Here is a 72,089-nt window from a genome sequence, read left to right as displayed (position 1 = left end):
GAGAGAGAAGAGAGAGAGAGAGAGGAGGAGAGAGAGAGAGAGGGAGAGAGAGAGAGAGGGGTGAGGAGGAGAGAGAGGGAGGAGGGGAGGGAGGGATGAGAGAGGAAGGGAAAGAGAGAGAGAGAGAGAGAGGAGAGAGGAAAGGGGTGAGTAAAACAAAAAACAGAGATAGGGTGTAGTAGGGTAAAGAGGGGAGAGTGATGGGGGGGGGGGGGAGGGGGGAGGGGGGAGCTTGCTGGACAGAAGGATGGAGCGAGAGATCGAGAAAGAGAGAATTCGATACATCACATAACATACTTTAATTTTTTTTAATTCACTCATTTTAAGTTCCATACCTGGGCTACTCAGAACCTGTACACTAGAAATGTTTTCAGAAGGGCGAACAATTGATGTGGCCCGCTAGACTGGTCTTGCGCCAAACCTTAGACGTACCAGTCGAATAGTTCGCGAGCGCTTGGTCTCCTAAACACGCCATTATTATTTCTTTTGAAAAAAAAGAAAAACAACAACAAAAGAAACCAAAGAACCCCCCCCCCCCCACCACCAACGCCATTATTTATTGGTTAAAGTTGCACAATTGTAAATTTGGCCCCAATAACAATTTTAATACCATGCTTAAATTTCGTTTCTTTTCAAAACCATTTGACTATATTCAAATGAAAAAGAGAGAGTGAGTTATACGCCGTTTAAATTAATACTAAACAGACTTGATATTTATTAGCATCAGACTATGTCATTTATATTAAGAAAAATCTCAGTCACGTGGTTTCCAAAAATAATTCTCCATGTTTAACGGCGCGTGCCGCTGCTTCTTGCCAGGATGTTGTATTTTCTCACCAGACGGCGGTGTCATCACGTTGCGCACGCAGTGGCATACGTTTCCTTGTAACTGGCTATATAATACAATGTTCGCCGAGTTGGAAGAAGTAAGAATATTTGACATCCAAAGTTGAAACTGTAAAAACTCATAAGTCTCAAAATGATGATGAAAATTGTGATATCTGTTGCTGTAGTGTTTGGTAAGTAGGCCTAGTAGTGGTAGTAGTTGGGATAGTGCTAGTAGTAGTAGTAGTAGTAGCAGCAGTAGTAGTAGTGGTAGTAGTAGTAGTAGTGGTGGTAGTAGTAGTAGTAGTAGTAGTAGTAGTAGTGGTGGTAGTAGAAGTAGTAATAGTGGTGGTGGTAGTAGACGTAGTATTAACGCAGTAGTAATAGGCGTCGTCGTCGTCGTAGTAGTAGTAGTAGTAGTAGAAGTCCAATACATGTTATTAACTTTTGTTTTTGAAAAATAGATGATAGTGAAAAATGTCAGTCCTCAAAATGTGAAGGGAAGAAAGAAAATGTTTAATTTAACGACGCTCTGAACACATTTTATTTACGGTTATATGGCGTCAGACATATGGTTATGGACGACACAGATATTGAGAGAGGAAACTCTCTGTCGCCACTTCATGGGCTACTCTTTTTGATTAGCATCAAGGGATCTTTTATATGCACCATCCCACAGACAGGGTAGTACATACCACGGCCTTTGATATGCCAGTTGTGTGCACTGGCAGGTCGAGAAATAGCCTAATGGGCCCACCAACGGGGATCGATCCCAGACCTACCGCGCATCAAGCGAGCGCTTTACCACTGGGCTACGTCCCGCCCGTCAAAATGTGAAGGGAGGCAGGTGGTTAGAATTGTAGTCCTAAATGTAGTTCATTTAATTTTGTTTGAAACTTAAGCCACGTCATTCAATTTAAGTAAGACAGTTCAAATGTATTTTATGATCGTGATGTGAATATCCGACTCAATATCAAGTAAATTCCATTCAAACACAAGAACACGGGAAATATATAACGGGAATTTTAAGTAAAATGAAGACTCGTACCGTTATATAGTTGATTTTATTTTCTCCCATCCCTAGCCATGCAAGACTATAAGACTCCATCATATGCGGTCATATGGGATAGAAAAAGTACACCCGAGGTGGTGGAAATTTCGACCTGGGACGAGGCTTGCCGAGTCCCATGGTTTATATTTTCACCACCTGTAAATAAACCATTATTTTACACGAACAGACAAAGATGGCTGAACAAGTAACTTTTTTATTTGACCATTTTATCATAAATAAACAACACTATAGTATTTACCGTGTTTGTTTCATGTGTTAAATAAAATTTAACACTACAAATTAACTAGATAGCTTTTAAAATGAAGGTTTTAATAAAAAAATATTAATTTAATCACCACCTCACATTAATATAACGTCATATATTACCAACGACGTCATGTTAAAACGCAAGCGCGTGATATCCCATGTAAGATTTAAATTTCTTACATAGCTTTCTTTCATGGGATAGCTCTGTTCCATATACCTGAGGATGAGAGAAAGGCGTATTCCATGCGGAATAAATCGGTCTTGCATGACCACGTGACATCTATTATTTGAGCTGATGTTTACATTGGGTGACGTCGCGTAAACGGCAAAATAACACAAGAAATGCTTTTTATATCTAATAAAAAAAAAAGAGAAAACCGGCTGTCATAATGAAAGTATACTATCATTTTCGGTTTATACTTTTAGTATAAACCATTTTTGGGTACGATCGTTTCAATGGTTATGATTATTTTATTGTAAGATAAAAAAAAAAAAAATGTAGGTTTTTCACGTTTTCTCAAAATGCTTCTTTTTTCATCTACTGCATGGGAGAAAAATAATCCTCCATTATATATCCATGTGGGACAGGGCTATTCCACCCTCGGGTACATAATATGATGTCAGGGACGAGGCTTATGTACCCTCGGGTGGAATAGCCCTGTCCCACATGGACACATATAAAGGATTCTTTTAATCTGTCTACATATGATATTGTGTAGGTCACATACTTACTTAATCCAAACTTGATTAATAACGTGGGTATTTCTTTACTGTAAAGGAAAACAAGGATTCCAAAAAATAGTTATGTCCGACTTGGGACCAGATTGTTCAGACTTGAATGTGTCTGAATTTAAATACAGTGGAATTTCGAACATGCCCCTATACCACTAAGGTTTCGGGCATTGGAATTTCGAAAGTGACATATTTTGCACCATATATATCTGCTAATAAAATGCTTATTTAAAAATAAAATTCACCAAATAACATCTGAGAAATACCCGCTATCGTATAGATGTCGTTTAATGCAACACAACATAATAAACGGACGATCACTTTTAGGATCTCCACGAGTACTCGAGTACTCGGGCACCAGGGTCGTAGCGTGATCTGGACCTGGGGGGGGGGGGGGGGGGGGGGGTGGGGTCGAGTCTAGCAGGACTCGAGTCCGTCCATAGGACTCGAGTACCATTACACGTGAAACAGTGTATAGGACATGCATTTCAGCAGTAAATAATCAGTAATACAAGTTATATAATAAGTATATGACATGCGCTAGTTTCTTTTTTTAATCGGGCTATCCATCACAATACTGAATGTAGCAACCGCTTTCTAAATGCAATACCATGACATGATTTGGCATCAATGTTCAGCGCTGGAATTAAGATGCATAATGCTAATTTACTTTATTCCTAAATCTCATTAGCATTATAAGGGTACTCTGGTACTCGGGTACACGTGTCCGGGCCGAGTTTGACCCTCGAGTACTGGAATCCAGTATTTTGAACTGGTGGAGGCCCTAATCACATTACCCTATATTATTAGTAATTCCTTTTATCGGGATGGAAACCGACTTAATTAGTAAGACACTCGCCGGGAGGTGGGGGGTCGGGTGGTTGAGGTGGTCGGAATTTGCAATGGACAATTAGTGTGAATTAATTCATTTTTAACGACACCCCAGCACAAACATAGAGATCGGCTATTAGGTGTTACGTCAAAAGAAACCTGCAATGTCTGGAGAAGAAACTAGAAGCCGACCCCCCCCCCCCCCCCAAAAAAAAAAAAAAACAAAAAAAAAAAAAAAAAAAAAAACCCAAAAAAAAAAACCCCAACAACAACAACAACAACAACAACAACAACAACAACCCAACAACAATAAACATTTGGCTACTCAGCCGAAAAATTTAAGGTGATTGGAGCAATATATTGATATGATTATCGTCTGTCTGTCTGTATTATTAATGTCTTATTTCAGCCTGTATGTTTGCTCTGGGAGACGCCCATTGCCACAAGTGCGGAGGAGGTTGTGGTAGCAGTTCCAAGAAAATCGTCGAGGTGGACGACCACGCCTTTTTCCAGACGCTGCTCGCACTCACTGCTGCCGCCGGTGGCGGCGGCGGTGGAGGAGGATTTGGGGGTCCAGGATTCGGAAAAAAATAGAGCAATGACGTAATGTCTGCTCAAAAATGGTAAGTTTTGGATATTATGGAATTTTATTTAGTGCCACAACACAATAAAATAATTATATTTGCCGACATATAATCTTGGCAAACAAAATCAACTTTAATGTTTAATCTTGGAAAAATCAATATACAATATTGAAAAATCAACATATATCTTGAAAGAAAAATCAATATTGATCTTGGAAAAATGAACTTTAATCTTGAAGAAAATCAACTTTAATCTTGGCACTAATACGGATTCGTAGGATGTAGTCCAAGGTTAGCTGTACATGTATAACAGAAGATGGTGACAATGGTGATGATGATGATGATATTGATGACGAAGATGATGAATATGATGATGATGAAGATGTTGATTGTGAAGATGATGAATATGATGATGATGATCATGATTCAGACATATAAATGATATTGTATTACATTAGTTGTCCTTAGATATAATTTGTTTCAAACCGTATCTAACTAACCGATACGAGGTTGGGTGTTTTTTATTTTTTTTACCAGATCGCCCTTTGGTCTGCTTAGATTTATCTCTGGCTGAAAACATACATGTCTGATGTATGACTAAAACATCAGAAAATTTTATTAAAAAAATCTTAATTACATGTTCAAATTTAATTATAATTATTGTCTGTTATTTCTTATATTTTCTTTATATAAATTACAGGTGAATTCGACAACTATGGACCTCCGAAGATACACACCATGAACACACAGGTGTCGAAGATTATCGTTAGCATTGTTATTGTAATCAGGTTTCCAGCATGTTATATTAACACATAAATACTGTGTTGATTTCACTGTTGTTTTCGTTCTTGTTGTTTGTGTACATACTTCACAAACTATATTGATTCTTAGCAGGGTATTTGTGGGAAGGGAACGGGGTATGAGAATGGGGCTAATCACAGGGGGTGCGTGGCTGAATGCAGGAAGTTGTGTTGGGGGTCGGGGGTCGGGGGGTGGGGGGCTAAACAGTGGTGAGCAAAGTTTTTTTTTAGCGTGGTCGGGTCTTGCTCCCCAGAAAAATACACAAAAAGAAAGAAAATTCGCTTTGATCAATGGGGGTGGAGTCGGGTGGGGGGAGGTGGGGGAGGATTGGCCCCCTAACGCCACCTCTGCAAACACTCTGCATAACACCCCCTATGTAAGATGATGGCAGAATTATCAAATGTTTGACATCCAACAGCCGATGGTAAATAAATCAATATGTTCTAGTAGTGTCGTTAAACAAAACTCTCTCTCTCTCTCTCTCTCTCTCTCTCTCTCTCTCTCTCTCTCTCTCTCTCTCTCTCTCTCTCTCTCTCTCTCTCTCTCTCTCTCTCTCTCTCTCTCTCTTAAACTTACATAATAAATACATTTTCTTGACGTCTTATTTACAAAAGGGTGCACGGGTTCGACGCGGGTCAAATATGCATTGCAGGTTTACATTCTGCTCGAGGTCAAACAACAAACGGGCTCAGTTTCGGTTGGAAAAACTAAGCTAAGAAAATGTTTGTTTTTTTAATGACATCCAAGCATTTTAAAGTGTGGTTATTTAGGCCTAAAATAAATTGCGTGTTTGAGGGAACGGAGGAAGGAAATGTTTTATTTAACGACGCACTCAACACATTGTATTTACGGTTATATGGCATCGGACATTTGGTTAATACCACACAGATATTGAGAGAGGAAACTCGCTGTCGCCACTTCATGGGCTACTCTTTTTCGATTAGCAGCAAGGGATCTTTTATATGCACCATCCCATAGACAGGGTAGCAAATACCACGGCCTTTGATACACCAGTCGTGGTGTACTGGCTGGATCCGAGCATTTTAAAGTGACTATTTCAGGGATCGTGCTGATATAAATAAAATTGTGTAGGTCGTCTCTTTTTGTTTGTCTCTGTGTCTCTCTCTGTGTGTGTCCCTCTTTCTCAGGGCGGGATTTTGCTCCATCGATTGAGTGCTCGCTTGGGGAGTTTGCGTCGCAGGATCTCTCTCTCTCTGTCTGTATGTCTGTCTGTCTGTCTCTCTCTCTCTTTCTCTCTCGCTCTCTCTCTCTCTCTCTCTCTCTCTCTCTCTCTCTCTCTCTCTCTCTCTCTCTCTCTCTCTCTCTCTCTCTCTCTCTCTCTCTCTCTCTCTCTCTCTCTCTCTCTCTCTCTCTCTCTCTCTCTCTTTCTTCCTCCCTATGTCTCTAGATCAGTATCTGTGTGTTTCTTTGTGTGTCTCTCTCAGTATCTCTGTCCGTGTGTCTGTCTCTGCCTCTGTCTGTCTGTCTCTCTGTCTGTCTGTCTGTCTGTCTCTCTCTCTCTCTCTCTCTCTCTCTCTCTCTCTCTCTCTCTCTCTCTCTCTCTCTCTCTCTCTCTCTCCCTCCCTCTCTCTCTCCCCCCCCCCCAATCATTAATTATTAAAAATAAAAAACATGAATTATGGTCATGTCATTTTTCTAGGTAGGGCGGGGGTCCAACCAATGACGTAGGGAGGGGGAGGGGGATTTTTTTTAAAGTTTCAATCTGGTCGCACGCACGCGCCGCATACAGTTTATATGAGGCTTTAGTTTGAACTGGCGGGTGTTCAGGGGTGGGTTTGGTTTGTAATACCAGACAAACAAAAACGAAAGTCTGATGCTGTGCATAAACCAACAATATATGAAGTTAGAGTAACAGCTTTTCAAACGACGACATAGCCGATTCTAATGTGTGATATCCTTCAGATTAAAATGTTTGCTTTTGTTTAACGATACCACTAGAGCACATTGATTTATTAATCATCGGCTATTGGATGTCAAACATTTGGTAATTTTTGATATATAGTCTAAGAGAGGAAACCCACTACACTGTTCCATTAGTAGCAAGGGGTAGTTTATATGCACCACCCCGCAGACAGGATAGCACTATCACAGTCTTTGATATACCAGTCGTGGTGCACTAGCTGGGACCATAGATAGCCCAATGGGCCCACCGATGGAGATCGATCCCAGACGCAACACGCGAGCGCATTGCAGTTGGGGAACGTCTCTCCCCTGATATTCTTTAGTTAAAGTTTGTTTTGTTTAACCACACCACTAGAGCACATTGATTAATTAATCATCGGCTGTTGGATGTCAAACATTGACACGTAATCATGGGAGGAACTCCGCTACATTTTTGATAAAAAGCAAGGGCTCTTTTATATGAACGTTCCCACAGACAGCAAAGCACATACCATGACCTTTGATATTCTTTAGATGCAGACATTAATCCATGGACGGAGATAGATCCTATGATCCGTCGCACACCAGGAGCGCGCTGTACCGCAGAGATCTACACATTGATAAACGGATCTCGACAGGTTTCCGCCGTCATCCAGTGATAAATATCACGGTTGTGGGGAAGATCACCGTTCCCGTGTTAACTCTGCGGTTACAATAACCACGATGTGTGAAAATGAGAGAGGGAAATACACACACACAGAGAGAGAGAGAGAGAGAGAGAGAGAGAGAGAGAGAGAGAGAGAGAGAGAGAGAGAGAGAGAGAGAGAGAGAGACAGACAGACAGACAGACAGAGAGAGACAGACAGAGAGAGACACAGAGGAAGGAGGGACGTACAAACACACGCACACACACACACACACACACACACACACACACACACACACACACACACCATAAGCGTATGAGACGGTGGGGGAGGGGGAGGGGGAAGGGGTTACTGCAAAATATACTAACATGAGACCTTTTTACCATGCATTTCGATCATTCTACCCTCAAAATTAGTTGTAAGCCATGCAAAAATAAAAGAGAGTCCATACACCTATAAGACAAGAGAGAAAGAATGACTGATTATCATAGAGAGAGAGAGAGAGAGAGAGAGAGAGAGAGAGAGAGAGAGAGAGAGAGAGAGAGAGAGAGAGAGAGAGAGAGAGAGAGAGAGGGAGAGGGAGGGAGAGAGAGGGGAGGGAGAGAGAGGGGAGGGAGGGAGAGAGGGAGTAAAACAAAAAACAGAGATAAAAGTATTGAGGGGGAGGGTGGGGGAGCTAGCTGGACAGAAAGATCGAGCGAGAGATCGAGAAAGAGAGAATTAGATACATCACATAACATACTTTAATTTTTTTAACTTCACTCATTTTAAGTTCCATACCTGGGCAATCTAATTAAAATTAGCTCCACTATTACATGTGGATCTAACACCAGCCAGATGGAGCTTATGTCCACCAATCAAAAACTTACTTGCAGAAACCTGCCAGTGATTTAAAAATAATTTGAAAACATTCCGAATTATCCTGAGGGTATACGACATGTTTCGTGTGAATTACGAATGCCTTAAAACATGTTTTATTTTATAAAATAAATAATTTTTAATGTAAAACTGAAGACTGATAACCCACCCCGTACGTATTGGTATGGTTCGCTGTACTGCGGCCACTAAAATAGACTCGCCCGATATTTTTAGAATTTGTATGCTCCCAAATAACGTTATAAAAGGCGAAGTGTGATTGGTCAATATTTAAATTATTGTTTACAGACGAAATGTTACCTGGACATTGGGGACTACGCAGTGTTGTTAGTTTTAAATCACTGGCAGGATTCTGCAAGTAAGATTTTGATTGGTGGACATGAGCTCCTGGCTGGTGTTAGATCCACATGTAATAGTGGAGCTAATTTTAATTAGATTGCATACCTGGGCTACTCAGAACCTGTACACTAGAAATGTTTTCAGAAGTTGATGTGGCCCGCTAGACTGGTCTTGCGCCAAACGTTAAACGTACCAGTCGAATAGTTCGCGAGCTAACAAACAAACAAACCCACCAACGCCATTATTTATTGGTTAAGGTTGCACAATTGTAAATTTGGCCCCAATAACAATTTTAAATATCGTTTTTTTTCTAAACCGTTTTACTATATTAAAATGAAAAAGAGAGAGAGAGTTATACGCCGTTTAAATTAATACTAAACAAACTTGATATTTATTAGTATCAGACTATGTCATCTATATTAAGAAAAATCAGTCACGTGGTTTCCAAAAATAATACTCCATGTCTAACGGGCTTTTCAACTCAACTCGCGATGAGAGTAGACGTGGTTAGCTGCGCTCTTGACTTACCCCCCCACCTGGGGGGACTGCTCGCCAGTTTTGGAAAGCTGAGTGAGTATCGCGTCACGCACACCGGGTCACGGGCTTCCGTGACCTTGGTGTACGGGGACGCGATCTCACCCGACAAGGAATCGGAAGTGGATGAAGAGGAAACCTGCGCCAGGAGCGGCACGGGGGGGGGGGGATCTAAGCTGGCGGCTCAACCGCCAGTGGCGGTCCCTTCTGCGACGCCGCCCCCAGTCCAACCTGAGACGACGCGACCAGCCCCAAGGGAACCGTCGGCCACCGAACTGGACGAGCTCAACACTGCGGTGTGTGAGACGCCCAACGACCCTCCATCACCGACCGTCACGTGGCCCAGGAAGAACTGGCCGGTATCTCCGGTACAGCCAGTCGCCTTGCCATCGGCCCGATCGACCACCGTTGGAGAAAAAAGGAAGGCAACATCACCGACCGACCGGCCAGCCAAGGCCGAGAGACCAGCCCCGGTAGTCGCTCCCCCTGAAGAGTCCGAATGGACCGTCGCGGTGAACGGACTGAATAAACAACTTCACCAGTACATGCAGGGGGACACGACTAACCCGACGCAGCTACGAGGCAGCCACCTCAACACAGACTGGAGATCCCTGGAGGACGGCAGCAATACGAACTCCACAACAAGATGTTTGGAACTCATGACACCGTAGTCGTGACGCACCAGAGGGACAAGACCTACCGCCAAGTCATACTTCCGGCCAAGTTGGACAACAAGAACATCCACAAGATGATCCGGGCGGTCTGTGGCCCCGACTACGGTGCTGTAGTGCGTACTTTGCTACGACGCCAACATCTCCTGCCTCTACTCCGGGAATCTTCAGGCTCGCCAAAGTAGACGCCAACCTCCTTTTTCTTTTTTTGGGCTTAGTTGGACTTTAAAATTTTTCGGCCGCGGCTCAAAATTCTTATGTTTATTTTTTTATAAATAGTCCAACGCACTTTACTTTGGTGCCCGATCAATTGCTCAAATCACCTTAAAACCTTTTAGGCCGAGCAGTCAAAAACGTTTGGTTTTAAATTCTTAGTCCGGACATGTGTAGAAGTGTAGAATGTCGTTAGGATTTTAGGACTTAGGTCTTTGACCGACCACTAAATTTTTTATTCCAAATTCCGCCCACCTCAAACGTACCCCTCCCCCCTCCTGGCCCGGACTTGGTCACTGGCGAAAGTCAGAGATTAAGCCCGTGACAGGCGTGCGTGAAACCTTCGTGGTATATACGCACGTGTAAAACTTTTACTCACCCATGTCTAACGGCGCGTGCCGCTGCTTCTTGCCAGGATGTTGTATTTTCTCACCAGACGGCGCTGTCATCACGTTGCGCACGCAGTGGCACACGTGTCCTTGTAACTGTCTATATAATACAATGTTCGCTGAGTTGGAAGAAGTAAGAATATTTGACATCCAAAGTTGTAACTGTAAAAACTCATAAGTCTCAAAATGATGATGAAAATTGTGATATTTGTTGCAGTAGTGTTTGGTAAGTAGTAGTAGTAGTAGTTGTGGTAGTGCTAGCAGTAGTAGTAGTGGTGGTAGTAGTAGAAGTAGTAGTATTGGTGGCGATAGTAGAAGTAGTATTAACGCAGTAGCAGTAGTAGTCGTTGTAGTAGTAGTAGTAGTAGTAGTAGTAGTAGTAGCAGTAGTCCAAAACATATTATTAACTTTTGTTTTTGAAAAATAGATGCTAGTGAACAATGACAGTCCTCAACGACGCACTGAAAACATTTTATTTACGGTTATATGGCATCAGACATATGATTAAGGACAACACAAATATTAAGAGAGGAAACTCACCGTTGCCACTTCATGGAGTACTCGTTTCGATTAGCATCAAGGGATCTTTTATATGCACCATCCCACAGAGAGTGCAGTACATACCACGGCCGTTGATATGCCAATCGTGGAGCACTGGCTGGAACGAGAAATAGCCGAGTGGGCCCACCAACGGGGATCGATCCCAGACCTACCGCGCATCAAGCGAGCGCTTTACCACTGGGTACGTCCCGCCCGTCAAAATGTGAAGGGAGGCAGGTGGTTAGAATTGTAGTCCTAAATATAGTTCATTTAATTTTGTTTGAAACTTAAGCCACGTCATTCAATTTAAGTAAGACAGTTCAAATGTATTTTATGATCGTGATGTGAATACCCGACTCAATATCAAGTAAATTCCATTCAAACACAAGAACACGGGAAATATATAACGGGAACTTTAAGTAAAATGAAGACTCTACTGGAATTAAGATGCATAATGCTAATTCACTTTATTCCTTAGTCACATTATCATTATACGTGTACTCGAGTTCTCGGGTCCAGACTTTAACGTCATGGCAACGCCATTCAAATAGCATTACGTTAAAGTCTGGACTTTATTAAAGTCTAGACTTTAAGTTTTATAAGCACGGGCCCTGGAGTCCAATATGTTGGACTCGTGAAGGCCCTAATCACTGTACCCTATATTATTAGTAATTCCTTTTATCGGGATGGAAACTAACTTAATTAGTAGAACGCTGGCCAGGGGGTGGTGGGGGTGGTGTTGTGTGTGGGGGGTGGGGTATGGGGTGGGCTGAATTTGCAATGGACAATTATTAGTGTGAATTAATTCATGTGTACAGCACAAACATAGAGATCGGCTATTAGGTGTTACGTCAAAAGAAAAAAAAGAAGTAAAGTTTGTTTTATTTATCGACGCTACTAGAGCACATTGATTTTGTATCTTATCATCGGTATTGGACGTCAAACATATGGTCATTCTGACACTGTTTTTAGAGGAAACCCGCTGTCACCACTACATGGGCTACTCTTTTACGACAGGCAGCAAGGGATCTTTTATTTGCGCTTCCCACAGGCAGGATAGCACAAACCATGGCCATGGCCAGTTATGGATCACTGGTCGGTGCAAGTGGTTTACATCTACCCATTGAGCCTTGCGGAGCACTCACTCAGGGTTTGGAGTCGGTATCTGGATAAAAAAATCCCATGCCTCGACTGGGATCCGAACCCAGTACCTACCAGCCTGTAGACCGATGGCCTAACCACGACGCCAACGAGGCCGGTAAAGTGAAAAGAAATCTACGATGTCCTTTTTTTTTTCTTTTTCTTACTTTTTTTTTTTCCCCCAGACTGGCCCTTTTTTTTTTTTTTTTTTTTTTTTTTTTTCTTCTTCCCCCCCCCCCCCTTTCTTTTTTTCTCTTTTCTTCTTCCTTTTTTTCCCCTTCTCAGCAAAACATTGGAAAGATTATCGTCTGTCTGTCTATATTATTAATGTCTTATTTCAGCCTGTATGTTTGCTCTGGGAGACGCCCATTGCCACAAGTGTGGAGGAGGTTGTGGTAGCAGTTCCAAGAAAATCGTCGAGGTGGACGACCACGCCTTTTTCCAGACGCTGCTCGCACTCACTGCTGCCGCCGGCGCCGGCGGTGCAGGTGGAGCTGGGGGTCTAGGGGGATTCGGAAAGAAATAGAGGAATCACGTGACACGTGGCGTCTGCTCAAAAATGGTAAGTTTTGGATATTATGGAAGCGTATTAATGCCACCACACAGAGTAAACTAATTATATTTGCCAACATATAATCTTGGGAAACAAAATCATCTTTAATGTTTAATCTTGGTAAAATCAACATAAAATATTGAAAACTCAACATATATCTTGAAAACAAAAATCAGTTTTGATCTTGGAAAAATCAATTTAATCTTGAAGAAAATCAACTTTAATCTTGGCACTAATACGGATCCGTATAATGTAGTCCAACGTTAGCTGTTCATACATGTATATAACAGAAGGTGGTGACAAAGGTGATGATGGTGATGATGATATTGATGATGGATATGATGATGATGATGTTGATGATGATTCAGACATATAAATGATATTGTATTACATTAGTTGTCCTTAGATATAATTTGTTTCAAATCGTATCTAACTAGCGGACACGAGTTGTTTTTGTTTTTTTGATATCTCAAATACCAGATTTAAAAGAAATTTAAACGTCTTTGCCGTTTTGGTCTGCTTAGATTTATCTCCGACTGAAAATGTATTGTCTGATGTATGACTAACACATTAGAAAAAAACAAAAAAAAACTTAATTACATATTCAAATTTAATTATAATTATTGTCTGTTATTTCTTATATTTTCTTTATGTAAATTTCAGGTGAATTCGACAACTATGGACCTCAGAAGATACACACCATAAACACACAGGTGTCGAAGACCATTGTTAGCATTGTTATTGTAATCAGGTTTCCAGCATGTTATGTTAAATAAATACTGTGTTGAATTCACTGTTGTTGTTGTTCCTGTTGTTTGTGTACATACTTCACAAATTATATTGATTCTTATCAGGGCATAAAAAGCAATGTATTTGTGGTGAGGGAATGGGGTAAAAAATGGGGCTAATCACAGGGGTGCGTGGTTGAATGCAGGAAATTGTGTTGGTGATAGTGGGGTGGGGGTGGGGTGGGGTGGGGGGGGGGCCTAAACAGTGGTGAGCAAAGATTTTTTTTTAGCGGGGTCGGGTCTTGCTCCCCAGAAAAATACGCAAAAAAGAAAGAAAATTCGCTTTTGCCGATGGGGGTGGAGTCGGGGTGGGGGGGGGGGGGGGGGGGGTGTTGACCCCAACACCACCTCTGCAAAAACGCATGAATTACACCCCCTGTTAAGACGATGGCAGAATGTTTGACATCCAGTAGCCGATGGTAAATAAATCAATGAGCTCTAGTGGTGTCGTTAAACAAAAAAGTTTTTTTTTTCTCTCTCTCTTTCTGTCTCTGTCTGTCCCTCTCGCTCTCTCGCCCTCCCTCCTCTCTCTCTATCTATATCTCTCTATCTCGTCCTCTCTCCTCATTCTCTCTCCTCTCTCTCTCTCTCTCTTCCCTCTCTCTCTCTCTTCTCTCTCTCTCTCTCTCTCTCTCCCTCTCCTCTCTCTCTATCCTCACCAGTCTCCTCTCTCCAACGCTCTCTCACCCCACTCTCTCCAATCTCCTCTCACATCTGTCGAATCCATCGTCTCATCCCTCGAGAACCCGACCTGTTCGACGTCCCGCTATCTTACTCCCCGTAGTTCGACCGCACATTCCCACGCAGACAGTTCCGTCTCGTTGCCAGTCCCCCCCCACAGTCTCGCACTCGATGCTCCCAGTATATCTCTCTCTATCTCTCGTCGCCCCGAACCGACAGTCCCGATCTCGTCTCCCTTCATCTATAGTATGCACCTCTCGTGACTCTGTTCATAAATTTAATTTACCGTTACCATGTGACTGGTATGTAGTATATTTAATAAGACTCCACAGTAGTAGTGGGCTGTGTAATACTGTTCATATTAATACCTAATGGGTGTAGAAGTAAGAAACCACATTCAGAAGTATGCCGTGTGACAGTTATCCATGTATATCTTCATGTAGGCTTAAAATTTCATGTATATGACTTGGGTAATGAACGGGAAATAAAAAATTATATTATTTTTATCTGTAAATATAAACACGCAATGTGTGACATCTGAAAATCAATGGATATAGGACAAATCAATGAATAAATGTACTTTATTAACAAAATAAAAATTATTGCGAATCGAAACATGGGGCAAAACGACTTGGTTAGAGGTACGAATCAACCCTATTCAAAACGACTCGGGTGAAACTAGTAAATAAGGTCTAAGCGAAACGACCTGTTACCATATTATTTTGTTAACTGCAAACGTAAACATTTCATCAATGTGTTATATAACAAAATATCAGAGTGAAAGGATTTATTAGAAATTACTCCTGTGATGCAGAAGCCCTTGCCGAAGTGATAATAGCTGAGTACCTCGCCCCTGGTTTCATTGAAAACTGGTCTGGTAGACGTAACGCTTCCCGCAGAGGCCAATTGTTTGATTGGTATCACGGTTCATCGAAAAGGCACCGTGACACTAACTGTACTTGAAAGACTTTTACCGACAGCTGCTGGCTGAACACACAACATGACAGGTATGGCAAAGAAAGGATTGCTTGGCTATTGTCGCGATTCTCCGATCCATCTATATATAACTCGTTCCGCCAATTATTATAAGCAAAGGTTGTATAACCAACTGCGCACATGCGGCAACATTGAGTTTGGTCCTTTTACGTTGGTTTTTCCCATAGATCATATTTCAGGTATCACCAGTTATGGAACTATAGCTAATAACACAGACACCCACCGATAAGTTAGTTCGAGCGGAAGGCAAATAGTCGACTCTGGACGTAATCGACACAGACATCAGTTAAATACAAGGGTTTACCGGACAAAAAACTCGGGACGTTCGTTTTGGCTTCGAACGAGAAATAGCGGTGTGGATCGGAACCTTCCGAGGTCGAGCCCACGAGAGGCATCGAGCCGTTATCTATATATTATAGAATATATATATAATATATGGATGTATATACATACATCTCACACATAGATATATATAAATATTCATCTATCCGTGATAATAAACTGGGGATGTTCGGGTTTTCATTTCCAAAGCGAGTGGTACGAATGGTCAAAAGTTATACCAATAGAGGAGCTGCGAAGGAACGGTTTTATTAACGACGCACTCATAAATAATGACGGTATATAATAATACACTGGTTAAGGAACTACACATATAGACTTACATACCACACCTCCATCACCACTTTATGGGCTACTATTTCTATATATATAGGATGTTTAATTTACGCTTATATATAGCAGTATAGCAGATGTATGGCTGTTTTTTATCTAGGGTGGTCACTGGTCGGTGCAAGTAGTTTCACCAACCCATAGCTTGCGCACGCACTGCTTCTATAAGGACGGTATTCCAAAAAATACCATGCCTCGACTAAGGGGTGGTGTTAGTACCTACAAGCCGTTGACGGGCCTTAACACGACGCCACCGAGGGCTGTCAGTAGTTTAGGTACGGACTTACAAGTACTCAACACATTTTATGACAGGTTGGTCTGGCGTCCAGCACATACTCCATGGTTGAGACCCCAAAAGGAGATATTTGGCCAGAAAAAAATTAACCAGAAAAGCACCATGGTGCCGTAGCTATCGATGGGCAAGGGAGGCAGTTGCCCCCCCCCCAAAAAAAAAAAAAAAAAAAAAAAAAAAAAAAAAAAAAAAAAACAACCCCAAAACCCCCCCCCCCACCACAGACATTATAGAAACTTAAAGAAAAAAAAAAAAATTCTAGCTACGGCCCTGACTGCATTATTATAGAAACTGAAAATCGGGTAAGATTTATTCTTCAGTGACGATTTACGGTAATTAAGCATAGTACACATTGATATGATATACGGTTCAGTGTAGAGTCATTAGTAACACTGAGCTCTAATATTATGTGTTGTAACCAGGAATAGTGTCTATAGGTAATACTAAACCAAATATTTATGGAAATACTATAATCATGGTTTAATATCATATAATATCTTACATTTTCAGTGCAATCAAAGTGTGTGATATTTTTCAGATCACATACTTTAAGAATTTGACAACTTTGCAAATTAGATGTAAATTAATTTAAGCAAACGTACTATGGTGACACCCCATAACTGCCGTATGCATTCATTGTCATCAAAATAAAACATTTTTACACTGAAAGCTGTCCAGCATTCAGAAAACAAAACACGTTATGCACTAGTTTATTTTGATGTAAGGTCATCCAAACTCACGTCATTCGAGTTTGACGTCATTTCCGATTAAAAAAAAAAACCTACGCCGCGCCATATATTTTATGTCATTTGAACATCTAGTAAGGGCGGACTGGAATTAAAATTGCATGTACAGTTTACCAAAACACGCTGTATTAAGCAGGAGATTATATGATAAAGAGATCATTACCCTCGTGTATATATAAACCATCGCTGCTGGTACTGGATCAAGAAAAGTGTGTGTGTGTGGGGGGGGGGGGGGGGGGCGATGCACACACACTCCTTGCCCCCTTCTCTCTTCCTACGCCAGTGTTACTTGTTTTGAGAGAAACGAGACATGAACTACTGAAGACGTGGTTCATTTCAGTAAAATTTTAAGCTAATTTTAGAACATATTTTGGGGTGGGAAATCTTATTGGAGACATCAAGTTTTGGCTTTATGATAAAGGATCCATTTACTAACTATTGCTAAAACCAATTAACTGCATTTGAACTTTGAAACGAAAAATAACCTAACACATTTATCACCAATCACAGAACTTGCGGTGTTAACTTCTCTATCAAAAGTGGGGTGCACCTCGAACTTTGACCCGGTCGGAAGTTATTTGGTTTAGTACTACCTGAACAGTTATAATATTTCAATCTCAGTTTTGTCTGGTGATGTAAAGGTATTTAACGATTGTTGTTGTAGTAGAGGGGGGATCTTTGAATACCGTTTGGTTAAGAGGCTATTGCGCATAATTTATATAGATTGGTCTCTGAAGGTTAGAGGGGGAGAGACGTAGCCTAGTGGTAAAGCGCTCGCTTGATGCGCGGTCGGTTTGAGATCGATCCCCATCAGCGGTCCCATTGGGCTATTTCTCGTTACAACCACTACACCACCACTGGTGCATCAAAGGCCGTGTCTAATGGGATGGTGCATATAAAAAATTACTTGCTGGCTAATCGAAAAGAGTAGCCCATGAAGTGGCGACAGCAGGTTCCTCTCTCAATATCTGTGTGGTCCTTAACGATATATCTGACGCCATATAACCGTAAATAAAATGTGCTGAGTGCGTCGTTAAATAAAACATTTCCTTCATTCATTCCTGAATGTTAGAGAGCGTTATACGTATCAGAGTACTCGGACTGTCAGACTCGGAGCTAGACGTTTGTAATAGGGAATGGGCATAGCTGCAAGCATCATTAACAAATACATTGGTATGTGCTGAACCGTGTATCAAAATAAATATGGAAGTCCTCTTGTTTAATCACTACACGTAACCCCGTAGCATCAAAGGGGGCGAGACGTAGCCCAGATGTACAGCGCTCGCTTGATGCGCGATCGGTGTGAGATCGATCCCCGTCGGTGGGCCCATTGGGCTATTTCTCGTTCGAGCCAGTGCCCCACGTCTATCAAACGCTGTGGTATGTACTACCTTGTCTATGGGATGGTACATATAAAAGATCCCTTGCTGCTAATCGAAAAAGAGTAGCCCATGAAGTGGCGTCAGCGGGTTTTCTCTTTCAATATTTGTGTGGTCCTTAACCATATGTCTGACGCCATATAACCGTAAATAAAATGTGTTGAGTGCGTCGTTAAATAAAACATTTCTTTCTTTCCGTGGCATCAGTTATTTTGCTTTATTATATACCCAACACATACCCCGAATATGAGAAGGAAAATAAGTTATATTATGTACGATGATGATGATAATTTCAATGATGGTGAAGAAGACATCAACATCATCATCATCATCATCATCATCATCATCATCATCATCTTCATCATCATCATCGTCATCGTCATCGTTTTACCCTTTATAATAATTCCCACTATAGTCATATGTTACGTTCACAATTACACTTTAAAATGCTTTAACTAAAATGATATAACAAAACCAGTTTACAATATATGTTAAATATTGGGAATTGTTTATTATAACCTTAGTAAAAGAAAAAATACGTGTACTCCATCAGTTCCTTTAATAATGAACATGTTTATGAAAAACGAAACATTACCGCCAACACGTGCAGCCCCTATTAAAGGGACATTTGCTGCATTGTAAGATGTTTCCGACTAATAAAATATTTCTACAACTAAACTTACATATTAAATATATTTTCTTATTTAGAATATCAGTGTTTGTATATTCAATGTATTTTTGGTCGTCTTAATATTTGTAAGAAGCCCACACTGGATTTTGTTTTCAAATAATTTCGTAAAAAAATATTTTAGGAAATAAAATGAAATTTAAATTAGTACAAATATTATAATGATCAGAAACACGTTTAATATAAAGCCACTAATATTTTATGCAGAAAAATATATTTGATATCTATCACCCTCTACCTATCATTCTCATTATCTTAATATAAAAACCTCTCCAATTTCTCCCACGATTTCAATTTGTTTCGACCCTTTCTGTCAGTTTCCTCAGACTCTGTCTTCTGAACTGTCCACACCATCGCCTACCTGTCTCAACTTCCTCCACGGGTGCAATCTCTATGTATTCCCCTGCATCCACCTGGCATCCTCGTCCTCTGCCGCTAATAACGCTGGTCTGACCCACGGCACTAACTAACGACTACCGGTAGTAAGGGTGCATAGTAGGTGGTTACAAATGCCTTTTAATAACACCAGAAGTAACTACTGAACACTCCCCGACTCACAGCTGAAAGCTAATGGGGATACCGATCGCCACAAGAGACATACACCTGTCGCTGTTGGAGAGAAAAGGACTGGGATGTAGAGGTGGACAGCGAAAGAAGTTGAAAGATAGGAGGAGTTGCCAGATCGTGAAGGAATAAGATGGAATTTAAAGGAGAGAAAGAAAAGGGGGCAGTGGGATACAACCTTCACCACCCCAAAGCCCCCCCCCCCCCCCCGCAAAAAAAAAAAACCCCACCAAAACCCGTGCACTCATTGTCATCATGTTATCGAATTCTACAGTCATCAGTATAGTGCAATTAAAATATTTTGGCTGCACGCAGGTTCCTTTGTTGTTCCTTTGGAGTGCTAAATGACGAATACCAGCTAATATTGTTCTATGGGAGAGTTGCAATCAAGTATTTATGCAATGTTGTTTTTTTAAAAGAGAGAAAAAAGTACACATCAGCTTTTGCCCCTGACCCCCCCCCCCCCCCCCCCCCCCCGTAAATACGGGCCTGGTTGTAGACTCGAATCATCTCAACTGACCACTGGACCCACTCTAATTTGTTCCCGTCAAAAACCCAGAATTGTAACACCACGACTGGAATATCAAAGGCCGTGGTAAATGCTGTTCTGTCTGTGGGAAAGTGCATATGAAATATCCATAATTACACATGGAAAACTGTAGCGGGTTTCCTCTCTAAGACTATATGTTAGAATAAACCAAATGTTTGACATCCAATAGCCGATGATTAATGAATAATGTGATCTTGTTAGCCGATGATTAATGAATCAATGTGATTTTGTTGAACAAAAGAAATATTAATTTTCTTTAGCATCTTCACCATCCTCATTATCATCTTAATGAAAATTATTATTATCATCATAACGGAAATTATCATCATCATCATCATCACCATCACCATCACCATCGCCATCATCATCATTGTCATCATGATCGTCATCATTGTCGTCATCATTGTCATCTTCATCATCGTCATTATCACCATCATCGTCATCATCATAATCTTCACCGTCGTCATCATCATCATCATAATAATCTTCACCGTTGTCATCAACATTATCATCACTACATTATAGCAACCGGCCTCGGTGGCGTCGTGGCAGGCCATCGGTCTACAGGCTGGTAGGTACTGGGTTCGGATCCCAGTCGAGGCATGGGATTTTTAATCCAGATACAGACTCCAAACCCTGAGTGAGTGCTCCGCAAGGCTCAATGGGTAGGTGTAAACCACTTGCACCGACCAGTGATCCATAACTGGTTCAACAAAGGCCATGGTTTGTGCTATCCTGCCTGTGGGAAGCGCAAATAAAAGATCCCTTGCTGCCTGTCGTAAAAAGAGTAGCCTATGAGGCGACAGCGGGTTTCCTCTAAAAACAGTGTCAGAATGAACATATGTTTGACGTCCAATAGCCGATGATAAGATAAAAAATCAATGTGCTCTAGCGGCGTCGTTAAATAAAACAAACTTTACTTTACTTTACATTATAGCAACTACCATCATAATATATTCATCACTATAACCATGGTTATCATAAAGTATATATAGATTTTTGTTCGGGAACCCCTCCTCCCAAGAGTCATATCAGCCTATAGAGCTATGCTAGTTTATTTTTCATTGTCTATTAGTTTGTGAAGACTGACCTAGAGAATCATAGTACCAAGTTTAAAACATATCCGATCAAAACTCTAGGAGAAGACAGAATTTAAATTTTCAATTTAATTTTGAAAAGATTTAATACAAATTCCAGATTTAGAAAATATCTCTCTGATAGTTTGTGGAAGGTGCCACAGACCATCATTGTACCAAGTTTCAGAACAATACAATTAAAACTGTAGGAAAAGATCGGTTTCAAAGAAAAACTAGATGGACGGGCAAACCGGTATTAAAAAAACTCGGCTGACGAACATCATAGCGAAGATAAAACGTATTTTCAATACCAATAATTGACCTTCTTCTTGTTCTTTTTTTTTTGTACAAAGGAAAGTTGACATAATATGGTCTTTTCAAAAACATTTCTACCAAGTATGCTACAAGCTCGAGTGCCCTATAGCGCTGATCTGTTGATATCTTAGTTCAATGCTAGAGAAAGATCTATATAATGAAATCAGAAACATTGATAACGAAATAGTCGCCAGATGATATGTCAAAAATATTTTTTCCCCATAACATTTTTTTTTCTGCCACAGGTCCTTAGTTTGATTATTCTCGAGTCCAGTTATGACATTAAGCTTACATGTTGTTAACGAGTATCAACGCTACACACTAATGTTATGACTGGAATTGAGAATAATCAAACTATAGTCCGTCCCACAGGGATCGAATTTTTTTCATACTTTGTAATGTACAACAAGTTATTTATTTCCTAGCCGATTGATTTGTAAATTGCACACTCAAATTGTATTTCGTTGTTATTTCCAATACACATTTACTTTTCTTCTTACGTCAAACCAAACTGAAATTATTTACAAAAAAAACATTTTAATAGAATGATGGGACGCACTGTAAGGGTTTGTATCATGAGGATTAGGAAAACAATATATGCATTTTTGACACACTAGCTAGCGACCATTTGGTCGTCCATTACCCCCCCCCCCCCCCCCCCCCCGCTTTCATTAATTAGATATTTCTCTAGCGCTGATCTAAGCTATAAACAGATAAGCGCTAGAAGACACTGGCTCTAAGTGTGGTACGCACCCATCACTCCCTCCGGATACCGTCCTGATTCACCATCATGCCATTACGACCATCATCGTCGTAGTCGTCATCATCACTATGACGTAGCCCAGTGTTAAAACGATCACAAAGGCCGTGGTGTGTGCTGTCCTGTCTGATGGATGGTGCATATAAAAGATCCCTTGCTGCTAATGAAAAAAATGTAACAGGTTTCCTCTTTAAGACTATATGTCAGAATTACCAAATGTTTGACATCCAATAGCCGATGATTAATAAATCAATGTGCTCTGGTGGTGTCGTTAACCAAAACCGGTTTTTTATTCTCACTAATTATGAAAAAAGGAAAGTTTGTTTTGTTTAACGACTCCACTAGAGCACATTGATTTATTAATTTATGACCACCTTCATCACAGACAACCCTGTTCTGGGTTTTTTTTACCAGTTTTCTCTTTGTGGGCGACTGGACCGTGTTTATTTATTATGTGGTCAAAATAAACCGCAGTGTTTACCTTGTAATTCCAGGATTAGGGTCTTCAAAGAAAAACAAACGGTGTGATAGACGCGACGATCAACAGCATGCAGCACACTTAAAGCAAACCACCAGACATTATGTTCTACAAAGACTGAGTCAACTAACGGTTAACCAGTACAAAACACAGACCAGTAAAGACAAGGCCAGCAGGGGGGTCTCAGTATTAAACCGTTTTGGTGTTGCTATTTTGACAGCGCAACCAGCGGTCTCTTACTAAATAGATGTTTTTTTCTCAATAGAGACTTCTGTTTTCATGCTGCGACGATGGGGATAAACATTTGATTGAGAAAAGTGACAACAAAACAAAGTATAAATTACAGAACTGAGATTTAGTTTTCATCAGATACCAAATTTCTGTAGACTAAAGTTGTGATTACATTTGTTACAATGATGAAAGGGTGTCTTATCGTGGCTCTTATGTGTGGTAAGTGAATTTATCAATAGTTTTGTTTGGGATGTTTTTAAAATGCAGTTGTTTGAAACCCTGAAGCAGGGTTTATCTATCTATCTATCTATCTATCTATATATATATATATCATTAAAGGGACAGACCCTAGTTTTTAAACAATAAGGCATTGAAATCATATTTTAAAAACGCACATGCGCCTGGGAAGTACCGTTATGGAGTCGAGTTTTAGTCTATGTTAAAGGATATTTCACCATGTTAATGTCACAGACTCTTGTTGTAACGTTATCCAAATCAAACTGAGTGTCCATTTTTACGGGTTGAAACTAGAGTATGCGCCTTTAAGGCAATGCGCATTTTCACACGTCAGTCAAATGATGCGTATAACATTTTCATTCTTTCTTTAGTTTTTTCTTTCTTTCTTCTTTATAAATTTATTATTTTCTCAAATCAAACTTTAAAGAAAGATGCTTACTTCAAATAACAATTACACATGTTCTCAAAATATAGACGCGTGTAACAAATTCAGTAAATAAGTACGCTAAGTAACTAAGTAGAACAAAGTAGAATAGAACAGAACAGAATAGAATAGAACAGAATAGAACAGAACAGTACAGTACAGAACAAGAACAAGAACAGAACAGCATAGACAAGAACTGAATACAATTGAACAGTCGAATAGAACAGAACAGAATAGAATAGAATAGACAAGAACTGAATATAATAGAACAGTCGAATAGGACAGAACAGAACAGAATATAATAGACAAGAACTGAATATAACAGAAAAGTCGAATAGAACAGAACAGAACAGAAAATGGCGATATCATTTGTTGGTCCCAATTTTATCTTTTGTTTATTTTCAGCGTGCTTGGTTGCTATGGGCGACGCTCACTGCAGTAAATGTGGAGGAGGTTGTGGTAGCAGTTCTAAGAAGATCATCGAAGTTGACGACCATCTTTTCTTTCAGCAGTTGTTGGCCCTGACCGCCGCTGGGAACGCTGGTGGGTTCGCTGTCGGACAGCCATTTATACAAGGGTAGATAACTAAGTGATAGCCAGATACAGCGGCCAGTTTCAATTGGTGAAACGGACATGGACATGGATAGGGCTTATACTTTTATGTTTGAATAAATTCTGTATATTTATTTTATCCAGAATGGTTTTGAAAATTTGAATAATTTTGTTTGTTTTGATTTGTTATCACGACTATCGTACTATGCACAAAGTATCCGTGGGTTAGGGGTAACAAAACTCAAATAAACAAAAACAAACAAACAACAGCAACAAAAAAACAACAGCAACAAAAACAAACAAACAACAACAAAACTAAACAAAAACTACAATCAACCGCACCCCCACCCCCGAAAAATAAATGCACCACCGAAAACGAAACAAAAAAACCCATCCACAAACATCCACAAGATTCCTCCCCACATGCCCCCCAACAACCCCATCCCAACAACAATAACAAAAAAAACAAAAAACAACAACAAACCACCCAACAAAACAAAACAAGACCCTCCCCACACACACAAAAGAAAAACAAACACAACAAACAAAAGACACAACTAGAGCACATTGACTTATTAATAATCGGCTATTGGATGTCAAACATTTGGTAATTTTGACATATAGTCTTAGAGAGGAAACCCGCTACATTTTACTATTAGTAGAAAATAGTATTTTATAATATGCACCATCCCACAGACAGGACAACACGTATCACGGCCTTTGATATACCAGTCGTGGTGCACTGGTTCGAACGAAAAATAGTCCAATGTGCCCACCGACGGGGGTGAATCCCAAACCGACCGCGTACCAAGCGAGCGCTTTACCACTGGGCTACGTTTCACCCCAAACAACAAACAATGAAAACAATAAAAAAGATTCAACTAACCATCATCACCAAACAATCCAACAAAAACAAGAAAACACTTATTTATATTTTATTCCACAATACAAAAAGTTACAAAGAAGAACAGTTCGAAATGTATCGAACGAAGACAGTTTCACGAAGTTATTCCAGTGCTTCACCTGTGTGAAAAGAAATATGACATTTTAAATTCAATGTCTATAGGGTGTATAACACCAAATCAAATCCAATAGACGACCATAGTAACATATGGGGGTATAACGGTTACATGCAACGTATCAATCAACATACACACAACATACATGTATATAAATACTAGAACATCTCACCCTTGAAATAAATCACAGAAAATGGGGGGTCAATCTGCTAGTTTCTGAGATAACAGGAAGCGTCCTTCACAACCGCTGTTCCGCACAAAAATTTACAAGCTTATTTTTATGACAGCCCACCTATCTTTCAAGCATCACAGTACGTGGTACACTAACACTGGTTCAAATCAAATCACAGCAAGTTTTTGGTCACATAAAACAACACTGTATTACAACAAGTACTGTCACATTGTCACCAATGGCATCCGAGGAACCATGAAGTGCTGTATCAAAAGTTGGGTGCACCTCGAACTCTAACCTGGACGAGATGCTATTTGGTAGACTACTACCTATACACAGACTATATATATTCACAATGTACATGTATATATCAAAAGCAATGCAATGTTCACAGAATCAAAACTGTGAGGCGGAGGTGGGGCGTTAAGTACAATTGTTTTTTGTTCAAATATATAACTGACCGCAAATGGGGTTTGTCCCTGGTTCTTACCGCAAATGAAGTGAAATGCAAATATTTGACCAATGATAAAACAATTATTACAATTTATACTATTTTATCCGGAGCGTAATTTCCTATATAATGTACTTCCGTAACCGATGAAATGTTTTCTGTTATAATGATGACTATTTAATTCGATATCGGTTAAATGAAGTTACTAGTTTAAGCCAGATAATGACGATGATGATGATTGATGATGATGACGACAACGACGATGATGATGATAATAATAATAATAATAATAAAATTAACAATAACACTACTGCTACAACAACAACTACCACCACCACTACTACTACTACCACTACTACTACCATCATTACTGATACTGCTCATGTTACTACTACTACTACTACTACTACTATTACTACTACTACTGCTACTACTACAACTACTACTACTTCTATTCATACTATTATTACTACTACTCCTACTGCTACTATACTACTACTACTACTACTACTATTACTACTACTACTATACTACTACTACTACTACTACTACTACTATTACTACTACTACTATACTACTATTACTACTACTACTACTATTACTACCACTACTACTGCTACTACTCCTACTACTATTACTACGACTACTACTACTATACTACTATTACTATATTACTATACTACTGCTATTCATACTATTACTACAACTACTACTACTACTACTACTACTACTACTACTACTACTACTACTATACTACTATCACTACCACTACTATTACTACTACTATTACTACTACTGCTATTATTACTATTACTACTATTAATACTACTACTACTACTATACTAATATTATTACTACTACTATTACTATTACTATACTACTATTACTACTACTACTACTACAACTACTACTACTTCTATTCATACTATTATTACTACTACTCCAACTGCTACTATACTACTACTACTACTATTATTACTACTACTACTATACTACTATTACTACTACTACTACTACTATTACTACCACTACTACTACTCCTACTACTATTACTACTACTACTACTATACTACTATTACTACTACTACTACAACCACTACTACTGATAACCACCACCACCACCACAACAACATATTCCCCAGTACTCACCTATATCAAGTTATTTCTTCCCCCCTAAGAATGGCGGCCCGGCACCCCCCGCGCCAGCACCTCCGTTAAGGACTGCAGTCAGGGCCAATAACGTCTGGAAGAAGGCGTGGTCGTCAACCTCAATAACTTTCTTAGAGCTGCTACCACAACCTCCTCCACATTCACTGCAGTGTGCGTCTCCCATGACAACCAGACAGACTACAATTAAAAGAGATATACAAACTAACGCAGGCTAATTTGCATACAAAGTGGCTACAACATTTAGTCTTTGGTTGATGAAATTTTCTTTAAATTAACCACTTTTGAATATTTTTCAAGGAAATACTCTACATATACGAACACTGGCTAAAACTAAAACTAAATTAGTTCCAGCGCGAGCCATGTTTAAATCTTAAACATATTGTTTCCACTGAAATGACCTTAAGATTAAATGTATATTGAAATTTATATACATGCATACATATATATGTATTGGAACTTTCGTCAGTTTAACACTAGCACCCTCGAGAGAATAAACAATCAAAATTGTGGATTTTCGATTATTTTTGCAAATAACAGAATTTAATTATTATCACAAAAATAAACAAGCTGTATTTTCCCATACAGAGGAGAAGCAGACTAGTTTGTACTACTACTACTACTACTACTACTACTACTACTACTACTACTACTACTACGAGTACTACTACTATTACTACTACTATTACTACTACTATTACTACTACTACTACTACTTCTATTACTACTACTACTATTATTACTACTACTACTATTACTACTACTACTATTACTACTACTACTATTACTACTACTAGTACTACTAACACTACTACTACTACTACTACTACTACTACTACTACCACTACTACTACTACTACTACTACTACTACTACTACAACAACAATAACAAAAACAACAACAAAAAACCCCCAAGAAACCAAACAACAAGAACAAAATTAATTAAAAAGATGGGGAAAACCCCCAAAAGAGAACATTACTAAACCAAACAAGAACACAACCTTTTTAATACGGCCACCCTTAAAACTCAAATGCTACTTACCCAAGCTGACCAGCAGTAGAAGAATGTCTTGAACAAGCATGTTTTCTGAACGAAGTAATAACAACAAGTGACTAAATAACGGAAATCTTGAGATTTTTATATGAAAAGAATAAGGGAAACGACCAACAGGAAAAACGATGCACGGGATGTAGAACCTTGTCGAATCATCATGAAGTTAACAAACCCAAGCGATTTGTTTCCTAATTCCTCCGGATACTGTAATCTAAGTTTATTTAAATCTAATACATGCATACACATAATTATGTTTATGTGATCTGTAATGATTTCATTTTAGTACGCGTGTAGTTTGAATATAGTTATTTATTATAAACGTATTTAATAGTTTGCCATTATTTTTGTTTTATATAAATGATAAGGGTGTGAATTGATCGTTCGAAGTTTAAAAAAATTATTTCAATTTTTGTTTAAAGGGACATTTCTGAGTTTGCTGCATTGTAAGATGTTTCCGACTAATAAAATATTTCTACGATTAAACTTACATGATAAATATATTTTCTTGTTTAGAATATCAGTGTCTGTATATTCAATGTGTTTCTGGTCGTCTTAATATTTGTAAGAAGCCCAAACTGGATTTTGTCTTCAGATAATTTCGTACGTACAAAAAACATATATTTTAGGAAATAAAATGAAATTTAACCTAATACAAATATTAGAACAATCGGAAACACGTTTAATATACAGCCACTAATTACAATCGTTAAAAAGTCTCTGTTAGTCGATCACATCTTAAAAATTATAGCAAACTCGGGAATGTCCCTTTAAAGTACACCACTAGAGGACACTGATTTGTTAATCATTGGCTATTGGTAATTTTGACAGTCTTAAACGAAGGGGCGGAACGTAGTCCAGTGGTAAAGCGTTCGCTCGATGCGCGGTCGGTCTAGGATCGATCCCCGTCGGTGGACCCATTGTGTTATTTCTAGTTCCAGCCAGTGCTCCACAACTGGTGTAACAAAGGCAGTGGTATGTAATATCTTGTCTGTGGGATGGTGCATATAAAAGATCCCTTGCTGCTAATCGAAAATAGTAGCCAATGAAGTGGCGACAGCGGGTTTCCTCTCTCAATACCTGTGTGGTCCTTAACCGTATGTCTGATTCCATATAACCGTAAATAAAATGTGTTGAGTGCGTCGTTAAATAAAGCATTTCATTGTTTGTCTTAAACGAAACACTACATTTTTTTTCATTTACAGCAATATATCTTTTATATGCACTTTACCACAGTCAGGATAACATATATCACGGCCTTTGATATGCCAGTCCTGGGGCACTGATTGGGATGGAGGGAAACCAACTAGAAAATGACTATACATGAACGATTTCATGTGCTTGAGAAGAATCCCGCTACTTTTTACCATTAGTAGGTGCACTGATCGGTGCAAATGATTGGACAATTCGTTAAACGCTGGTTTTCACAAGACAGTGCAGTGTGTCTGTCAAAATTATGCTAACTGAGCAATTTTATCTCAATATTAAATAATCTGAATAACACATCTGATATTGGTTATAACATTTATTTTCTATAATATATATATTTTGTGTAATTTATCAAAGACATATTTTCTGATTAATGTTATTAAATTCTATCTTTGGTACGTGATACAATAAATTTGAAGCTGACACTGGATAGTTATGTAGATGTATAACATTAGTTAACAAACAACAATTTGATCAACATTTTCATTTTTTTTTACACAATCATTTGAAAGAAAGCAGTATGAGGTTCATAATATCCCAAGACAATATTTCACATGTGTTGAAAGCTAATTTTAAAGTGAGCAATTTGCGATGACCTAGATGTCAAATCAAAACACAAATGATGACTGCTATTATTTTTAAATCGGTTTTATGCACTACATATAAGATATAGAATACTGCACTCGTGTTTGTTAGATACCATTTAACTTACAACTCGTTAACCCCCCCCCCCCCCCCCCCCCCTCAAACATATCCAAACTCATTAGATACGTTTTAAAGCTACTGGACAACCTTTTCTCAGACATTTACAAATACTGAGATATATGATCATTTTCTTTCATAACTATATGAATGAACAAATAATACCGATTGCTATTATTATTATTATTATTACGCTTATGTCTGTTACATACCATTTATATTTACAACTCGTGGTTTTGTGTATGTATGTATGTGTGTTTGTTTGTTTTATTGTTCTGAGCTTTAAAAAAAATATCTCTGTAGTGTTTTATTTATTTATTTATTTTATTTATTTTAGTTTGTGTTTAGTTTATTATTTTATTTTTTATTTGTTAAAACATTTACCTTTATTCGCTCGTTAGATAAGTTTTGAAACGATTCCATTCCAGTAAATGGTATCTAATGGATACGCGTGCAGGTTTCTCTGTACACAACCTGCCTTTACACCTGAATAATTATTCCAAATATGCCACACACTATGTCTAATCAAATCTAATCTGATAAAATATTGCAGCTCATGAAGATCGGCGGGGCAATTTTATCTCCATAGTAAATAATCTGAATAACACAAGTAATATTGGTTGTAAAATTAATTTTCTACAATATATATATTTTGTGTAATTTATCAAAAATATATTTTCTGATTAATGTTTCCAAATTTTATAGATGTGCCTATCTTTGGTACAAGTAATACAATTAATTTGAAGCTGACATTGGATAGTCATGTAGATGTACAACATTAGTTAACAAACATATACTTGATCAACATTTTCATTTTTTACACAATCATTTGAAAGAAAACAATGTGAGATTCATAATATCTCAAGACAATATTTCATATGTGTTGAAAGTTAATTTTAAAGTAATCAATTTGCGATGACCTATACGTCAAATCAAAACACAAATGATGACTGCTATTATTTTTAAATCGGTTTTATGCACTAGATATAAGATATAGAATACTGCACTCGTGTTCGTTAGATACCATTTAACTTATAACTCGTTACCCGCCCCCAAACATATCCAACTTACTTTCACTCATTAGATACGTTTTGAAGCTACTGGATAACGTTTTCTCAGACATTTACAAATGCTGATATATGATTATTTTCTTTCATACCTATATGAATGAACAAATAGTACAGATTGCTATTATTATTATTATTACGCTCATGTCTGTTACACACCATTTATATTTACAACTCGTGGTTTTGTGTATGTATGTATGGTTGTTTGTTTGTTTTATTGTTCTGAGCTTTTAAAAAAAATCTGTTGTGTTTTATTTATTTATTTATTTATTTTATTTTGTGTTTAGTTTATTATTTTATTTTATTTTATTTTGTGTTTAGTTTATTTTTTATTTTTTGTTTGTTAAAGCATTTACCTTTATTCGCTCGTTAGATAAGTTTTGAAACGATTCCATTCAAATAAATGGTATCTAATAGACACGCGTGCAGTTTTCTATGTACACAACCTGCCTTTATACCTGATTAATTATTCCAAATATGCCACACACTATGTCTAATCTAATCCAATCTAATCTAATTTAATAAAATATGGCAGCTCATGAAGATCGGCGGGGTAATTTTTATACCATTGACCCCCAGTTAGTTCCTTGTTCCGCAGAATGTCACTCCATCGACCCCCAGGAAGATAAATATCACGTGACCTACCTCCCTCTTCGAGAATCGGGGCCACGAGAAGTTTATCACCAACGAGAAATTCAGTTTCAATCGTTAAAGCCGTGTCATCATCGGGGGCAATCCACCACAGGGGACGAATAATTGGTTCACCGGTTGCCACAGCATTCTCAGCAAGCTTGATGAATAGTGAAGAATATTGCTCGTGTAGCTGGACAAAGTGGTGCGAGATTTCGACAATGGTGCTGTTATAGTTCCACGGAGTTATGGAGAACTGCATGGATGGCAGAAATGCGTTAAGCTGGACCCAACGTACGAATAGTTCCACATCTGGGAAAGTATCAGCCTCTGTTTCTTGTGTGTACGCGTTTCCACCAATCATATCCGGCAAGACAAACGGGTATCCAAGCAACCCGAATGTTAAAGCAGCCGGTATTAGACTTTTCAGGCCGTTACTGTGTCCCCAGGATGACTCTTTATCCAGCATGCGCACAAACACCGGAAGTGACTGATTTCCAGCACCTACGCGCACTTCCTGGTGTCTGATATCTGGGTCGACGCGAAGGCCAATCTCGGCCCACAACTTAGAAAACTCGTTGGGATTGATCATCGGTTTCGATGTGCTGTACATATTCGGCAGCCATTTTATTTCTCCCGCGTCCAGCTTGAAGGAGCTCACGCTGTAGGTATTCCGCAGGTATGTCGTCTGGTTGATATACCAGTCGACAGCGTCTTCGTTGGTGACATCTAAAACTCCTGCTAAATTCCCATCCCACCACGACACAACGGCTGGCTGAGAACTGTCAAGCGATCTCACGAGATAGCCCTTGTCAGCTAAAAGACGGAATGAATTCGACTCTGTATTGAAGAAAGGGTGGATCCAAAGAGTAACACGAAAACCATCAGTATTCAGCTTTCGAATCATGGACGACGCATCCGGGAATTTTGATTTGTCGAAATCCATGTCCCCATATCCAACTGTCCATTGGTCGTCGATTTCAATCTGGGCGTGGCTAAATCCGTGACCATTGATATTACCTGCTAAGTCTAGAACTTTCGATTGGCTGATGTTCTTTTTATACAACGCCCACGTTGACCATATTGGGGATTCGAACATTCTCTTATCGGGGATGTCGCTGGGTTTTGAAATGAATTTCTCAGACATGAATTTGTGCAGAAGCAACACATTGTCGGCTTGACATATGGTGTAGTTTAAGACCGGCAGGGTATGGTCAAGGTTGAAGTAAGGATATGCGTCGTATTTGGCTGCCAGGCAAATCGAGTCATCTTCGTCAGCATTGAGACTCAGGTACAGCGGTACATCCCAGTCCACGTGTATCCCCACCCCGCTGGATGATACGAAATACCTGTCCTGGACCGACCCGAACGTGTCATTGATAAGCAGAGATTCGTTTGTCACGTAAGGAGACAGATCTTTCTGTATGGTGTTTATTGGCCAGTACTGGTGGAAGTCCTCGAATCCGCCATACCAGTGCGCAAAGGTCAGATTGAAACAGTCCTTGAGTTCTTGCGACGCGCAGGCCAGAGCCTCCCATGTGACGTCATAACACATGACGTCACGTTCTGTCTGCGCGTTGATGACGAGCTTCCTGTCTCCTTCCCAGGTGAGGCACAGACTGGCGTCTGTGTGCGAGCAGATCTCAGGGCTGTCGTGTGGAATGTTGAAGCCAAGAAGGCCTTCACCAGTTATCTCCCCTCTTTTCTTCAAGGTCATCCTCAGCTTGTCCTAAAGCAAAGAACAGAAGAAAAAACCCTAAAGAATCAAATTGTGTCCGTCCGTCCGTTAATTAATTAATTAATTAATTAATTCGTCCTTCCACCCAACCATCAATCTAATCATCTATTAATACACATACCGCCCAACCATCCATCCATCCATCCAGACAGCCAGCTATCACAATGCCGATATAGCCAACTATCCAACCAACCATCCATCCACCCGTCCGTCCGTCCATCCACCCATCCGTCTATCCATCCACTCGTAGGATAGTCGTTAGTAGAATGTAGAGCTAGTTTAGTGCAGAAAAACCCCTAAAGAATCAAATTGTGTCCGTCCGTTAATTAATTAATTAATTAATTCGTCCTTCCACCCAACCATCCCTCTAATCATCCATCTATTAATACACATACCGTCCATCCAACCATCCATTCATCCATCCATCCATCCATCCATCCATCCATCCATCCATCCATCCAGCCAGCCAGCCAGCCAGCCAGCCAGCCAGCCAGCCAGCTATCACAATGCCGATATAGTCATCTATCCAACCAACCATCCATCCATCCGTCTGCCCGCCCGCCCGCCTATCCATCCACTCGTAGGATAGTCGTTAGTAGAATGTGGAGCTAGTTTAGTGCAGATATGTGGAACATCTATCGACGTCTTCTACAAATATGAACCTCAGTCAGTCTACACAGCAGAGGTGTGTGTGTCCAGGACATCGAGCTTAAACGTTTTGTAGTAAAACGAATGAGGATAACGTAGCCCATTGTCTGTGTCGTCCGTAACCATATGTCAAACGCTATATAAGCGTAATTAAAGTGTTTTTATTGTTTAATTAAATGAGCTGAACACCTCAGGCCCTTTTAAGGGCCCCTATGGGCAACCTAGGGAGACATGTCAGCACCACATAGGTCCAATTAAAGGGACAGACCCTAGTTTCAACCCATGAAAATTAACACTAAGTTTAGTTAATCTACAAACCTGTAACACATTTGGATAAAGTTACAATTGAGTGAAACATGAGTCTGTGACTTTGAAAGGGTGAAATAGCCTCTTAAAAATAGACTAAAACTCGATTCCATAGCTGTTATTTCTCAGACGCACGTGCGTTTTTAAAAATATGAGAAGTGCATTTTGTGATATTAAAAACACCAGGATGACCAAAAACACTTCGAATGTACGGAAATTGATAATCTAAACCATAAAATTTAAGTAGAGTATGATTTCAGTTATCAGAAACGGCTATAATAGTAAAAAATATGCCTTAGTGTTTAAAAACTAGGGTATGTCCCTTTAACGAGCCACTCTCGGCCTACTAAATTCCAAACCTATACTAACTCCCTACCTTTTCATTTATATCTGTTCAAAATTGCGCCTAAATCCCTTCATTAAAAATGCGCACCCATTCTCGTTGGCTTAATCCTACGGGACATTCCAAATTCCATAGCACAATACCACCCTCCGCCTGTTACGGGCTACGGTCGGACTGCTGGTGCTCCCTTGCATCTGTCAGTGCAGACGGTCCCCCCTCCTACCCACCCCACACCTTTTCTGTCCTGGAGGGAGGAGCCGGCCGAGGCCGGCACCTATGCCCAGGACAGGCGTGCGCTACAACAGCTTGCTCTGAATGTGCACATTAAACAATCCATTCCATTCCATTAATTAAATTAAACATTCCTTCCTTTAGCAGTAATGCAATTGGAAACAAACATACAAATTCATTCCTTTAATTCACTGATTTATAGTTAATTTTGTAATTATATCCAATTAGTTTCAAGCACATTGTCCCGGGCACACACTTCAGCCATCTGGACTGTCTGCCCAGGAAGGACAGTGGGTTAGTTGTTAGTGAGAAAGAAGTTGGTGTAGTGGTCTTACACCTACCCATTGGGATCGTTGAACTCGCTCTGGGTGGGAGCCGGTACCGGGTTGCGAACCCAGTACCTATGTCCAACCTTATGTCCGATAGCTTAACCACGACACCACCGAGGCCGGTAAAAATACAAAAATACATTAAGATAAAAACATTTCTATACTATCTTTTACTACGGTACTACTAACTGCACATCAGAATGAACATAACAGAAGAAGAAGTGTGTTTTATTTAACGACGACAACACTAGAGCACATTGCTTAATTAATCATCGACTATTGGATGTCAAAGATTTGGTTATTCTGACTCGTAGTCATCAGAGGAAATCCGCTACATTTTTTGCTAATGCAGCAAGGGATCATTTATATGCGCTTTCTCGCAGACAGGAAAGCATATACCTCGGTCTTTATCCAGTTGTGGTGCACTGGTTGGAACGAGAAAAACCCAATCAGCTGAATGGATCCACCGAGGTGGGGCTATCCTGCGACGCCTCAAGCGAGCAGTCAACCCACTGGGCTAAATCCCGCCCCTGAACATAATATGACAAGAATTGAATATTAATCCACCCTCAATATCTGTGTGGTACGTCCGACGCCATATAACCGAAAATAAAATATGTTTAGTGCGTCGTTAAATAAACCATTTCCTTCCTGTTAACTGAATTAAAAAAATAAAATAAAATAAAAATGACTTATAATTAAACACATTACCTGTAGTACTATTTGAGCGTCTCCTACTCTAAAGTTAACCGTATGATCGTGTGACTCCAGTTTCCAGAAGAGAACTCCGATCAGGGTCCCCAGAACCACGAGAGACATCAGTACAATGACTCCGATCCATCGTCCCAGCAGTCGCTTCACTTTGTGCCTCTTGGTCGTCTTCCAAGTAATCTTCTCTTCTGCAATGTATAAATACAAGTATTGGATATTATGGACTCAGTGGTGTAGTGGTTAGGCAGCCAGAGTTCAGGTTGGTAGATGCAGGGTTCGCATCCCGGTACAGGCTCCAGGTTCGCTCCCACCAACAAGTAAGGCCATACATGTGCCACCTCTCTCTCTCTCTCTCTCTCTCTCTCTCTCTCTCTCTCTCTCTCTCTCTCTCTCTCTCTCTCTCTCTCACCATACAGTAACAATTAATCATTTGAGGTGTATGATAACTGAGGTGTATGCCCAGGACAGCATGCTTGAATCATAATTTGACAGAATAGAAGCAACAAAATACATATAAATGAAATTCGATAAACATCTAGTCCGGTGGCTTAAGTCAAATTTGAGCGATATTGTGACACGTTGGCCCAAAGCAGCAAATTTGGCACAGTTGTATCCTAGGACCATACAAATGTTTTGAGAGGGGGCTACCCGATTTTAGAGGTCAGGATCAAGGTCAGTTTAATGTCAAAGGTCAGATTTAGACAATGTCAGTAAAAGCATGTTTAAAACACTAAGCTGGGCGCAACTGTACTTTAAGATCATATATAATTTCTGAGTCAATCAGAGTTGGGAATGGGTTGAAACTCCATCACCGATCATCGGCTGTAATCGATCATCGATAGTAATCGGTTTGGTATAATCGATCAAAATTCGATTACAAAATTCGATAGAATTACATGAATATACGAAGGATTCGAATTATAAGAAGTATGCACCTGTTACAATATTCACCCGTATAGAGAGCACATCCAATAGCAGAAGATTTATAAATGTGCTCTAGTAGTGCCGTAAAACAAAAGAATTTTTTTTAACAAATCGTACCGTCCTTGGTCTCCTTTTCAGAAATCGCCGCCATCGTTGTCTACATTTGTTTGTGGATGAATCTTTCCAGCAATGACTTTACAAACTTTAAGCCAGTTTTCGGTTATTTGTGCCAGTGTGATCAAAGGTAACGCCGTCGACTTAGATTGCATTGCAAAAAGACGATTTAAATGGCCGTAAATTTCCACTTTTAATAATCTTTAGGTGTGCCTGTTTTTAAACTGCCTCAGATGGCATGGATATAGTGTGTCGTCTCTTTGTACTTGTTTGTTTTATTAGTTTGTTTCTGTCAAAATGCTCAGCAGAGACTGGTATTGCAATGCGGTTATCTTACACCAAGTAATTTCTCACTGTGAACAAAGGCGATGAAAGAAACGTTTGTTTAACAACACGTCAGCACCTTTTAAACCATGGCTATCTGGCATCTAACATGCTATGAGACAGGACGTAGTCTAGTGGTAACGTGCTCGCCTATTGCGCGGTCGGTATAGGATTGATATCTGTTGGTAGGCCCATGGGCTATTTCTCGATTCAGCCAGTGCACCACGACTGGTATATGAAAGGAAGGAAGGAAATGTTTTATTTAACGACGCACTCAACACATTTTATTTACTGTTTATATGGCGTCGGACCTATGGTTAAGGACCACACAGATATTGAGAGAGGAAATCTGCTGTCGCCACTTCACGGGCTACTCTTTTCGATTAGCAGCAAGGGATCTTTTATATGCACCATCCCATAGACAGGATAGCACATACCACGGCCTTTGATGTACCAGTCGTGGTGCACTGGCTGGAGCGAGAAATAGCCCAATGGGCCCTCCGACGGGGATCGATTCCAAACCGATCGCGCATCAAGCGAGCGCTTTACCGCTGGGCTACGTCTCGCCCCGACTGGTATATCAAATGCTGTGGTATGTGCTATCATGTCTATGTTATTGTGACGAGTATCTAGAGTGTTAACTGAGAAGGGACCTGCGGACACCACATAGACTACTCCTATAGAGGATTTTCTTTGATTATGTACTGTTTCCTCAGGTAGGAAAGTACAGTCCACGGTCTTTCCTTTAGGTCTACTGGGAGGGGGTGGAGATATGGCGGGCATGTTAAAAAAAAAACATTACCTAACAGCGCGAATAATTTTGGAACAAACCACAAATAGACCGAGGTCAACCCTAAACAAGATCGTATCCAAGCCAAGCAATCTACCACAAGGCTACATTATTCCCTTTGGTGATGAATTTCATTATATAATGTGTTGTCCTTTTTTTAAAGATGAAAGAACAAGACTTCTGCCAAAGTGTTGCCAGTCTAGACCAAATGATTTACATATTTGACTGTAAAAAACCCTGGTGTTCTCAGAAAGCTAGCACTTTTCTATAAACAAATGATGCATATTCTTAAGTCTCACGGCTGAAATCTATGTATCGGTGGCGTCGTGGTTAGGTCATCGGTCTACAGGCTGGTAGGTACTGGGTTCGGATCCCAGTCGAGGCATGGGATTTTTAATCCAGATACCGACTCCAAACCCCGAGTGAGTGCTCCGCAAGGCTCAATGTGTAGGTGTAAACCACTTGCACCGACCAGTGATCCAGAACTGATTCAACAAAGGCAATGGTTTGTGCTATCCTGCCTGTGGGAAGCGCAAATAAAAGATCCCTTGCTGCTAATCGGAAAGAGTAGCCCATGTAGTGGCGACAGCGGGTTTCCTCTCAAAATCTGTGTGGTCTTTAACCATATGTCTGACGCCATATAACCGTAAATAAAATGTGTTGAGTGCGTCGTTAAATAAACATTTCTTTCTTTATTTATATATGCAAGTATGAACCCATAGATATACACTTGTTTTATCTGATGTACATTATTATGACGAATGTGCCATCTTGTCATTTATTTATTTAATTATATTTTTACGGCCAGAGTGTAAATAAAGTTCAGTTCAGTTCAGACGAAATTAGTTTCCGCCATATTTACAACCTGCTAGCAGGGAGCGTTTAATTTGGTTAGACTTGATAACATTGAATCACGATAGTTGATTATGTCTATCTACAATTTGTTAAACCTGCTTATGTGTTTGTATTTTGTATTAGTAAAAAATATCGAACGACGTGCCGACGGTAAAGCTTCTTTAAATCGCGTTAAATGGTTATATGACGTCAGACACATGGTTAAGAACACCATAGAAAATAAAAGAAGAAAACCCCCATGAGTTACCCTTTTTGAGTAGCAGCAAGGAGTCTTTTAAATGCACCATCCTACACATTACCAAATGTTTGACATCCAATAGCTGATGATGAATAAATCAATGTACTTTAGTGGTGTCCAGTTGTGGAGCACTGGCCGGAGCTAGATATAACCAAATGGGCTGACCACTTGACCAGTGACCAGCCCATAATATGTCTAAAGTTTTATTTAACAACTAGAGCACTTTCGTTAAAGGGACATTCCTGAGTTTGCTGCATTGTAAGATGTTTCTCTTAAAGGGACATTCCTGAGTTTGCTCCGTTGTAAGATGTTTCCGACTAATAAAATGTTTCTACAATTAAACTTACATATTAAATATATTTTCTTGTTTAGAATATCAGTGTCTGTATATTCAATGTGTTTCTGGTCGTCTTAATATTTCTAAGAAGCCCAAACTGGATTTTGTCTTCAAATAATTTCATACGTACCGAAAAACAACAAAAAATTGAAATAAAAGGAAATTTAACCTAGTACAGACATTAGAACGACCAGAAACATGTTTAATATACAGCCACTAATATTTTATGCAGAAAAATATATTTGATATGTAATTACAATCGTTAAAGTCTCTGAAAGTCGATAACATCTTAAAAAGTGCAGCAAACTCAGAAATGTCCCTTTAAGCATCGGCTTATGACACGTAGTCGTTTGTGGAAGCCCGCTACTTTTGTGTCATTGGCAGCAAAGGATCCGTTACATGTACATGGCCAAAGGCAGAACGGGAACATGCCATATCTTTAATATATACCACTGTTTGGGACGGGAAACACCCAATCAGAGAATAGGGGGCGGAACGTAGCCCAGTGGTAAAGCGCTCGCCTGATGCGCGGTCGGTCTGGGATCGATCACCGACGGTGGGCCCATTGAGCTATTTCTCGTTCCAGCCAGTGCACTACGACTGGTATATCGAAGGCCGTGGTCTGTCTGTGGGATAGTGCGTATAAAAGACCCCTTGCTCTAAGACTATGTGGTACAATTACCAACTGTTTAATATCCAAACGCCGATGATAAATAAATCAATGTGGTCTAGTGGTGTCGTTAAACAAAACAAACTTCTTTTTTCAGACAGAGAATATGTCCACCCTTCGACTCAAGCACCTGACTCGAGTGCTGTACTAGCTGAGCAAGATGCCCGCTACATTTTTTTTCCAATGCAGCAAGGGATCTTTTATATGCACGTTCCCATAGACAGGAAAGCACATACCATGGCCTTTGTCCAATCGTGGTGCAATGGTTGGAACGAGAAAAATCCAGTCAGCTGAATGGATCCTCCGAGGTGGTTCGATCCTGCGACTCAAGCACCTCAACCGACTGAGCTAAATTCCCCCACGCACATAAACGTGTCCGCTATCTATAGGTTCATATTGGACACCCCCCCCCCCCCGATATCTCCCCCGGTCAAAACCACGCTACGCCTCTGACGTCCTTCAAGGCTCACACGACCTTCACGGCTACCGACCTCAATGGCTTAGTGTTTAACCACTTATGACTTCCATTACATAATATGTTAGAAGTATCGCCAACGTTTGGCATTTCATATGTATACGTGTCCGGGAATATGAGTAAGGGTTTTATTTAGGATAAACGTGAGTGGGTCTTTGCACGCAAGCATAAGTCTCTGAGTTTATATTGGATGTATAATATCAGGCACACACACACACACACACACACACACACACACACACACACCACACACACACACATATATGTATATATATATATATATATATATTTAAAAAAAATAAAAATAAAAATTTGTGTGTGTATATCTTGAGTTTGAGAAATAGAAAGATAAAGATCCACTAGACGTAAAGTTGATATATTTTAGGTTCGTATCTATCTTCAAGATAATAGGGGTGTTAAATTGTTATTTTTATTTTTGTTAATTTGGAGAATGTTTACTCTAGCAGCCCCTAACAAAAACCCCACTAAAAAACCCAACAAAATCCCCCCAAAACAAAACAACAAGAAACAAAAAACTAGAACACAAAACAACAACAAAAACCCTACCCCACAAACCCCGCCCCCCCCCCCCAAAAAAAAAAAAAGAGAAGAAAGAACAACAAACAAGAACAGCAACCCAAACACCGTCCAAAAACCCCAAAACAAACAAAAACAAAACCCGACAAGAAACCCCCAAAACAAACAAGAAACAAACACACAAACAAACAAGACACAGCTTTGCATTTTCTTTACTAAAATAATAGTTTTGAACATTTATACATTAGATGAAGGAATATTAGTATATTGAACAGGTACAATATTATTTGCACGTGCCTGGACCATGTTTGGATAGAGCCAGATTAATAAAATTACTCACTACTTGTAAACACACACACACACGCACGCACGCATACACACACGCACGCACGCACACTCATATACACACATACACACACATAGATACACACACACACACACACACAAACACACACACACAGATACACACACACACGTGCAGACAGACACACACACACACACACACACACACAGACACACGCACAGAGAAAGACACAGACACAGCCGCACAAACACATATACACACACAGACACACATACACACAGACACACATAGACGCGCGCACACACACACACAGATACACACGCACAGAGAAAAACACACACACACACACAGCCACACACACACAGATACACACACACACATAGACACACACACTTAGACGCACACACACACACACACACAAAGAGAGAGAGAGAGAGAGAGAGAGAGAGAGAGAGAGAGAGAGAGAGAGAGAGAGAGAGAGAGAGAGAGAGAGAGAGAGAGAGAGAGAGAGAGACACACACACACAGAAAAACAGACACACAGACAGACACACACATACAGACATACACACAGACATACACACACAGACACACCGACAGACACACACCGACAGACACACAGACACACTCAAATATTACTCACAATCAGAACTGCGGTTGCTTTTAATATTTGAAAAATTGTACATCGAACTATGACACAGGAGACTCTAAATTAATACAATGCAACCATTTGCAGCGAAAAGGCCCCACTATCAACTTCACTAATGTTTACTCTCTCACGACTAACACCATGGGCAGAATAATATGTTAGTGTCAATACCGAACGGAATTTTTGAAATGAGTTTATGAAATCTGTTATTATTAAAACTGTTCTCAGACCTGTCTCATAAATTTCATACTGCGCTCCAGCTGCGGTAATAACTGTATTTATTTATTATCAGCCGGTAGGTGTGCAAAAACGCCGTACCGTGTTCAGAAGGGTGAGTGGTTATGGACAATTTGACTGGTTTCCACCATATCTTATCCTATCACATACATTTAGGCCCACAAATCAGTGTAGCTAATAACCGCGAAAACTCGTCCTTTTACGAATACTTTCGGTTGTTTTCGGATATATTGGGCTCACCGAAGTTTCCAAACCGTATTAAATGATCTCCCATAACTCGGTAGATTCAACGAATCAAACCAGGTAACCATGACAATCGGACACATGTTGTAGTCTCGGTAATTCAAATCGCTTGTCTCAACATGCCTGCGTATTCCGAGACTATATGTAACTAAAACAGTATCTAGTTTGCTAGATGCAGACTTTACAATCAACATTTAGTAATGATTGAAACGCCAAATAACAATACGTTGCTGATGATTACTGAGCTGACTTAAAGCTGGAAGGTACCGGGATCGTATCCCAGTAACGAATCTTACTCAGAAGGAATTTTGACAGCTCATTTTGGTAGATGTAAGCCATTATATCGACTGCTCTCTCACTAACCACTAACAGAACAATTCTCTCAAGGCTACAAACCGGCAGCATCAGAAGATTGTATACGTATGTAACGACACGATTGCAAGAGTCAATTTGGGGCGTGACGTACTCAGTGGTAAAGCGCTCGCTTGATGCGCGGTCGATTTGGGATCGATCCCCGTAGGTAAGCCCATTACGTGATTTCTCGTTCTAGCCAGTGCACCACGACTGGTATATCAAAGGTCGTGGTATGTGCTATCCTGTATGTGGAATGACGCATATAAAAGATCACTTGCTACTAATGGAAACAAATATAACGGCGTTCCTCTAAGACTATATGTAAAGAATTACAAATCGATATATCAATGTGCTCTAGTGGTGTCGCTAACAAAACAACCTTTAACTATAGTATATACATACATAAATACAAATTTAAAAATCAGTAACAGAAGATGTAGCTCAATAAATTGCTATTGATAATGTTAATAAATTCAGTTTTTTTAAGACTACTGACACGTTTACAGTTGAAGAGTTCTTTCATTTTAATCACATTAGGTCTATACAAGTAATACCCAATGCGCTATGCCCTGCACAGACTACCAACACTGAAGCGTCTGTGCCCAAGACAGCGTGCTTAAGTCTTAATTGGGTACAAAGACAATAATCAATTTAAAATGAATGGATATAGTCTTTACCGCCAAATAATTATTTTATCGTCTGTATTTGTATATCTTTCAAATAAGATTAAGTTTCCGCCGTGTTTAAAACAGTGCTTGGAAATGACTCATGAACAATTTAGCCGCGTATGGATAACGAGGAAATGCGACGAAAAAAGGAAAAGAATCGTAGCATGTTGCTCCGCGTGATACATCCGAAGTGAGATACGAGGATTACGTAATCAGCCGATGTGTTCCGAATAGCGCTCGAGGTTAGTTAAAGGAGAAGTTGTATTCGGCCGACGTATTCCGACACCACTAGAGCACATTGATTTATTAATCATCGGCTATTGGACGTCAAACATTTAGTAACTTTTACATATAATCTTAAAGAGGAAATCCGCTATTTTTTCCCCATTAGTAGCAAGGGCTCTTTTAGATATACCATCCCACAGACATGATAGCACATACCATGGCCTTTGATATACCAGTCGTGGTGCACTGGCTAGAACGAGACATAACGCAATGGGCTCACCGACGGAGATCGATCCTAGACAAACGGCGCACCAAGCGAGCGCTTTACCACTGGGCTATGTCGCGCTCTGCTCGTACGCTTATCCCCACAACCAAATCATTTATGTAACCTGTAGGTTAAAGTATAGATAGGTCTATCTGACTATATCACGAACTCAGCTGGTGACCGTATATAGAATCGGGACTTCATTTCAGCTGACATATCCAGCATTAAATTTTGCCTTTAAAATTAAGTTAGAAGTTCCCTAGGCCTATAATTAAACTAGCACCCTGCCCTGTCAAAATTTCTGGCTAGAACACTGAAGAATGCATTTTTTTCTTTAAGCAATAACCTCGCTGTATCTCTAAGGCTGTTACAAGTAACATCACCAGTAGCAACGTGATATATTGTTTTGTACATACTCTTACCTGCAGCTGTTGCAGAAACGGGTTTTTTCAAAAGTCGTTGCATTTTGTTTGGAGAGCGAGGCGACCCGGTGTAGCATCCAGTAGACACCCCTCACCAAAATATCCCCTCTACTACACACATAGCTTATCCACCGCCCATCTAGTATTAAATGCGTATAATTTATATATATATATATATATTATATATATATATATGTGGTGTGTGGTGTGGGGGTGGTGTGTGTGGGTGTGTGTGTGTGTGTGTGTGGTGTGTATATGTGTATATTATATGTAATAATTGTATATATGTATATATGTATATATATATATAAATGTCTATGTATATGTATATGTATATGTATATGTATATGTATATATGTATATATATATGTTATTATAATATATATATATATGTATCTATATAGTATATATGTATATATATATTGTATATGGTATATGTATATGTATATGTATATGTATTTTATTATGTATGTATGTATATATATCTATATGTTATGTATAATATATATTAATATATATATATTATATATATATATGGTAATATATATATATATATTACACATATACATATATACACACATATAGTAACATATAATATTAATATATTATATATATATATATATTATCTATATTATTATATTAGATATATATATATATATATATATATAATATATATATATATATATATATATATATATATACATCTACATATACATATAATAATATATATATATAAATACAGTTATAAATATATATAAAAAATCACTGCTACCTACGTCAATGATACAGGTTGTTGTCTTTGAATTGCCTGTGCTTCCCGAATAATATTCGGGATGGATGTTATTAGAATTGTTTATTTTTAAATTTGTAAAGATTGTATTCGTATGTGTGTGCAGGAATTTATGTGTGTGTGTGTGGGGGGGGGGGGTATGGGGGTGCGGGGTGGGGTGGGATGGGAGTGAGGGAGGTCCATACCATGACAAGCCACGTTTATAGGGTATATACGAGTCATGCTCGCCCGAAAAATATTTTGAAAATAAAATAATATTAGCTTGAGCGGGGTGGGAGGAGGGGAGTGGCTGGGGGGGTAATTATTATTATTTTCTTTTATCGCCATGCGGGTACACTATATTATGATTGACATGTATGACAATATAATATTTACAGCAGCATCAACAGTATAATTCCCAAATGAAGAACATCCTACACTAGCTGACTTTTATTGTTTAAACCTGGAAATATATGGATTACCCCAGTGAAGGCCTACTAAACTTCATTTAGTTGTTCCATGGCCTTTTCTTTCAAACGGGTGAGATCTAGCTCAGTCGGTAAAGCGCTTGCCTGAGAATCACTAAGCGAGAGAGAGAGAGAGAGAGAGAGAGAGAGAGAGAGAGAGAGAGAGAGAGAGAGAGAGAGAGAGAGAGAGAGAATAGGAGAGAGAGAGAGAGAGAGAGAGAGAGAGAGGAAGAGAGAGAGAGAGAGAGAGAAAAGCAAGGCGAGAGAGGAGAGAGAGAGAGCGAGAGAGAGAAGAGAGAGAGAGAGACGAGAAGAGAGAGAGAGAGAGAGAGAGAGAGGAAAGCAGAGGGAGAGAGAGAGAGAGAGAGAGAGAGAGAGAGAGAGAGAGAGAGAGAGAGAGAGAGAGAGAGAGGGGAGAGAGGAGAGAGAGAGAGAGAGAGAGAGAGAGAGAGAGAGAGAGAGAGAGAGAGAGAGAGAGAGAGAGAGAGAGAGAGAGATCCTTGACCGACTATATAGAACGAATACATAATATTATTGAGTATATAAGATAGACTGTAGAGGTAGATACTATATAAATATAGTGCACATAACACGTAAAATAATGACCGTGGAGTGGAAATCCTAGGCAGTTCAAATAATATGTGACACCGGGAACCTGTTGCCAAGCTAAAATCCGACTTCTTGTGTTACGTTGTTTACTCAACACAGATAAAAGTCATAAACCACGCATTCATACATAAGAGTTTACACGACCTACAGTAATAAACACGGTATCAGTACAGGGGCGGTTCCAAAAGGTACTGCATGGTGTAAAACTGGAAAGGGTGGCACCCCCCTCCGCGAGAATCGGAGTTCCGCCCAAAAATGTATAATGCTTTCTATTTCCTATTATAAGTATTTTATCGTTTACCGTAACAGATGGCTGTATTAAATGCTAGTTTATTCGAAACCATTATTGAAAACCCGCCCTCTGATATTATTTGGCTCGTCTCTGTAGAAGCTCAAATATTAATATGGGGGTGGGGTGGGTGGGGGTGCTGGGTGCGAACGCACCCCCCTCCGCGAGAATCGGAGTTCCGCCCAAAAATGTATAATGCTTTCTATTTCCTATTATAAGTATTTTATCGTTTACCGTAACAGATGGCTGTATTAAATGCTAGTTTATTCGAAACCATTATTGAAAACCCGCCCACTGATATTATTTGGCTCGTCTCTGTAGAAGCTCAAATATTAATTTCAGCGTTCAGAAATTTCCGTAAATATTTTTTTGCATACATGTGTTACACGAATGATATTACAAGGCGTCGTTATAGGTATATTCAACTGAGAACCAGTCTATCATGTAAGTAATTGTGGTGCGCTATTTTGTCGATTCACAAACTACGACTATCATGGAACGACCTGAGCAAAGAGAGCGAAACAAAAACGTGCAGCCAAAAGCTGCCAAACAATGGACGCTTTTCTTACGAAAAAGACAAAAAGGTATACTACAACTGGTCAATAAAATAAATACGTTTACGAAATATCTTGATTAACTGTTATCACCCGAAAAATATTAAATTGTCAGTTAAATATGGCCATTGACTTTGTTGCGTTCGGCGAATTGCTTTTTATATTGCATGTTGTTTAGAGATGAATTTATTTAACAGCTGACACTCGGTGACTGTCGAATGCGTTCTCAACTCGAACCGTGTCTGGCATGTGATTGGTACTGTAAATATGTTTAAAGGGACACGCCCTAGTTACGGCTAGTTGTTAACCATTACGGCGTTGTTTTTCGCTATTAAACCCATTTTTTTCACAAATAAAATTGCACTTTACTTACATTTTATTATTTAGAATACACATTTCCATTCACCTGAAGTGCTTTTTGGTAATCCTGGTAATCCTGATGTTTGTAAAACCACGAAATGCATTTTTTGTATTTCTTAAAATGCCGCGCGCACTCGAGAAAAAACCGTTAAGCAAGCGAGGTCCAATCTATTTTCAGAGGGAATCTTCCTGTGTAAACGTCACAGACGTTGGTATAGCACGTGACCGTTATCATTTTGGTTCGGTTTGTTTTCTCGTGCACGGTTCGCGCAATCAACATCCGATTTGTTGTCGTTTGCTTGTTGTTCATTTGTGAGATATTTCTTCACAGTTCGTGAACATTTTCAGTAACAATAAAGTTCAGACAAGTAAGTGTCTCAATACAAAACGTTACAAACCCTTAAAACCAATAATTTTGCTAAGTCTTACGATATCTGGAGAGGGGATACAACCAGGACAGAACAGTTGGAACATGTCCAGGAGAGGTGAAAGGAACGCACCCCAAGTCTGTGAAATTTGTCGTGACGTAGGCATTGTTGTGCTTCGAGCGACATCTACCGGTGACATCAGAATACTAACTTTCAAAATTATTTCAAGCAATTGGGACATGGGGATTCCCATGGTATTTATCGATATAAAACCTGCTTTTTCACTCCATTTGATAAAAACGTGATCTAAGTGTGTTACAGGTTTGTAGATTAACCAAATTATAATTTATTTTCGCTGGATGGAACTAGGGTGTGCGGCTTTAACATCTCATACATTTCATTCCGTCTCGAATAAAGTCATTGGTAGAACTTCGATTGCAATACCCATGTCTAATTAACAGTCAAGGGGGAGCAACTGACTTAAATATTATTCACGAAAGCGATTCCGATGCCGTCAATACACAAAATAGTAAACGAAAGCTATGCCCAATACCAAAATTTAAACACATTGATGGTTTTTTGTGTGTTTTTTGTTGTTGTTGTTGTTGTTTTTTGTTTGTTTGGGGTTTTTTCCCACACGCGCGTATAGTGATTCAATTGTTATTTTTCTAGATTCCTGTTTTCACAAACTATGAATCCTTGTCTGTTAATGATAACATTATACTCATCATACAGCCCCTCACAGGCGTACGGGCTCCAATTTGTCGGTGGGTGGGGATGGGGTAGCAGGCTCAGTTTGCCCGAACTTAGAGTTTTTTTTTTTTAAATGCCTAAATCTCGATAACGTTTATTCACATTTGAATTACGCACTACCAAACACCTATGTATAGGGTTGCAAACGAACCACTACGCATTTTACATGGATTACAATTAACGAGTGTTAAAGTACAAAATAAAAATGCATTGTTTCACAGTGTAACTAGTTCTCTTCACTTATATGCTGGTCTTAGAAAAAATATGCGCCTCGACCCTTGCTTCTGCCAAATCTGTCAATGACCGTATCCATATTTTGAGCGATGGTTATAATGGAGTACGATTGCTCTGTGTTATGAGTCCGACACTGCACAGTCGTACCTGGCCCATAGTAAAGCACAGGTAGGTTTTCACAACGTGTCACGCATTTAATGAGAGAGAGAGAGAGAGAGAGAGAGAGAGAGAGAGAGAGAGAGAGAGAGAGAGAGAGAGAGAGAGAGAGAGAGAGAGAGAGAGAGAGAGAGAGAGAGAGAGAGAGCGAGAGAGAGGGGTGGGTGGGGGTGGGGGTGGGAGACTGTCACCATAGCTAATACAAGTGTATATATGCGCCCTCGATCTTAATCAATCCCCCGATGTCTACTTGCTTCCGCTGTGCCTACCCATACATACGTGCGAGTGCGTACAGACACACAGACATACATACACATATACATACCTGGTTGCACCTTCTCCATAGCAAGTTTCTCCTTGCCTGTGCGTTCCTGTTTCACCAAAGTATTGTATTAATCTTATTTCGATAAAAGCAAGCAGCTTGGCGAAGATATACTACACACCAAATTAAAGGGATAATTTTAATGACTGCAGGCATTCGATATTGCATATTATGCCTGCATACCTTCTGTCGACAATGACGGCCATTTTCCTAGATGGCCATCGTGAAAAGTTTCCCATAAAATGACGCTCAAAATAACCCTGAATAATATAGTTATTGAAGTTTTATCTTTATTTCCATTTATAACTTTAAGAAAACAAGAAATAACCAGAAAAACAGAAGGAGAGAAAAAATACATTGATAGTTGATGACCTTTAGCGGTCATTTCAAGGTTACAACTATAACCCTTGATTCAAAGTGAACGCCTCGGCCTTTTCATCACGCATTTCGTCGCTTTAATGTTTTTATATTTAAAAAAATAGTAAAACAAATATTTCCATTAAAACACTGTGAAATGTATACACCTCTGCTGTATTTTTCATGATCAAGGAAGAAGGAAATACTTTATTTAACGACGAACTCAAAACATGTTATTTACGGTTATATGGCGTCACACATTTGGCTAAGGACCACACAGATATTGAGAGAGGAAACCCGCTGTCGCCACTTCATGGGATACTCTTTTTCGATTAGCAGCAAGGGAACTTTTATATGCGCTATCCCACATACAGGATAACACATACCACGGCCTTTGACATACCAGTCGTCGTGCACTGGCTGGAGTGAAAATTAGCTCAATGGGCTCACCAACGGAGTCATGATCAAGTGACGACTTTAGATAGAAATAGCACACGAGCCCTTTTGTGTACAGTTATGGAACCCATTCTCTAATTACCCCCCCCCCCTCTCCCTCCCGGTGCTAATCAGTGCCTCACGACTGTTATAACAAAGTACGTGGTATGTGCTGTAATAAAAAGCGCACATCCCAGGTGCTAATTGAAAAATGTAGCGGGTTTCTTCTCTAAGACTATATGTCAAAATTACCAATTGTTTGACGTCCAATAGCCGATGATTAATAAATCAATGTGCTCTAGTGGTATCGTTGAACGAACCAAAGTTAACTTAAATCAAGACATTTTTCATGATGTTTGACTATAGTATACATCATTAAGCTTCTTCGTTCTCTTAAACATATACATATACATGGTATTTCAGAATAAATCTCTGTTTCGTGCTTAAAATGGTATAATTGCTTTTAACATCTGGTTATGTAAAACTTATTTCTGAGTGTATATAATCATCTGCAAATTCACCCGGAACCCCACAACCCAAACATTTCATATCTCATATGGAGATGAATAATTGCTTTTTTAAAACACATAATGACAGTTCATCACGATACATTTAAAAAAAATCAACTTACAGTGCGGCAGATTGGTGTACAAATTGGGCTTTTCGCTTGCATTAAGTAAATTGTTTTGTTGAAAAATACATTTTCCTTAATTTTTTTCACATCAATATGGCGGCCATTTTTAATAAGTACACTCAAACCAACATTCTTCTATGTCAGAAATTTATACGTTCCCCATAACCTAAGTTTGTACCAAATTTCATGCTTTTGGGAAGACGTGAATAATTATCGTACCCACCTGCCACACTATTACATAAAAACACTATAACCAATATTTGTCGGTCGCCGAACGGTCAAATCAAGACAATAGGTCAAAAGGTCAAATCAAGACAATAGGCCAAACGGTCAAATCAAGACACTAGGCCAAACGGTCAAATCAAGACGTTAGACCAAACGGTCAAATCAAGACAATAGGCCAAATGGTCAAATCAAGACGCTAAACCAAACGGTCAAATCAAGACATTAGGCCAAACGGTCAAATTAAGACACTAGGCCAAACGGTCAAATCAAGACAACAGGCCAAACGGTCAAATCACTACAATAGTCGTACGGGCTCCCATTATTGTAGGGGATGGAGGGAGGGGATAGCTGATGTTTTCCCGAATTAAACATCTGAATAACACTCATATTTATTTATTAATATTTGCATTACTAACAAACAGCTGTAATGCGTTTCAAACGATAGGAAGTTATTTCATTTCAACTTATGTTCGTGCTTATATCCAATTAAGATTCAAACACGCAGTCCTGGGCACACATTTCATCTATCTGGGCTGTCTGTCCAGGACAGTGGGTTAGTTGTTAGTTGGTTAGTGGTTAGTGAGAGAGATGAGGGTGTAGTGGCCTTACACCTACCCACTGAGTCCTTACGAACTAGCTCTGGATTGGAGCCGGTACCTGGCTGCGAACCCTGTACCTACCAGCCTGTAGTCCGATGGCTTAATCACGACGCAACCGAGGCCGGTATAGGAAGTTAGCTGCATTTCGACCAGATGAGATGCTGTTTGGTGTACTACTGCCTATGAAAATTTGGACCACCAAGAAGAAAGCGGATAAGATTAAGCAATCAACACAAATACAAGCCTCATTTATTAGAAAATATTTAATGCCGGGAATGTACGAGCTTTACGTATCTGAAGGCGGAAACACACGAGTCACATTTCAAACCGTTTGTTCTCAACCAAACGTTCAAACAGTTTCGCAAAACGAACGTGCTCAACAGTAAAAAGAGAAGAAAATTAAATGGTTAAATTCAAATATTCTCAGGAAGGAAACGAGTTAAAGTTTGTTTTGTTTAAGAACACCACTAGAACAGATTAATTTATTAATCATTGGCTAGTCAGGCATTTGGTGATTTTGATGTCTAGTCTTAGAGAGGAAACACTCTACATTTTGTTTTTAATTTAAAAATAAGTGGTTTTTTAAATAACACAACTAGAGCACATTGATTTATTAATCATCGGCTATTGGATGTCCAACATTTGGTAATTCTGACATATAGCCTTAGAGAGGAAACCCGCTACATTTTTCAATTAGTAGCAAGGTATATTTTATATGCGCCATCCCACAGACAGGATAGCACATACCACAGCCTTTGTTATACCAGTCGTGGTGTACTGCCTCGAACAAAAGGTAGTCTGATGTGGTCAACGATGGGGATCGATCCCACACCGACCGCTCATTAAATGAACAGTTACGTCCTGCCACCCCCCCCCCCTTTTAATTAATAGCAAGGTGTATTTTATATGCACCATCCCATAGACAGGATAGCACACACCACTGCCTTTGATATAACAGTCATGGTGCACTTGCTGGAACGAGAAATATCCCAATGGGTCCACCGACGGGGATCGATCCTAAAGCGACCGCACTTCTGGCGAGCGCTGTACCATTGAGCTACGACCCGCCCCCTGGAATAAGATGCAGTCACCATTGTAACATGCTTTTTTAAATTATGTATGTTATATCATCAATATATAGACCGTAACCGACGGGGATCGATCCTAAAGCGACCGCGCATCTGGCGAGCTCTTTACCACTGGGCTACTTCCCGTTCCACCTAATGAACAAGTAAGCAACAGCCGGTTGATTCACATGGATGCACTAACCGTTCCACCTAATGAACAAGTAAGCAACAGCCGGTTGATTCACATGGATGCACTAACCGGGAAACAGAAACTAATTGGAATGTGTGAACCAGCTAAAAACAAGATAGATTCATACATAATACAAATATGATGGACTAACTTGGACAAAACTGTTTAAAATTACCCACATACAAGGAAGGAAGGAAATGTTTTATTTAACGACGCACTCAACACATTTTATTTACGGTTATATGGCGTCAGGCATATGGTTAAGGGCCACACAGATATTAAGAGAGGAAAAGGAACATCAGCAATATAATTAATGTAATTAGGTCAGTCATATATAGGAAAGGAAGGAAATGTTTTATTTGACGCACTCAACACATTCATGTACGGTTATATGACATCGGACATACAGTTAAGGAAGGAAGGAAGGAAATGTTTTAGTTGACGCACTCAACACATTCATGTTCGGTTATATGACATCGGACATACAGTTAAGGAAGGAAGGAAATGTTTTACTTAACGACGCACTCAACACATTTTATTTACGGTTATGTGGCGTCAGACATATGGTTAAGGACCACACAGATATTGAGAGAGGAAGCCCGCTGTTGCCACTTCATGGGCTACTCTTTTCGATTAGCATCAAGGGATCTTTTATATGCACCATCCCACAGGCATGATAACACATACCACGGCCTTTGTTACACCAGTTGTCGGGCACTGGCTGGAAGTAGAAAAAACCCCCAATTAAATGTGTCTATGCAAGGTGAATGCACATCAAATGCTATGACAATTACAGTATGAGCTCACCAAAAATAAATCAAAACAAACCCCACAAAATAAAAAAATGAACCTAAAAAATAAAGATATTGCGCCAACAGTTTTAAACTATATTCCGTCTCACGGGGCCTTTTTATACTATGAAATTTACTAAAAGTTTTTAATTTTTTTTTATTTCGGAGCCGATTGATTTGTAAACAACAAAAAAACATTTATGTAGAATGATGAGACGGACTATATTTTAAATAGCTAGCTAAACACGGTCCATAGTCCTTGAATTACTGAAAAGTCAGTAGCGAAAAAGAAGTAAGGAAATGTTGTATTTAACGACGCACTCAACACATTTTATTTATGGTTATATGGCATCTGACATATGGTTAAGAATCACACATATATATAGAGAGCAAACCCGCTGTCGCCACTTCATGGGCTACTCTTTTCGATTTGAAGCAAGGGATCTTTTATATGTACCATCCTACAGACAGGGTAGTACATACCCGGGCCTTTGATATGCCAGTCGTTGATATGCCAGTACATACCACGGCAGTTTTTGACACCAGTTGGGTCACTGGCTGGAACGAGAAAAAGCCCAATGGGGCCACCGACGGGGATTGATCCTAAACCGACCGCGGATCAAGCGAGCGCTTTACCACTGGACTACATCCCGCCCAGCAGTAGTTAAAAGCACGGATCCTGGTTTCAGCTCGATAAAATGGACACTTAGTTCAATTAATCCACAAACCTGTAACACATCTAGATACGGAAGAAGGACGGAAGAAGGAAATGTTTTATTTAACGACGCACTCAACACATTTTATTTACGGTTATATGGCGTCAGACATATGGTTAAGAACCACACAGATACTGAGAGAGGAAACTAGGGTCTGTTACTTTAAGACAACCGTTAGTAAAGTTCCAACGATGTTCTGTCCCAACGTCGGTTCCAAATTGTAACAGTTAAAGTTTGTCTTGTTTAACGACACCACTGGAGCACATTATTTAAATAATCATCGGCTATTGGATGTCAAACATTTGGTGATTCTGACACGAATTTGATCCCTTTATTGATCATTTTGTTCAAGATCTCGATTCCAGGGCCCTATTTCATAAAGCATCGTAAGCCATGTTTTGCACATAAACGTAAGTCTACGACTAAACCACAATTCTTATTACTATTATAGTACAACAAACATAGTTAGAAATACACATATTTCATTTTCTGTTGTCTTTAAAATGCTCCACCTTCCGTAATAATGCAATTTTCTGCGCGAAATAGACGCCAAATACGTGTAAACGCACGACCGATATAACTGCTTGTAGCAGACGTAAACTTACTATGTTTAGTGAAATAGGCCCCAGGTTTTCCAACCAGCATAGTCACCTAGTGACTGCTGAAGCGCTCATACCCGTGACTTTGGAACACCTGACACCAACACGCATAGCGAAGTTAAATGAATACTATTCTAATTTTCTGAGGCGGGGAGAGTATCTTAAACTTGAAGTAGAGAGACGTGGAAACACCTGTTGCATCATACTCCAGTAGAGTCCAGACCAGCGGATGGTTGGACCACTTTGGTAGCAAAAAAAGCCCAAAACAACAACAACAAAAATCCCCAAAACAAAAACTTTGGTATCCTGCAACAAAGATTATTTCCCAGCAATTCACCGAATTCTGGTGATATTCCTCACTACTCCTGTTGGCTGTGTGGCATGTGAAAGGTACTTTTCAGCACTACGGCGATTGCAAGTGTGGACCAGAGCAAGGTGATCCAGGATCGCCTTAGTGGACTGGCTATGCTTCTTTGCCATAGCAACACACCATACATTCCTTGCCCAGAACACATCTACTCAACAAAATCTAACTGGAGACAATTAGACCATTAAATTATTGTCATCAGAATTCATACTTGCCAAAATACCTTTCTTCTTTAGCATTTGTAAAGTCTTCAGCGGTAACAAATGTAAAATATTAAACTGCAATAAAAACACAATGTGATTCAATGCCACCTATTAGTGTGGAATGTTATGTCATGATTTTGGGGTTTGCATTCTTTTGTGCTACATTTGAAAGAACTATTTTTAAAATATTATTTGTATTCCATAGAGACATAAATCCATTGTTATCACAAACTCAAGATGTAACATTGCGTTACAAGATCTGTAAAAAAAAAGAGAAAAAAGACAAGAGCCGTAACTACCCGACATCTTACAAGGATACCCTACACATCTACAGACATGTCCTACACACCTAAAGGGATGTCCTACATTTACTATACGGATCCGAGATGTTAACTATACCTCAAGCAAACCTGCGCTTATTTGGATAAAAAACCCGACACAATTGTTATATCATGCTCTCAGAAATGGAATATAACTTTGGAATCTGAGTTCATGACGTCATACTGCCACTTGTCTATTCAGCTTGACGGGTTTTTGTCACTGTAAATCCGTTTAGCTTAAGAGTGCAGCTTTAAAAAAAAACATCTTAAGACTTAATCCAGCCAAACCGGCCTCGGTGGCGTCGTGGTTAGGCCATCGGTCTACAGGCTGGTAGGTACTGGGTTCGGATCCCAGTCGAGGCATGGGATTTTTAATCCAGATACCGACTCAAAACCCTGAGTGAGTGCATCCCTAAGGCTCAATGAGTAGGTGTAAACCACTTGCACCGACCAGTGATCCATAACTGGTTCAACAAATTCCATGGTTTGTGCTATCCTGCCTGTGGGAAGCGCAAATAAAAGATCCCTTGCTGCCTGTCGTAAACGAGTAGCCTATGTGGCGACAGCGGGTTTCCTCTAAAAAACAGTGTCAGAATGACCATATGTTTGACGTCCAACAGCCGATGATAAGATAAAAAAATCAATGTGCTCTAGTGGCGTCGTTAAATAAAACACACTTTACTTTTTTAATCCAGCCAAGTGCGGTCGTAATAATACCCCGCAAAATAATCAATATAATGATTCAGATCCAAGAACGTCATGTCCCAACTCATCGAAATAATTCTTGCTTTATAAAATCCAACTAAATAAAAGTAAAGTTTGTTTTAGTTAACGACGCCACCAGAACACATTGTTGTTTTTTATCTTATCATCGGCTATTAGACGTCAAAGGTATGGTCATTCTGACACTGTTTTTTTAAGAGGAAAGCTGCTTTCGCCACATAGGTTACTCTTTTACGACAGGCAGCAAGGAATCTTTTACTTGCGCTTCCCACAGGCAGGATAGCACAAACCATGGCCTTTGTTGAACCAGTTATGGATCACTGGTCGGTGCAAGTGGTTTACACCTACCCATTGAGCCTTGTGGAGCACTCACTCAGGGTTTGGAGTCGGTATCTGGATTAAAAATCCCATGCCTCGACTGGGATCCGAACCCAGTACCTACCAGCCTGTAGACCGATGGCCTAACCACGACACCACCGAGGCCGGTCCTACTAAATAACTAAAATCACTGTTTGAAAGTGGCTAACTTTGCCAGTCATCTAAATAAGAAAAGAAAAGAAAACATCCTCAGGTTATAATACTCTGTCCAATAATCATTAAAATAGTTGAAAATTATTGTTTGAAAATGACTAATCTCGTAATTCAGATGCCAGGAAATCATGTTTAAGGCCTTCAAACCGCCCCCCCCCCCCAAAAAAAAAAACACCCCAAAAAAAACCCCAAACAACCGGACACAAAAAACCCAACCCCAAAACAACAACAACAAACAACAACAACAACAACACAATAACCCCCCCCCCCCCCCCCCAAACAATTCCAGTGGGAGCATGCACGTCCTGGAGAATAGCACGAATTATTTATATATAGGGAATAACTGGTTACTGTCTCAAGGTATTGGCTTTATCCTGTGAAGTTTAGAATATATAGGGAATAACTGGTTACTGTCTCAAGGTATTGGCTTTATCCTGTGAAGTTTAGAATATATAGGGAATAACTGGTTACTGTCTCAAGGTATTGGCTTTATCCTGTGAAGTTTAGAATATATAGGGAATAACTGGTTACTGTCTCAAGGTATTGGCTTTATCCTGTGAAGTTTAGAATATATAGGGAATAACTGGTTACTGTCTCAAGGTATTGGCTTTATCCTGTGAAGTTTAGAATGACGAATGCAACTTACAATATAAAGTTGCCATTGAAACGTTTTTGTTTGAAGACTATTAAAACACACGTCAATTGTGGAGTGTCACCGTAACATGTCTGTTTAAATGTCAATAAACATAGTGCATTGACTGATTAATTTACATATAATTTGAATATGTGCATTATCCTGTCCCATGGAGTGTATCGACCGTTATACTGAACTGAACAAAAATCATGTAATTTTTATCATTACCTGTACGATTGTCACGTGCGGAATTATGTATGTAGTGTGTTATGTAAGTACACCGTGACAGCAGGTTCGGTTAATTATTTGTATAATCAACATGGCCGGGAGAAGGACCTACCTAGCGCTACGAATAACGGCTCTGGTTGTCGGGTGTATAGGCCTGGGCGTCGCAGGCTCTGTCTACGCCTTCAACGCCTACGCCAACGCCGTGAAAAAGACGTTCAATTACACACAAATGGAAGGTAAATGTATAGAGGATTAGTCACGAGTATTTTCTTCTAATATGAAAAATATCAGCCAAACTCGTCTTTGTTAATCGGTATTTGTCGAGGCTCTGACCCTAGTTTCAACCCGTGAAAATGGACATTAAGTTTAGTTAAAGGGGCATTCCTGAGTTTGCTGCACTTTTTAAGTTGTTATCGACTAACAGAGACTTTTTAACGATTGTAATTACATATCAAATATATTGTTCTGCATAAAACATTAGTGGCTGTATATTAAACGTGTTTCTGATCGTTCTAATATTTGTACTAGGTTAAATTTCATTTTATTTCCTAAAATATATTTTTTCGTACGTACGAAATTATTTGAAAACAAAATCCAGTTTCGGCATCTTACAAATATTAAGACGACCAGAAACACATTGAATATACAGACACTGATATTCTTTACAAGAAAATATATTTAATATGTAAGTGTAATCGTATAAATATTTTATTAGTCGGAAAATCTTACAATGCAGCAAACTCAGGAATGTCCCTTTAACGACGCACTCAACACATTTTATTTACGGTTATATGGCGTCAGACATACGGTTAAAGACCACACAGATATTGAGAGAGGATACTTGCTGTTGCCACTTCATGGGCGACTCTTTTTCAATTATGTCATGTCATGTCATAGGGTTTTACGTGCACATTCAGAACAAGCTGTTGTAGCACACGCCTGTCGTGATGGGCACAAGAGCCAGCCTTGGCCGGCTCCTCCGTCCATGACAGGGAAGGTGGGGGGGGGGGGGGGGGGGGGGAGGAGGGACCGCCTGCACTGGCAGGTGCAAGGGAGCACCAGCATCCCGATCAAATCGGTAGCAGGCGGGTGGGGGTGGTGGTGGTGCTATGGAATTTGAATGGAGCAGTTAAATGCCAAAGAGAAAAGGGTGCGCAATTTTGATTGAGGGAATTTGGCGCAATTTTGAACGGTCGGTCGAAAGGTAAATGGCCGAGCTAATATAGGTTTTGATAGGTTTTTCGATTAGCAGCAAGGGATCTTTTATATGCGCCATCCCACAGACAGGGTAGTACATACAGCGGTTTTTGATATACCAGTCGTGGTGCACTAGCTGGAACGAGAAATAGCACAATAGACCCACCGACGGGGATCGATCACAGACCAACTGCGCATCAAGCGAGCGCCTAACCACTGGGCTACGTCCCGCCCCTAGCCTGCACAAACCTGGGAGACCAGAACCACTGCAGGTGTACGAACATTAACATTCTAAATAATAAGATGTAAGTACTTCTAATTTAAATTTACAAAAACGGCTTTAATAATGGAAAATACGTCGTAGTGTTTAAAAACTAGGGTTTGTCACTTTTAACTAGACGAGATTGATATTGTACATATTAAAAAACAAAACACCCACGAGTAGCGAATTCTATTTAGGGGATAATATCACTAATTTTATGATAATCCTTATGGTTAACAACGAAACACAGTTGTATTATCCCTATTCTAATACTACACCTATTAGGAGTATCTGTAAGACATTGTATTGTGTTTTTATTAAAGAAATCCCACGAATCTTAAACACCTAATTACCTATTCGCCTTATGATATTCATTGAAAACACTTGTAGTAGGTAACAAGTAAAAATATGACGTACTATTTTCTTTCTTTCTCTTGACATGGCTTCACTGACTTAGAAGCGAAGCAAATGGCAAATCTACCATATTGGTTTTAACTACAACATTGGTCATAACTACGACAGTGTTCATAATTACGAAATTGGTCATAACTACGATATTGGTCATAACTATTGGCCATAACTACGACAATGGTCATAACTACGAGTGTTCATAATTACATCATTGGTCATAATTACAGCATTGGTCATAACTACAACATTTGTCATAACTACGACAGTGGTCATAACTACGACATGTGTCATAACTACGACACTGGTCATAACTACGACATTGAGTCTGCTACTCCTGTTCTTGTTTATTTGTTTCAGTTGAACTGCTCGCACCCATGAGTAATTTCGGAATCGCCTTGGCCTTTCCGGCAGGGTTCATGGTGGAACGTGTTGGCGCGCGCTGGACGTCATTGACCGCTCTAATTCTGACGTCGCTGGGGTCATTCTTGTTGTACAGCACTACGTACCAGAAAGCGTTTTACTCTGGTAGAGCGTGGCTGCAGTGTATATATTTCTTTGTTACAGGTAAGCAGAGAAAAAAAATGTCCAAACTCCTCCTCACCCGCCAAAAAACAATACACACACAGTCATGCACGCAATCGCGCGCTCACACACATACACTCCCACCCCCCACACAAACATATATAATTTATAAAGTATAATATTTTTCTTGATTACACTATTTAATAACAGGGACCTTTATTATGTTTTGGCGCCATTTTCACTTGTCTGACGTTAACGTCTTGTTACTATTTATAGCTACCGGCGCCAGCTTCACCTACATGGCTAGTCTAATGACCATCTCCGCAAACGTCAGCCCTAAACACCGCGGAAAGGTGTTCGGGATTCTTGAAGCATTATACAGTTGCAGCTCGTCGCTTGTGGCTCTGGTTTACGGAACGCTATTCACAAACGGCCACATTCACAACGACGAAGATCAACAAGACTTGCAAGGATTTTACCTCATGATGGCGCTGATATTTACAGTTACAAATATTCTTGGGATACTTTTTCTGTCTCAATTCGCATATGACGACAATAGTGATCAGAGGCAGGGTCTTACTACTGACGATTCCGAGGAATCGCCTCTTATAAACATTGACGAGGCCAGCGAAGAATGCAAAAATGTCAAAAACAATATTCTGAATCCGGAACCGGTTGAAGAAATGACTGGTTTCAAATTGCTGAAGTCTTTCGATTATCAGTTTCTGATGTGGACTTTCATCATCTGTTCCAGTTTACAGCTGATGTTCCAGAACAATATTACGACATACCTCAAATCGTTTCGTATGGAGGACGCCAGCACGTTCTTCACAACCTTGTACTTCGCTGCGGGAACGGTGTCTAAATTCGTCTGTGGATATCTCTCCGATTCCATAGTCCACCGAGTGCCTCGACCTGCTGTTGCCTTAATCTTGATGATTTTCCAAACAGTTAGTTTGACTCTGTGCATCTTTTTCGGGAATTACTACAGCGTGTTGCTTGTTTCGTTACTATGTGTTGTAATACCTTACGGCGCCACGTCGAGTCTAACTCCCGCTATGACCAGCGAGTTCTTTGGGATGAGGTATTTCGGACGGAACTGGGGATTCATGATGCTGGGGTCGTCAGTCGGAGGTATGATTCTGCAACAGATATTTGGCGCCATTTACGACGATCGGATCAGGACTCCGGGACTTAAAGACTGCTACGGACTCGGCTGTTTCCGGTACAGTTTTTTGATGGTCGCGGGTTTGAGCTTTTGTGCTGTCGTGTTGTACGTCGGGCTTCTTGAAAGAAGGCTGCAACTGAGAAAATTTGTTAAAGAGGACGGGAAAAGGCAAAGCATCCCCACTGAAATCAGTTGAGTTATTCAGAATTAATATATTCTTAAAAAGAGTAGGGGAACCTGAAATATTAATGTTAATATAAACTATTAGACCAAACATACGTTTTGACTATAGACATCCCAGTAAATAATGTTCAGGTGTGTTTATCAACACACCGAAACACATGCCATAGTTTGCACGTACATCACGCAGTTACCCCGTGCACGTTCGTGGGGTGTCATTCTCGATTTTGACAATTTCCAAGAAGGTCGATTAATCACTGTGGAACATTATTTCTGTCAATCTTTTCATTCTGTTGATCATACAGTTGTTATTGTTTTGTTTTTAGTAATTTTTATTGTTTGAATTTGCGATTTACTGAAAAAAACGTCAACTTTCAAATTTCACTTCTGACCCCAATCGTCCTTCAAGATCGTTGGTGGTCATAAAACCTACTGTAATGCTGAACTACCGGTTGTAATGTTTGTCCAATTAATTCACTATTATCATATAACCATTCCCAACAGATAATATACCTTACAATTCTGGCAATTGTAAATTCTTATTAGAGTTCCCCTACTTTTTTTCTGAAGAGTATAGTAGTGTGTCTAGTCTCGACAATTTTCATGATTTCAAGTGTTCAGCAGGGCCAATTGGAGACTGACCCTGTATTAAAGTTTATTCTACATACAGTTGTCATTAGCATAACACAGGACACCATATTCCTATGTACCAAAAGAAATACTAATAAGTACATGCATATTTTTTATGTGATGCAAAAAGAAACTTATGGCTTTCAGCGTTAAAACATGTTTACACTATTTGTGTTTTCAAACTAATGACCACTCTTATAAGTTTTTGGTTCAGTTGCAATGCTATTTTCCATGCATTTGTGTATAATGTTGATTTGCCGACGACAAAAGGTAACATAAACTTATTTACGACAGAAAAGTCAAATCGTTATGTTTCACGATATTTGGACATACGCAATGACGTGTGCTACCATTATTCAAGTTACTGCCACCTTTCAAAAAGTCTACCCTCGAGTTGTCTTACCTTCTATATGGTTAAGATAAATCATCTAAAGAGTAAATCTCTATAGCTAAAGGTAACACACCACCATTTGTCGTGTTGTTATTTGCTGTAGCAACTTAATATAGCCCGGTTTAGGAAACAGTTCCTCATAGAAAAGAACAACTACACAATTCTGATATGCTTTTTGATATCTTTCTTTGATGATTACACGTAGGTTGACCTCTGTAGTATTTAAATAACCCATTGGTTTGAAGTTACTTGTTATGTTTAGTACTAACTGATAACAACTGTGCAAGTGGTATAGTGCAACTTGTATACCAGCAACACGGAGCGGTTCTCGGGCATGGTGGCTGTTAACTGAAACATTTCGTGGTCCAATCTAATTAAAATTAGCTCCACTATTAGGCCTCAGACCACAATTAATTTCGCTATATGTTTCTATATAGCCTTAGTGGCTATAACATTTTTATTAATATCAGCAGGCCCGTGAAGTTTTGTGTGTACCTTTGCCTGCATGGGGGACACATACCCTGAAAAGGACAACCCCTGTTGTCCAGCTCTTTCTCCCAGCATATTGGTTTAAACAGACACACCCTCTAAACCAGGCCGGAGTACACCCATTTTACACAAAAAAACACTACTTTTGCATGGGCCGGAATTACCACAAACAAGTCTTCAATGTCAACAAGTTACACATGTTTACAAACTACATGCTATCCCCTGTCACTTCAGTCAAACAGTTGCCACTTCATAGCTGTCTGCCATGAAATAATTAGTCAAACAGCAGACTACTTGCGCGGTCAAATTTCCGGATTTTGGACAACCAAATGGGAAGATAACTGTAATCTGAGGCCTATCAATTACATGTGGATCTAACAGCAGCCCGTTGGAGCTCATGTCCAGTTGACCTTTCATTCGACCAATCAAAACCTTACTTGCAAAATCATGCCAGTGATTTGAAAAGAATTTGAAAAACATTCGGGATTATGCCGAGGGTATACGAAGTGATTCGAGTGAATTATGAAGTATGTCGGAAACTAATTTCAATATAAAATTTTATATAAAATTCGTTATACCGTTATGGTATAGCCATAAAATCTGTTTATACTAGTATACAATCCAGACTTTATTACTGCACTGTTTTTTCAATATTGAAATAGACCAACAAGTTCGCCTTTTGCATAAATAGTCTCACTCGATATTTGTAGAATTTGTATGCTCCGAATAACGCTATAAAGGTCGTAGTGTAATTGGTCGATATTTAAATTGTTATTTATAGATGAAATGTCAGCTGGACATGGGAGTCCACGCAATGCTGTTAGATCTACAGGTAGATCAGTAGAGTTAATTTTAATCAGATTGTTCGTGGTTCGACCCATGTTGATTTTGTTACACGGTACTTGTCAGTTGAGAGCACTCCCTAAAATTAGTAGTCACATGATCCTCTCGATAGTGTTGTATTTTTCACAGAATATATTCTGACATAGAAATTGTATTGAACTGCATGGAGTAATTAATGGCGGTGTGGAACCTAAAAGTGCACACAAGTTCCATCGCAGCAACTGGACTACCCGTCATCATAACTGTATTAAAATGCAGCTTTAATTGACCTGTCACTTTGTTATGTAACAGCATGTAGCACAATGTCATCGTAAATTATTAACCTGTTATAATATTCCATTTGATTAAGAGGACATACCCTAGCTTTTAAACACTAAAGCATATTTTTCACATAGACCACAGTTTCAATCCGTAACAATGGACACTAAGTTTGGTTAATTTACAAACCTGTAACACATTTTGGATACAACAGAGTGAAACAAGAGTCTGTGCCGTTGAAATACCCTTAAAAATAGACTAAAACGCGACTACATAAAAGTTACTTCTCAGACGCACGTGCGTTATTTAAAATATGAAAAAATGCATTTTGTGTTATTAGAAACACCAGGATGACCAGAAACACTTCGATTGTACGGAAATGGATAATCTAATCAATAAAATATAAGTATTGTTTTATTTCAGTGATCATAAACGGCTATAATAGTGAGAAATATGCTGTAGTGTTTAAAAACTAGGGTACGTCCCTTTAACTTGTATTATTGAATAATTGTCTGGTCTACATCTACATATACCACCTCGGTGACTCCATTCAACTGATTGGTTTTTGTCTCGTTCCAACCAGGCGCGTGACGTAGCCCAGTGGTGACAGCGGGTTTCCTCACTATATATCTGTGTTTCCTTAAATACATGTCTGACGCCATATAACCGTAAATAAAATGTGTCGAGTGCGTCGTTAAATAAACCATTTTGTTCGTTCGTTCGTTCCTTCCTTTGTTCCAACCAGTGCACCACAACTGGTCAAATGCCGTGGTATGTGCTTTCCTGTCTGTGGGAAAGTGCATATAAAAGATCCCTTGTTGCATTTGGACAAATGTAGCGGGTTTTCTCTGATGACCAAATGTTTTACGTCCGATAGCCGTTGATTAATTAATCAACGCCATCTAGCGGCGTCGCTAAAGAAAACAAACTTTAATTATTTTTTTATAAAGAAAGAAATGTTTAACAACACCAGTAGAGCACATTGATTTATTAATCATCGGCTACTGGATGTCAAACATTTGGTGATTTTAACATATAGTCTTAGGAAGGAAACTGCTGCATTTATCTATTAGTAGAAGGATATTTTATATGCACCAGCCCACGGAAGGATAGTACATACCACGGCCTTTGATATTCCAGTCGTGGTGCACTGGCCCACCGACGGTGATCGATCCCAGATCGACCGCGTATCAAGCGGACGCTTTACCGCTGGACTATGTCCCGCCCCTATAGTGATTAAGTTGTATAGTATAGTATAGTATAGTATAGTAGTATAGTTATCACAAGTCAAATATAGTATATTATTTATGAGGTATATATATTTTTGTAATGACCTACACTGTCACTATGGTTTGGTATTTATGTTTAGCTTGGCTAATAATTACAGGTGGTAAATGTGGAAGATGGTCGTGAAGTGTAGTGTGGTGCATTGCATTGTTAGCTTGGGATGTGAGTAGTTTTGATCACTGAACAGAACAGAACAGAACAGAACTTTATTACGCGCAGGCCGTTACACAACGGCATATGAGGAACATGATATATAAACTGTCGTGACAAGATAGGGTTTACAGGAGACAATAGTACAATGGTATTAATACAAATGCAATACAGTAATAGAGATAATAGCATAATACAAATACAATATAATAACACAGGCAATAATAAAATACAATTAGAACAAAGTAATGTAATGTCACATTATTGTAATTACTACCAAAATGTGCCTACAGACACGCACACATATATATGTATACTTTGGTAGTGATAGAAATTGTAAATAGTTATAGGCCAGTGTTCTTTTAGGGTTTACTGCATTTATCAATAATTTCTTTTATTCACTTAAATAATTTCTTGAGAACACCTATTTTGCTATTCGTCATAAATTGTTTAAATTTCAACGTACTTGGTTTATTATAATAACATGGCTTAAGCAAATGTTACGGGAGTTAGTGAAATAAGTACATGTTAACAAATAGTGAAATTCGTCTCCAATGTCATTATTGTTACACAATGTGCAGCGTAATCTGATGGGTTAGTCACTGACAATAATTTTTGGAAGTGTGTTTTAAGCTGGTAAAAGAGCGTGAGTAGATGAATTTATTTTAGTTCGAATGTTAAATAATTTAATATAATTGCGTTGTATGAAGATATGTTATAATTAATTTGGATTTGTTTAATTTTATATATGTGTACACTGTGTAAATAGAGAAATTAACCCAAGTAGAAACTGAATGGAAGAAGGTTTTGCATATATATGAAAGGAATGTATTAGTTGGACACATAAGCATTTAAAGTCCATGAATGCAGAATATATGTGCACATGGAAGGTTATTGTAAATATGCAGATGATATGAATGTGTAATGTTTAAATCTTTTATTGTAGTTTTAATCCATATGGGATAGGAGATGTAGTCGGGTTATTCCTCTGACGTCTCAACGAGGTACTCTTAATGTCGTAAGAGGAACTGGTGTGGATTGCTGGTTAGAACGGGACAAATGGTGTTTCTAAGACGTACTCTTAGTGTCATTAGAGGCGCTGGTGAGCTTGCTGGTTGGAACGAGACAAAGGGCGTCTCAGCAAATCGATTACTGGATGACGGTAGTCAACTCAACGGTTGAAGAAACTCATCTAACATGGCGATGGTTGGTGGTATCCAATAGATGGGCGGTGCCTGGTAACAAGGAACATTGGCTTGGTCTATGTGGTTCGAACTACTATTTGGATAAATCTGTGATCTTTCAGTTTAACTTTCTGTTCTTTCATGAACTGTAGAAACGAAGTGCAATATTACAATATTGTTTTTAAGAATGAGTAAACGAACTATATTGCAGGGTATAACGGTACATTATTCATTGTTAATTGATATATGTGTCTATAAATTATATGTTTATGCACGTATATATTTAATATTGTTTACTTTAATTAAATTTATTGCTTCAATATTGTCTTGTTGTTCATCCTAGTTCCTAGTACGTGATTATAGCCTATCCTAGCCTAGCCTAACCTAGCATAGCATATACACACAACGATTAAGTTATATTATATTCATATATGGTACATTTCAAAGAATCATACATGTTCGTTAGCAAAGAAACAAGCCACAAAAGTCATGTTTTTGCTTAAATCTCGAATATGTAACCTCAATTTGCCTATTGTCAGCTTAAATATACTGACACACAATGAAAACGCAAAACAGATATTTTTCAATATTTTGCCATTGATTGGTACTTTTGTCTGGGTTTTAATCCTGGTTTTGTTCTCGTTAAACATAAAATAGCAGAAACACACAAAATGGTGTGAAATATGTAACCTCAATTTGCCTATTGTCAGCTTAAATATACTGACATACAATAAAAACGCAAAACAGATATTTTTCAATATTTTGCCATTGATTGGTACTTTTGTCTGGGTTTTAATCCTGGTTTTGTTCTCTTTACACATAAAATAGCAGAAACACACAAAATGGTGTGAAATGCGTTCACTACATGCTCAATCATGCTGCATGCAATGCACGTGAAATGCCAGTATGTGGACACATAAAAGTCACGTAACGGTGTCATATTCCTCGTCACATTAAGAATGCCACGACTCGGAGAAGAACAAAGGGAGCGAGCGTTGGGCATGGTCAAGGGGGGACTTCGCAAAGCCAAGTTGCTAGGACCTTCAGAGTCCATCCATCAACTATTGGACGACTTGTTGAACGTCATCAACATACCGGGAGTGTCCGTGATCGACCTCGACCTGGTCAACGTCCCGTTACAACACAATATGACGTCATGGAAGGTCTACCCATCCGATGACGGTCATCCGTCGACTCAGAACGGCTGGACTCGGATGCAGACGCCCGTACATCGGTAACATCATGACACCGCGACATCGTGCTGCGAGACTACAGTTTGCTCTCCAGAATGGTAATCATCCACCAGCCTTTTACCGGAGCATTGTTTTCTCAGATGAGTCCCGTTTACCTTTCTCCTTTGCCGATGGAAGAGCACGTGTGTACAGGAGACTCCATGAACGGTACGCTGACGGATGTGTGAGGGAACGTGATCGGTTTGGCGGCGGTTGTCTGATGGTATGGGGGGCAATCAACTGTGATTTCAGGAGTGATCTCATCATTGTCCACGATGTCCTTACAGCGCAGCGTTATGTTGACGTTATTCTAAGACCAGTTCTCCAGCCACTTTTGCGCCGTCACCGAAGACCAGGAGGTCCCCTTCTGTTTCAACAAGACAATGCCCGTCCACATACTGCAAGAATTACCCAGGCATTCCTGCAACAATCGTTATGAACTGGCCCGCCATTTCACCGGATTTGAACCCAAATGAACACATGTGGGATGAGTTAGGACGTCGTGTACGTCACCGCCAGCCACCACTGCGTAACGTCGCTGAGCTTGCATAGGCGTTGCAGGAGGAGTGGAGGAACATTCCTGTGGCTTATTTGAGATGTTTGTGCCAATCTTTTCCCCGTCGTCTTCACGCATGCTCACGGACCAATGGTGGACACAGCAGATACTGACTTTGATATGGTGTGTGTGTGTGTGTGTGTGTGTGTGTGTGTGTGTGTGTGTGTGTGTGTGTGTGTGTGTGATTACGAATGCAACTCGATTACTGATGATAACTGGCCATGTTTCCATGTGAATGTATCTCATGAATACCAGTCATTAATTTCATATTACATTATCCATCAATTCATTAATAGTTTGTCGTTATTTGCAATGAAAAGTTGTTTTTGCGTTTTCATTGTGTTTCAGTATATTTTGTAAATGTTGACCAGTCCATTTTACCTATTTTACTGTATGGTTGTGAGCTACGGGGTGTTGAAAATTGTTATATTATCGAAAGTGTACATACAAGGTTCCTAAGACGTCAATCCAACTAAAATTAGCTCCACTGGTTAATTACTATTACCTGTGGATCTAACAGCACCCCGTTGGAGCTTGTGTCCAGTTGACTTTTCATTTGAACAATCAAAACCTTACTTGCAGAATGATGCTAGAGATTTGAAAAGAATTTGAAAACATTCGGAATTATGTCGAGTGTATACGAAATGATTCGGGTAAATTACGAAGTATGCCGGAAACTAATATCAGTATAAACGTTTAATGTTGAACTTTCGTTTCAAGACAGAAAAAATCCCGTGATAGTATAGCCATAAACAATATTCTAGTACAAAATTCAGACTACGTGTCAGAATTATCACATTTTTGACACCCAATAGCTGATGATAATCAATGTGCTCTAGTGCTCTCATATTAAATAAAAAACAAAAACAAACTTTTATCATCAGACCAATTTCGCCAATGCATTAAACCATGTTTTATTTTATAAAATAAATAATTTGGTATGTAAAATTGAAGATTGATTTAGTTCTTTAAAAATAAAGTAAACATCTAGAGTTATATATTTTGCAGATGAGCAGTCACCTAACCCGGTATTGGTATGGTTCGCGGTACGGTGTCCGCATAAATAGTCTCGCCCGATAGTTTTAGAATATGTATGCTCCCAAATAACACTATAAAAGGCGAGGTGTGATTGGTCGATATTTAAATTATTATTTACAGACGAAATGTCACCTGGACATGGGAGTCAACGCAATGCTCTTAGATCTACTGGTAGACCAGTAGAACTAATTTTAATCAGATTGCCAAGACGTATTCTTGGCGTTAAACGTAGTACAACTATGCATATGATATATAATGGTGAGCTTGAAAGATTCCCACTTATTATCTATGTGAAAGCTAGAATGATTAGTTATTGGTGTAATATGGTATATATGGTGATAATGTAAATAAGCTATCTCTTAGAATGAGTAAGGCATTACTATCTGATTATGAAGTTCCCTCCTTTCTCTTTCGACGGACCGTTCAAAAATGCGCCTAATTTCTTTCACTCAAACTGTGCACTTTTTCCTATTGGTTTTAATCCTACGGGACATTCCAAATTCCATAGCACCAAAATCCACCCTTCGCCTGTTGCCGTCCTCGCCATGTCAATCTAATTAAAATTAGCACTACTATTACATGTGGATCTAACAGGAGCCCGTTGGAGCTCATGTCCAGTTGACCTTTCATTCGACCAATCAAAACCTTACTTGCAAAATCATTCCAGTGATTTGAAAAGAATTTGAAAACATTCGGGTTTATGCCGAGGGTATACGAAATGATTCGGGTGAATTACGAAGTATGCCGGAAACTAATGTCAATATAAAATTTTATATAAAATTCGTTTCAAGATGAAAAAAACAACGTGATGGTATAGCCATCAAATCTGTTTATACTAGTATACAATCCAAAGTTTATTACTGCACTTTCCCCCCTGTTTTTTCAATGTTGAAATAGACCAACAAGTTTGCCTATTGCATAAATAGTCTCGACCGATATTTTTAGAATTTCTATGCTAGAAATGGAACTGTTAAATTCCACCGACCGAATATACCAGTTAAATATGCTTCATCTCTGTCTACTGATGTATGCCGATGATACAGCATTGTTTTCCGAAAGTGCGCCTGAATTGCAGAGTATGTTAGACACTTTGTATATATACTCAAACAAATGGAATTTAAAAGTAAATATTAATAAAAGTGAAATTGTAGTATTCAGAAAAGGTGGAAATGTGAAACCTGTAGAAAAGTGGACATACCACGAAATCTATATGAAACAAAAGTGAATAACGTAGACTTATCAGAATATTTCAACATATATTGATTTACCAATCAAGGTTTGGGGTCTGATTTCGTTCGTTTGCCCCGTACTGTTGACAAAAGTCAAATCGTAGTATTTAGAAAAGGTGGAAATGTGAAACCTGAAGAAAGGTGGACATACCACGAAACCGATTTAGAAATTGTTGACAATTTTAACTATCTTGGGGTCTGTCTTCATTATAATGGAACATTTAATACCGCTCAGAAGGTAATATGCAACCAATGTAGAAAACCTATGGCTGCTCTATTTGATAAAACTAGTAACTATTTCGTAAATGCAGAAAGATTACTATCACTGTTTGATACATATGTTAGCAGTATTTTAAATTATGGCTGTGAAGTTTGGGGTTTTAACAAAGCAAATAGTGACGAGATCCTACATTTACAATTCTGTAAACGTATTTTAGGCATGAAAAGGAGCACTACTAATATGATGGCCTATTTTGAATTAGGTAGATCACCTTTGTACATAAGTAGGAACATCCGTATGGTTAAATATTGGATAAATTTGTTGAATACAGATAACTGTATTTTGAAAGAGTGTTATAACACCCTATATGACGAGTGCATAAGAAAACCACGTTCTGTTAACTGGGTTAGTCATATAATAGACCTGCTTCTCACTAATGGTTTTGGTCACATATGGTATAATCAAAATGTAGAAAATCGCAAAACATTTATATCACTATTCAAACAGAGAATGACTGATCAATTTATCCAATCTATGTATGCTGTATTCAACAATGTCTGTTATACAAATTCGTTGTTAATAATTATTGCTTACAACCTTATCTTCAGAAACCTATT

The 72,089-nt window shown here is 39.3% G+C and overlaps 2 protein-coding genes and 2 long non-coding RNA genes across 5 annotated transcripts; 3 read left to right on the top strand and 1 right to left on the bottom strand.

Annotated features, from left to right (window-relative positions):
- Positions 1-844: 844 nt before the first annotated feature.
- Positions 845-5,123, top strand: LOC121389957. Of its 2 annotated transcripts, none has more exons than XR_005960128.1 (3): positions 845-1,019; positions 4,116-4,329; positions 4,991-5,123. It is a non-coding gene; the product is annotated as an uncharacterized LOC121389957 (long non-coding RNA). The 2 variants fall into 2 exon arrangements; XR_005960129.1 differs by lacking the exon at positions 845-1,019 and adding an exon at positions 1,559-1,672.
- A 5,457-nt stretch (positions 5,124-10,580) lies between these two features.
- Positions 10,581-13,688, top strand: LOC121389879. The gene is made up of 3 exons (XR_005960108.1): positions 10,581-10,888; positions 12,684-12,904; positions 13,559-13,688. It is a non-coding gene; the product is annotated as an uncharacterized LOC121389879 (long non-coding RNA).
- Positions 13,689-29,691: 16,003 nt separating this feature from the next.
- LOC121390500 (myogenesis-regulating glycosidase-like) lies at positions 29,692-44,766 on the bottom strand. Its single transcript, XM_041522331.1, has 3 exons — positions 44,726-44,766; positions 36,096-36,283; positions 29,692-33,518 (listed from the first exon to the last, which is right to left on the bottom strand). Exons 2-3 carry the CDS (start codon positions 36,201-36,203, stop codon positions 31,668-31,670), a joined length of 1,959 nt encoding a protein of 652 aa, XP_041378265.1. The 5' UTR covers positions 36,204-36,283; positions 44,726-44,766; the 3' UTR covers positions 29,692-31,667.
- Positions 44,767-58,316: 13,550 nt separating this feature from the next.
- Positions 58,317-67,410, top strand: LOC121390347 (probable transporter MCH1). Its single transcript, XM_041522138.1, has 4 exons — positions 58,317-58,461; positions 60,453-60,659; positions 60,828-61,976; positions 66,960-67,410. Exons 1-4 carry the CDS (start codon positions 58,317-58,319, stop codon positions 66,977-66,979), a joined length of 1,521 nt encoding a protein of 506 aa, XP_041378072.1. The 3' UTR covers positions 66,980-67,410.
- The last annotated feature ends 4,679 nt before the right edge of the window (positions 67,411-72,089 follow it).

Source organism: Gigantopelta aegis, chromosome 15, assembly GCF_016097555.1.
Source record: "Gigantopelta aegis isolate Gae_Host chromosome 15, Gae_host_genome, whole genome shotgun sequence".
Taxonomy (NCBI): Eukaryota; Metazoa; Mollusca; class Gastropoda; order Neomphalida; family Peltospiridae; genus Gigantopelta; species Gigantopelta aegis.
Note: the sequence above shows the minus strand (reverse complement) of the source record. Positions and strands in the feature narration are given on the sequence as shown.

Coding starts and splice junctions, on each gene's coding strand:
- LOC121390347 (XM_041522138.1), top strand. CDS start 58,317: ATGGCCGGGAGAAGGACCTACCTAGCGCTACGAATAACGGCTCTGGTT. Junction 58,462..60,452: donor CAATTACACACAAATGGAAG/GTAAATGTATAG, acceptor TATTTGTTTCAG/TTGAACTGCTCGCACCCATG. Junction 60,660..60,827: donor TATATATTTCTTTGTTACAG/GTAAGCAGAGAA, acceptor ATTTAATAACAG/GGACCTTTATTATGTTTTGG.
- LOC121390500 (XM_041522331.1), bottom strand. CDS start 36,203: ATGTCTCTCGTGGTTCTGGGGACCCTGATCGGAGTTCTCTTCTGGAAA. Junction 33,519..36,095: donor ACGCTCAAATAGTACTACAG/GTAATGTGTTTA, acceptor TCTTTGCTTTAG/GACAAGCTGAGGATGACCTT.